This window comes from Lactuca sativa, chromosome 3, assembly GCF_002870075.4.
Source record: "Lactuca sativa cultivar Salinas chromosome 3, Lsat_Salinas_v11, whole genome shotgun sequence".
Lineage (NCBI taxonomy): Eukaryota > Viridiplantae > Streptophyta > Magnoliopsida > Asterales > Asteraceae > Lactuca > Lactuca sativa.
Window position 1 is genome coordinate 34,475,121 of NC_056625.2, and position 72,089 is coordinate 34,547,209.

Sequence of the window (72,089 nt, forward strand, 5' to 3'; positions counted from 1 at the left end):
GCATGGGTTGAATCCAATACTCAAATCTTATTCCAAGAGTACTCATGAACACTACAGCTATGTCTAAAACACCTAGACAAACTACAGATCCATTCATGACAGTCTTGCCTCAATACTTACTTCCAAAGTATGATCAACTGTAAATGGTTTAAATAACCTAGTTATTAGGTAAGTCAGAACATGCAAAGTGAAACACAAGAATAATACTAATCCTATATGGCCCCAAAACTTTTGAGTGCCATATTGATTAGTCATTATTCATTGTATAATGTTTTGATTTATCAACTTAACATTTGAATTAAAAAAAATAGTTATGCCATGCTCCACGCATGCACACTATGTTTGTCTATGGTCCCGAATTTGTTAAATAAATCAATTGAAAACATTTCAATGATGCTCATTTCACAATTTCAAATCTTTATTGCAAGTGTAAGAATTCCAAATTCTTGTCACCGCTAAACTATCATGCAATGCAGCCTTTGTAATGTCATGGTACCAAAAGTCACAGATACTTGACCAACGATATTACCAAAACTTTCCACTAGAGATTGATAGCAAAACAATTCCAAGGAAGCGAAGTCTCAAATTCAAAGTACATTGCTTTGAACATCCTTCTTACATAAAAGTTTCTAACTTTTACATATATTCTTAATCTCCAACTCCCAATATAGAAACATTCAATATCTTGCCATACGCCAACTCATTATTAATAGAACCCTGTCTATTCATAATAGTGTCAATATGTTCCATCCATTATTATACTTCCAACTGTCCTTAAGCAACCAATCCTTGGCGAACCTTAGATTGTCCTTAACAATTGTTTAGCCACTTTAGTCATTCCTAGTTCTATTCCTTTTTTCCCTCTTAATGCCCTAGATATTTGGAAAATTTAGAACACGAGAATATTATAGCATATGCAATCGATCCTATACCCGAAGCATATGGGATGCGATTCAAAATGTCTAACATAATATGACTAGGGATGCGTAATCATAATCAAATTTTGAGAACGCAATTAACACTTCCATATATAGAAGTTCCTTATGTTGAACCATTCCAACATAACATTCATATATATTTGACTAAATTTGATTAAAGACTCAATCTAAGCTTTTAGATTTCTAAAATGAAGTATGAATTCCTCTCCCTTAATTATAGCAAAGCAACTTTTCAAACCCTACAACTTTGCGATTTGAAACCTTTTGTTTTCTATAATTAACATTGCTAACTTGCAACACTTTCCATAATAATTATGCACCGACTAGCATAATAATTATTATCTTACTAGCATAACACTTATGCTCCCAGTAGATTTGACATGTATTTAGAAATCAGCTGGACTTCTAGAAATCAATACTTATTGACTTCCTTTCCAAAGTTCAGATTTCTTATACGAGATGCTTCGATAAGACTTTATCTAGGGTTAGTGCAGATTCTTGTCAAGAATCATTCCTTGACAACCAAATATTCAAGAGTTAGTGCGGATTCTTATCAAGATAAACACTTCACACAATTGGTCTTAGTTGGTCTTTGTCCTTACCAAGACATCACAACTTACCAATTTCAAATGTACAAGAGCAAAAATATTTTACTCTACATTTGATGAGTGTTATAAACCCTTTTATGATTATGTCACTCAAGGTTACAATCTTGGAGTATGACTCCAAGACTTGTTTTGGAACGAAGTATGACTCACCTTCTTGATTTAACCATTTCAACAATTCATAATTCCTCTTCCTAGCCATATGAATGCACTAAGATGTCCTTAGAGGATCAATTGTGATATGGTTTTCCATAATCATTAACATGATCATAAAACGCGATACTAAAGTACTCTCCCATCTTTTCAGATTGGAGAAACTTTTATCTTTCTACCTAATTTGATTATTCTCATTCGTTTTGCCATACATTGAAACTTTTCCAATGTTTCAGAATTATACTTAAACTTGTAAGCATAACCATATTCACTTACTTTCAAAAAATCATGACGAATAGTCTTATCGATCTTTGTGGTGGACTTGACCAGCGTACAACCAAGTGTACCCAATCTCCTAGTCCTTCAATTCACTCACATATTCATGTGAACAAGGATTTAGTGTTAATTTCCCAAAGACAAAGGTTCTCATTCATCACACACTCCAAGTTCCATGATTCCAAGTTTCTATCATACTGAAACTTGGGTGATGAAAATCTTTTCTTATTTGGAAAACTCTCGACACTACCACAAACGAAAGAATCAAATTCATATTGCTAACATAGAAACATACAAACATCAATTTTTCACAAATGCCATCGTAAGGAGATATAAAAATAAAACAAAATTTTTTTTGTTTATAAAATGCGGAAAAACTTTCCTTACAATGAAATTACAAATGAAAACTATGTTATTACATATTTTCAAGCAATCTATCATAACTCTTTAAGCAACAGCTCAAAAATCCGATCATCGAACCATGTGACTGAAATCCATCTTCGCGACCAGATTCAACATACTCTTCCTTCTAAGCTTCCTTCTTTCTGCAGGATCCTGAAGCAGAGTCAAACTTTTTGATTCTACCTTCTCTCAAATCTTTCAGGTAGTCAGGGCAGCTTCGCAACCAATGTCCATTCTCTTAGCAATAGAAACATATAGACTCTTTGCGAATGGTATACGGGACTATCTCAGACTTAGCCTTTCTCTTTACCCTTTGGTCAACCAGGTTGACCATGGCCGATCCCTTTCCATTGGGAAGAGAAATATTTTCTGGACTTCCAATGTCTCCATTGTCAATGCCCATGGAAGTTTGAGAAGTAGATCTTGTAATCAAATTTGCTTTTCTAGTGCTCTAAATCATTGCTGATTCAGCAGCAACAAGAAAATAGGTAAGATCAATAAGGGTCATGTCATGTTCTATCACATAGTAGTCCTTAATGAATTCACTATATGACCCGGGAAGTGATTGAAGAACCCAGTCACCAGCCAACTTCCTCGAGACTTCGACACCAAACTCTCCCAACTTGTCAATATGTAACTTCATCTCCAAGACGTGAGCACATACAAATTTTCCTTCCTGCCAATAAGGCTTTGAGTGACCTTGAACTTGTGGGTTAGGGAGAATTATTGTAGGAGGTGGAGGAAGTGAAATTCCACTACAACAGGAAGAAGGGATTAATCTTTCACCTTGATCGTCTTGTGAAATATCATCTTTATGAAGAAATCTTTTTCCAAAAGGATAAGGGAGACCATAGTTGTCAGAAATAGACATTTATGAGGTAGAAATTCAAGTTTAGTTGATTTAAGTCCTTAATATAACACCCAACATGAAATATTAAGGCTATGATCCAATACAATATTTTACAATTTAGAAGAGGGATGCCGTAGTCCAATTGCAAAATATTTGAAGGTCGGTAAATGACGATTTACCAATTTCCACCATGAAAAACAAATTTGATTATTCAATTTTAAATGGATTAAAATTCCTAGATCTTTGAGATTCATTAAACTTTTCAAAGGCATGTTTAAATCTCGATTATGCCCTTCAAGTTTGTGACTGAGATGCCGAGGATCACAAACAAGGTGTGAATAACCATGCAAATTAGCTTGGTACACCCAATGTTACAACCACCTAATCAATGTACCGATTAACCACACACGCTCCATTGATCTATGAATAACATCAAGCTACCATTTGCCACACACTGTCAGTCCCATATTAGTGTGCCGGTTAACCACACACGCTCCACTAACGACTTAATCAAGGTGCAAAGTGCAATTTCATGGGTTAGCACCAAATTCACATTTTCCTAAGTAACTAAGATTGGGAATTTATAAGTGTTTAGTTACTTAGTATTTCATTATACTATTAATGAGAATTTAAATGTCCTGTTAAACCCGTTCGGCTATTGACCCTCCACCAGTCAAGGAAGCGGTGGGTGAGAGTGGACACCCATTAAACTTCCATTTTATAGGCAGTAACCTTATACCCCCTTATAGACCGACTTCGTGAATGAGGCCTACTAACAGTAAGACTGACTTTACTCTTATACATATATATAAATATTAAACCATAATATTATAATAGTATAAGGGTTGAATTTTAAACTTTTAAAATTGTAGGGTTTGGAACTAAATGTTTCAAATTAAGACTTTGAATTTACAAATTCCAAAACTTGAGGGCAAGTTCTGAACTATTCAAACACTTTTGGTTTCCATAACTTATGAGTTTAATGTAGGTTTTAATGAAAAGACTCTTAACATTCCATAACTTGAGGACAAGTTATGGAGTTCATAAAAACATTTATGTAAAAGACTCTTTAAGTTCCATAACTTGAGGGAAAATTATGGAAGACTTAAAACCACATAATATGACATTTAAAAAGGAAACTCTTCACTTTCCATAACTTGAGGACAAGTTATGGATTTCATAAAAAAAATTAGATCAAAAGTTCTAACAAGAAAATCAAACAATTTGCCTATGATCAAATTAAACTCATAAGTTAAAATAATTCATATCAAACAAGTTTCAAGAAATTAGCCTAATATTTTAAACTAATAGAAAACATGAAACTTTGACAATTATCTTTTAAATTAGATAAGCATGATCATTACCAAATCAAAAAACAGGTTTATCAGTTCAAAAACAGTTTAGGGAAATGATCCTAGTCCAATTCCAGTCAAAAACCTCGAGAATCTAGATTCTGGACCACCAACTCGTCGAGTGCATGAAATAACATGGCGAGTTGGTCAGTTTTTTGAGGGGGCTTGGTGAGTTCCCCAGTGGACTCGGCGAGTCTACTGTCCAGAAAGCAGAAAATCGATTTTTTCAAGCTTTGAAAACAAGTAGCATCAAGTATAATGGAAAACAACCCTAGGCTATGACACCACTGAAGGGTTTTGAGCATTCTAACACTCCTATGGTGTACATGCAACCATAGATGCTTTGGATCTATGTTTTTTCTAATTATACATGTAATATTGTTTCCAAAGCATTAAGCCTACAACTAGCATACAAATGACATAAACATCATAGAAATGAGTTATAAAATTACCTCTTTGTTGTAGCTTGTAGTTTTGGCCTTTAAGAACTTAGCACCAATAGTATGAATGCCTCAAATGGAATCATAACACACCTTTGGACAAAGGATGACTTTCGAAAGAATATCCTCCCACCAAAATCGGCTCAATGATCTTTCAAGAACTAGTACACCATTTTGGAGGCTAAGGGGCTTCTTATATAGTGTGGCTTAATTAGGGTTACACCATGCAAACCCTAATGTGAATGATCCATGGGTTTTGACCTCCATGGAGTATCCATGGTTCACCACATGGGTTTAGCCCAACATAAAGAACTATGGATTACAAATCCACATTATAAGAATGAATGATTTACCAAATCAATCCCCATTTATTTAATTAGTTTCTTTCGATCACAAAATTAATTCCAAACTAATTCTTGATCAATACTAATTAAATAATATGATTTCATATTAATATATTAGAACTTATCAAATATTAACAAATCATAAATAACCTCTTCTCAAAAGTCCATCCTATGAAATTGTATGTTGTCATTTTTGGGCCATTTCCAAGGTCAATCCGAGATTTGGACCCTTGAGGACAAAAGGACTTCAGATTTGGGCACTCTTGAGCTTTAGAATCTCAAAGTTGCAACCTTTATTCAGCCATGGACCCATTCTATGACTTAGACCTTTATTTTTGGCTTGGATTGGGTGTTTTAGCTTCATAACACCATGCATGCACGTAAAGTTAGCAACTTTACATGTAATGTTAGCCTAAGGAGTCCAGATCTATTAGTTAGAAGCATTGGGATGGATTAGAATTGACTGAATGGATATGTCACAAGGAGGACTCGACGAGTTGTTCTTGGACTCGGCGAGTCGGGTCGTGAACCCTAACTCCTTTTCTGGTTTTGAGTGAAACCATTGAGTTTGGGAGATGACTCAGTGAGGGAGAAGATTAGGACTCGGAAGTTGAAGAACTGGATGAGTCCAGGGAGGGACTCAATGGGTTAGAGTCAATATGACTCGATCTTTATGATAGGAATAACTCAACGAGTCTGTTAGGGGACTCGACGAGTTGACTTAGTTGACCATGTGTCTGAGTTGTTCATGAACTCGCCGAGTTGGGAGATGACTCGACGAGTTGGGGTTGACTGGGAGTTGACCTTGACTTTGACCAGGGGTAAAATGGTCATTTTACCCTAAGAAGGATTATCAGATCTTGATTAACTGTTGTTATTGAATTTATAGCCGAAGAGTCGCCAAAGCAGTAGAGAGGGATTCTTCACTCGAGTTTTCAGCAGTCAGTGTTGCGAGGTGAGTTTCCTTCGGTAGGAACGGGTCTAAGGCACCAAGGCCAGCCCGTAGTATGATACGTTAGCAGTTGAGTGTGGGCGAGGCCCATATCTCATAGTAGCCGAGTGTGGGCGAGGCCCGTATCTCATAGTAGCCGAGTTTGGGCGGGGCACGTATCTCATAGCTTAGTTTGATTATAGATATATGCCTGATGGATAGATTTGGTTATACTTGTTGTCTGTATGATACTTTTATGTTTGTTTAAGTAGGTGAGTGTGGGCAAGGCCTGTATCTCATAACAATTGAGTGTGGGCGGGGCCCGTATCTTGGAGTCAGCAAAGTGTGGACGGGGCCTGTATCTCCCAGTTAGCGGAGTGTGGGCGGGGCCCGTATCTTCATGAGTGTGGATGTGGGTCGTATCTTCATGAGTGTGGGCGGGGCTCGTATCTCTTAATTGCATGTTCTATGTGTATGGTATGTGGTAGTTTGGGGAGACTCACTAAGATTCGTGCTTACAATTTATAGTTTTGGTTTCAGGTACTTCCACTAGCAAAGGGAAGGGCTCGGGATGATCGCATGACACACACCACAGTTTCAGCCTGGGATTATTTTAGACTCTAATATTTTCTCATATGATTTTTATATAGTAATTGACATGATGTTTTGAGATACATGGTTCTTGATTTTCTTTATGATGATTGATGAATTATGGTTTTATTATAAGCTTTAAAAATAAAAAATTTGGGCTGTATTTTTGGGATGATTCAAGTTGGTATCAGAGCCTTGGTTTGAGGGATTCAGGCACACTCTCGGGTATGTCTGAACTCAAACTAAGGACTTGGTATGAAAATTTTAAAAAGGAAATCATTTTTATAAAAAGATTTTTAGAAAAGAGAAAATAATTTGAAAGGACAAAAGAACTTTGAAGAGAAAAAAGGGTATGGTCCATGCAATCAGCCGAGCTCAAGTAAGTACTCTCAAATTACCTATACAAGTTTATGTTATGATATGATTATCAGCTTTATGAGAACTACATGCTATATTAGGACTAAGGATCTAGGAAGGATACCTTATGTGCCTATTATATATGTATCAGCTTTATGAGAACTGCATGCTAGTACAGTTTAGTTAGGGATAGCCTGAGAAATATATGCTTGATGTAGGGTTTCAAAGCACTCCATGGATGATGACAATGGGCCCCTTGATGAAGTGTAGGTTAAAATCCCAAGACTTGTCTTTTCCGTATAAATAGTCATGTATTATTCATAATTAGGGTTAAGAGTGAGGCAAAATGTAGCCGTCACGTTGTGAGGTTTCTTATGTAGTGTTAGATTCTTTAGTCTATGCTTAAAGTGTAATTTATTCCTCATGTTTGAATAAATCGAGTGATCATTCGACATAATCTTCATATTGTGTTTGTTCTTATTTTCCGCATCTTGTTCATCAAATCTCAGTTAGGGTTTTAATCCCAACAAGTGGTATCAGAGCGGGTCTTTGAAGATCTATTGATTTTTGAAGTATCGATTCTTGGTTTGATGATTTTTTGCACAAGTTATTGAAGATTATTGGTGTTTTGGCGTCTTGGAATCAAAATTCTGTTCAAACTACCGTTCATGATATTCCTCTACTGTTCACGTGGTATTTTCTGTCTTCTCTATTCTTTGGATCTGGTTAATTTGTTTTGAGATCAATAAATCCCGTTTGTTGCCCTATAATCGAGTTTTATTTCGTTTTATCACACCGATCCAATTTTGTTTATGTATACTTGGTTCTGATACTGTTTTCATGTACTATTCATCAACGATGGTTTGTCCCATTTATAGTGTTCTCTAAATTCGCTTATTGCAATCGACTAAACATGATTCTGTGATTTTCGTTCGTGCAATTTTTTTTCCTTCTGTTCCTGAATCGATTCTATTAATCAAGCCCTTTATCAAGATCGATTTTGATTTATCTGGTTTTTGTGTTCGATTTATGTCGGTATATTAATTCATCAAATATCAATTTGGCTTCCTGATTATATCGCTTTGTGAAGATTAAAGATGATATGAACTATCGCTGATTAAGGGTTGCTGTGTGTAACAACATCTGTTATAGTCAAGAATTGTTGAAGGGTTTCGCTATCTGGGTGAAAACTCAGTCGGAATGGTTGTCAATTGAACTGGATTGTATTTTGATTTGGAGGGTCAAGCCATAGAAAGTCAAAATTGGATTGCAATCTTAATCAGATTCGTGACCGGATGTGTAATACGACCGAATGAAATTGAAATTGTGAAAGCTTTGTTTGGAATGGTGAATATGATCGGAACCATGTCGATTGGAATCAAAACAATGAAAAGCGAGATGAAAGCATCAATTTTTTTGGAATCGGAACTGAATGAACGATGATGAAATTGGATGCTTTGAATTGAAAGAACCTGATATCGGATTCGTAATGTACACCATTGGGAACGAAAGAAAGAAATCTTACCTGAGAACGAATAAGTCAAACGAAAAGTCAAAATTAACTAAGTTTCGGGGTGTACTGCGAACGAAAGTCCTATTTGGGCTCGCTTTCATTTTTCCATGATGGTTCGTTAACAGTGAGAGCGCGAACCTATGTTTGGATTCGTTTTTCTGGAGATTCATTTTGGGTGTATAATCGATTGACTAGGAACGAATGATGGCATTAAACTCCGATTCAGAGCGATCGGTCACGGATTTGCAGCGAACGTTCATAAGAGTGAACTGCATTGCAATCAACTATGAATGCCTTGGATTCGCATCTTGATGCTTGTAACGAATGATCCATCGGAGTTAATTAATAGGATTTAGTGATTGGCTTTCGCTTACGAACTTGTTATTGGAGTCGTTCCTATAATTCTTTTAATCGTCAATAAATTGGGGAAGATGACTCTAGTTACGTTTATGGTCCCTGAAGCTTCAATGACTTGACACCTTTGGTCCATGTTTGGCATTTTTTGATCAATTCCAGAAACTGCTACAATTAAAAGGCAATTTGATGCAGAGTTATATTTTCAGTCCTAGAATTTCAGAAAAGTGACAGTTTCAGCCCATTTTTCAAAAAGTTTGCAAATTTAAGGGCTGGTGAACAGTTTTGGATTTTTTTAACGCACATATTTTTTCGTGAACAGAAAAATAAAGATTCCATCAAGTCTTGGCAGTTCGGAAAGTCGTTTTTCGTGATAACGTCAAATTTTCACGACTTTTTCGGATTTTATACTTCATTGTGTATATCATTCTGTCACGGGGGAGCAAAATAGTTTTTTATCCATTCAAGATCATTCACATGACCATAAGAAGGCTTTATAGTCACGTTTTCGATAATAAATCGGGGGAGAATTTGGTATGGCCATTCGAAATTGGATTTGTGACTTTTTAAAGTTGAAGTTTTTTTTGATAAAGCTTGTGGTAGAATTATGAAGGTATCATTTATAGTGGAAGTTCTTCATCGAGCTCTGCTAAAGCTTTTACAGAGAAGTATCCTTTACAGCGGAAGTTCTTTATCGAGCTCTGCTAAGGACTTGTTATATCTCCGACTTCTAGTATTTTCTCAATCAAGCGGCATTACGAATCTTAAAGTTTGGGTTGTTACATGATATTTTTTGAAGGCTTATATCATTAGCTTATTTGAAGATCATTCTGACTTGTAGGGGGAGCTCTTCAAAGACAAGAAGTAATTCGGTTTCTTTGTTCTGAAATGGGTTTTTATGGCGGGTTTGGTTTTGATGAAGATTTTTTTGGGATTACATTCGAAAATGAAGTTTAAAGACATTACTTCAGTGCTTGATTTATATATCCTAGAGCCCGTGTTTGAAGACTATTGAAGAATCAAGATTCGTGGATTGCTTCATCTATTCCTTGTTGCAAGTTCTTTTTATTTGCTAGATGCTTGTTTTGGAAGCTAAAGCATTGTCATCCATTCCATACTTTGAGGGGGAGATTGTAGGGTTTCAAAGCACTCCATGGATGATGGCAATGGGCCCCTTGATGAAGTGTAGGTTAAAAGCCCAAGACTTGTCTTTTCCCTATAAATAGTCATGTATTATTCATAATTAGGGTTAAGAGTGTGGCAAAATGTAGCCGCCACGTTGTGAGGTTTCTTATGTAGTGTTAGATTCTTTAGTCTATGCTTAAAGTGTAATTTATTCCTCATGTTTGAATAAATCGAGTGATCATTCGACATAATCTTCATATTGTGTTTGTTCTTATTTTCCGCATCTTGTTCATCAAATCTCAATTAGGGTTTTAATCCCAACACTTGATTATGTGTACTCAATGCTTGAATGTTGCTTGCTTTGTGCTTTTAGGAGTTCTAGTTGTCTTTTACTAACTAGTAAACGAATATGTTAAATTACATATTGCAAGGACTAAATAATTTCAGAAGGTTACGTCTAGCTCTATTTCGCAGCTCTTGTTTGAGTCCAACCGTTGTAGGGTAGGATCTCTTATTCGAAGAATTATCTACTATGAGTGATATCTAATAGTATTCGCGAGCTAGTTAAGGGAAGAAAGCAGTGACTTCTTATGCAGCTGATGGTGAAGAGTGGGATGGTGATTACCCTAGGGAAATCCTAGGATAAGAGTAGCAAAGAGTAGTAGCAGTAGAAGGGAATTGGTGGAGTCAAGGCAGATCTTGAGGAAAGTACGGATAGACGTGGAAGGTAGTATGGGCCCGTACTACTGAAAGCAGAGGATCCGTACTCGAATCAAGGAAGGCTGGGATGAAATCATGGAACTTGTAGTATTTGAGATCCATTAAGTTATGTTTAGTATTCTGATGTTTGTTATAATGTGTTTTTTAGAATGGTGGTTTTACGCCCTAGACCAGTAGTTGGCAGTTTAGGTGTCGGTGAGGGATCAGGCTCAAGCTCTAAAGCTGAGCAGCTAGACGAGCAAACTAGGGAGTTCATCTCCTCAAAGATCACGCGCAGTATTCTTGAGTTGAAAGGCCCGAGTTAGTGGTTTGGTCTAGGCTTTACACTGTAATAGTAGGGAGTATGTTAGTAGTGTGTTTTGTATTACGGTTGTAACGAGTTTACAGCCGTAAACACCTTACGGCTGTAAACTCTTCTCTGTCGTGGTCCCTATATATAGAGGGTTAGTCAGACGTGGTTGGTTGTTGATGCCTTTTGTGTTCACGGTTCTCCATCGAGTTGTACCAAACGTTTATTGATATAAAACGTGTGCAAGCTTGGTTTATTCTTATTTTGTTTCTATTATTGCTTTGTGTGTTTTGTGTTTGCTATTGATCTCTGGTAAGATCCTTTATTTGGACTTTACAATTGGTATCAGAGCAAAACCAGTGTCAAAGCATTCTACAATCAATTTTGGAGCGAGTTCTTATTGGCTTGAGACTGTGTTAGCGTTTTTCTGCGAAAAGGGTTTTTGGTTTAATCGATAAACTGAAAAAATCATTGATTATGGCTTAAGCTTACGGCCGTAATCTCTGTTTACGGCCGCAATCCCATCAAATTTCTTGGGCCGTATACTTCAACCGTAAAGCTTTGGACTGTGAATCTTCAACCGCATTCTTGAACCGTAAATTTTGGACCGTATCCCATCTCGACCGCAAACCTCGAGTTTACAGCCGCAAACTTCGGGTTTACGGCCGCAAACCTAAATTGGGCAATAATCTCACTTTAACAGCAAATCAACTTTTATTTTAATCTTAATTAATTTATTTCACATTTTTTAAACAATAAAAATGGAATCTCAAAGTCAAACTCATTTTCAAGAACTTGATGTTGTTATGGGCACCACTACGTGAATTCCAAGGTTAATGTCTGCTGATGGGTTTCCTGAGTGGAAGTACAGAATAGAGAAGTACATAAAAATGAAAGATTTCAAGTTGTGGAAATGCGTCATCAAGAATCCAGTCGGAGTAACCACTACAGTTGCGGGGCAAGTGGTTGATAAGAAAATAGAAAATTACACTGATGAAGACTTTGAGAGTGTGGAGGAGCAGGAAAAGGCGTTGCCCATCTTGACCATGGCCTTGTCACTAGATATTGCTTAAGGGTTCAGGGAGTATATGTCGGCTAAAGCTTTGTGGGAAGCCCTGATTGAGGTGTATGAAGGGAACGAAGATATGCGAGAGAGTCGCCAGGACATGCTGCGACAACGTTTTAATATGTTTAATTATGTTCCTGGAGAGACCCTTGAAACACAGCTGCAGCGGTTCACAACTCTTAATACAGAAATGACTGTGGCTGGGATTTTCTACACAAAGTGAGAAGTGAACAAGAAGCTACTGAATGCTCTCCCAAAATCTTGGGACATGAATGTAGCTGTCATTAAGAAAACTAAGGATCTCAGCGGGATGTGATATTGATGGTAGTCATCAAGGCATGTGATATTGATGACAAGCAGCGGGAAATTAACCATGTGAACTCGTATTCAGCTGCGAATCTTGGCATCTCCTCTAACAATGCTCTTTCATCTTTTTATTTTCTCTTCCCACTGTAGGTTCATCTTTTAATCTTCCTCCTTCGCAAGCTTAGATTCTAACTCCATTGGCTTCTTCTGCTTCAGCCATGCCCCTCTCGCAGAATCAATCATTTATGGCTACTCAAGTTGCTTCATCCTCAACTGGAGTTTCTTCTTCAAGGGGAAAGGAGGGCGATGAGAATCTTTCTCTTGCTTCGGGGCTTGTCAATTGCTACAATGCGCTTGTAGCCGGGGATCTTCCACCCCAACTGTCATTTGCCGATCTTGATCAGATTCACCCTGAAGACGTTGAGGAGATGGACATTACATGGAAAATTGCCATAGCAGTCTTTAGAGCGAAACAATTTGCCAAAAAGACTGGAAAGAATAATTGGGGATGAGTGCTGACAAGAAGGTTGGGTTCAGCAAGGGAAAGCTACGATGTTTCAACTGCCATGAGCCAGGGCATTTTTCTCGTGATTGTCCACAGCTAGACAAAAGACTAAATAATGATAGGACAGTGGTTACAGTTGAAAACAATCAAAGTGATAATCAAATAAACAACGAGAAGGCCATGGTCGCTCAGTCATTTGACTGGGAGGATCAGATGCAAGCCCTGAACCTCTCTGGACGTGAAACTGCCCACCTGACACAAGTTTGTGATGATGCCCCAGCAAAGATTGTGGCAACTGAAGATAAGATGATGGAGCAGCAGTTTGCATTGATGGTATCCTCTTCTCATGAACCTAATTCAGCCAAGGTAAGTCTTCCATCATGCTCTCAAGCCTGTAATGATTATGTTAAAACTTTACATGAGAAAATTGAGACATTAGGCAGTGAAGTAGAAAATCTTAAGATTCTTCGCGAACTTAATGACAAATTAATAAGGGACGTAGAATACCTTAGATATGAAGGGTGCCAACTTAGAAAAGGTCAAAAACCACTCAAAGCTCAATTGGAATAAAAAATTAAGGACTTTAGGAGACTTCAGGAAGACTACAGTAATAAATGTGAGAATTATGATTATGTAGTGAAACAGAACGCTGAACTAGTGGATGAAATTGAATCTTTGAAAGGAAAATTTGAAACCGCCAAGCTTGATGTTAGAAAATATGATTTTTCAAGTGAGGTAGTCGCAAATATGATAAACCATAGTATGCAATTTAAGAAGAATCAATCAAAAGGTCTAGGGTATAACCATGTGCCCCCTCCCTTCAATCATTCATATCTGCACAAGCCTCTGTCCAAAGAAGAGATTGCCAACGAATCATTTATGGTTTATGGCAAGCCATCTGGTTTTATTTCGGGAGGATTTATTAATGTTGAAAGTAATAACATTTCTACTTATCCTGCAGATCAATCCTTGAATCAGTCAAAGCACGAAGTTGAAGGATATGTTTCTGAAAATAAAATCGAGTCTAAACCTGAAGTTTTAGTTTTAAATAAAGACAATATGTTTTTTTATGTTTCAAAAGACAATGTTTTTTGTGGCGGTGTTTCTATTACTTCTGATACTGTTTTGAATGGTTTAAAAAAGTCTGATTTGAACAATTTGGTTGACAATTTTGATGTGTGTGATAATAATTTTGAGAAACCATCAACTTCACAAACTTCTCCATCTAATGTACCCTCGCTTGCCTCACAACCTAATACCTGTTCATGTTCTTGTGAGAGAAGCAAGGGTGATAGTATGGAAAATAAATCTGATCAATGTAGCACAAGTTATAATAATAACAAACATATTTGTTTTAATTGTGGTGTTGGTGGTCATATAGCTAGAAATTGTCAAAATCGTATGTTTGTACGTTTCGAATTTCCAAGAGGAGAGAACGAATCCAGAGGAAGGTCTTTAACTAGAAAGTCCTCTAGAAATCGTTCCCGGAAAGGTGATTGGAAAGATGATCGAAGTAGAAAACGAGCCATTTCTCAAAAACATAAAAAGGTTTTTTATCACAAAGTCCCAGGCAGATTGCCAAAACCGAACATGGCCAAGCCAAGATCGGTTTCATCAAGGGGCAGCAGTGAGTCTTCAACCAAATCTGGTAGAAAACCCACATGCCCTAAGCAAACTGATACTCATTCAATGTCAAAAACATCCAGGACAATTAGAAAACCCAATTATCAATGGCTGCCCAAACAAGTCTCCAATTCATCCTTCGTGTCCTCTAAAAATTCCAAAAATTATCAATCTGAAAAGGCATCAGGATCACCCAGGAAAATAATGACCTGGGTTCCCAAATCTAATTAAACCCGCACATTTTGCAGGGACAGTTGCGGGGAAATGTCGTCAGACCCTGGTTCATCGACAGTGGTTGTTCCCGACATATGACAGGAGATATTGCCCAACTGCATAACATTCAATCATTTAATGGGGGATATATCTCTTTTGCGGGCGGAGAAGGTGGTAAAATCACTCAACGAGGAACTGTCTCGAATGGGGTTTTAAGTTTCGAAAATGTTAATTTTGCTCCCGAGCTGAAGCATAGTTTGTTAAGTGTTTCTCAGATTTGTGACAAGGGCTATTCGACGCATTTCACTGATAAGGAATGCATGATTCTTAAGCCAGGTTTTGTCATCCCATAGGAGTGGATTCTTGTAAAATCTAAAAGGGATGGGAATGCCTATATCATTGATATGAATAGCAATCTTCTGGATCAAGTTACGTGACTTTTTTCCAAGATCTCCGAACAAACTGTAATGCTGTGGCACAGAAGACTAGGCCATGCTAATGCCAACAACTTGAATCGTCTTGTGAAAAATGAGATGGTCCGTGGTTTGCCTGTCAAGGACTTTGTTACATTTGAAAAATGTGTGTCATGTGCCCAAGGAAAGCATCATAGAAAACCACATCTGCCAAAACAGGTCAACTCGATTAACCAACTGCTTCAATTGCTTCATATGGATCTATTTGGACCAGTAAATGTTCTTAGCATCAACATAAATACTTATTGCCTGGTTGTGATCGATGATTTCTCTCGGTTTACGTGAGTTTTCTTTCTATCTAACAAAGTTGGAGTTGCTGATTTGATCAAGAAGTTTATTGTATTAGTTGAAAACCAAACTAACAATCAAGTGAAGGCGCTTCGTACCGACAACGATACAGAGTTCAAGAACTATGTACTCGATCATTTTTTCGCAGAAAAGGGTATCCTGCGTCAATTTAGTTCTGCCCACACACCCCAACAAAATGGTGTTGCTGAAAGAAGGAACAGAACGTTAAAAGATGCTGCAAGGACGATGTTGTGTGATTCAAAGTTACTGGTTTTCTTTTGGTCCGAGGCGATAAACACTGTCTGTTATGTTCTGAATAGAGTTTTGATCAACAAAGCTCAGATGAAGACCCAGTATGAGCTTCTCTATGGTCACAAGCCATCGGTCAGTCGTTTTCATGTGTTTGGCTGCCCTTGTACCCTTCTTCACTTAGATGCAAACCCGAAGTTCAATGCAAAAGCCGATGATTGTCACTTCGTAGGGTATGCTGCTCGCACTTCCTATAGAGTCTACAACAAGAAGACAAAGCAAATTGTGGAATCGTATGACGTGCGTTGGTTGGAAGAAAATGAGACGGGCGCTAGAGTGGGTTCAGATTGGCTGTTTGATTACACATCCCTATTCAAATCAATAAATGTGTCTTCGAGTGGCTCATCTAGATCTGTTTCTGGTTTGAAGAAGATTTCTGAAGACGAAGGCGAAGAAGTTGTTTATAGATCTCCATATGAATCCCCTTTTTCATTCACAGAGAAGTCTCCAGTTTCATCTGAGGGGGAGACTTCTGCTACATCTGAGGGGGAGTCCTCTGCTATGCCGGAGGGAGAGTTCGCTGCTTCACCAGAGAAGGAGCCATGTGTGCATCTTGATAGTCCTAAATCTCCAGTCCAAAATTATACTCCTGATGCTGAAGCCACACTATCTACACCTATGGAGAGAGAGTTCACGCCCAATGACGCTTCTGCAACCTCATCAACCTTTATCGAACTACTCTTTTCTGAATTTATTTCTAATGAGTTCAGGGCAGAGCCTTCTGGAGCGGATCAATCATCAAATGAAGGAGGTATCAACATTCACACTCTTCCTGTCTCTCTCAATGATATTAGCCAAGAGATACCCTCAAGAGTACAACGTGATCATCCGATCGATAACATCATTGGTCAGTTGGGTGACGGGGTTAAAACGCGAAGTCAGAGTGGAGATGTGAATACTTGTCTTTACTCGTGCTTCATTTCTCAAATAAAGCCTAAGAATGTTGAAATGGATCTGAATGAGCCCAGGTGGGTAGATGCAATGCATGAGGAACTGCATCAATTTGAAAAACTCGGTGTTTGGAAGTTAGTTGAGTTACCAAAGGGCAAGAAGTCACTTGACACAAGATGGGTTTATCGCAATAAGCAGGACGATTCAGGGGTTATTGTGCGAAATAAAGCTCGATTGGTGGTTCGTGGGTTTTGACAATTCGAGGGTCTTAACTACACTGAAGTCTATGCTCCAGTAGCTCGCCAGGAGGCTATCCATATCTTTCTAGCATATGCTTCTTACATGAACTTTACTGTGTATCAAATGGACGTCAAGACTGCCTTCTTGTATAGCAAGGTGAAGGAAGAAATCTACGTTGATCAACCTCCGGGGTTCGTTGACTCAAAATTTCCTAATCAGGTCTACGAGTTGGACAAGGCACTGTATGGGTTACATCAAGCTCCTTGAGCATGGTACGCAACTCTAACAAAACATTTGCTCGAGCATGGTTATTCACGTGGCACCATTGATCAGACTTTGTTTATCAATCATGTTGGAGATGATCAAATTCTTGTGCAAATCTATGTTGACGATATCATCTTTGGGTCAACTAGTCCGCAGCTTTGCAAAGAATTCGAAGGTTTAATGAAGAAACAGTTCGAAATGAGTTCGTTGGGAGAAATGACCATGTTTTTGGGGCTTCAGGTCAAACAGAATTCAACCGGAATCCTGCTACATCAAGCCAAGTATGTGGAGGATATTCTTGAGAAGTTCGAGTTTAGCGATGCTAAGTCTGCTTCAACACCAATGGCGAAATGACCTCTTCTGAATCCAGATCCTGAAGGCGAATCCGTAGATCAGAATCACTATCGATCAATGATCGGATCGCTGATGTATCTTACTGCAAGCCGACCGGATATCATGTTTGCAGTTTGTCAATGCGCACGTTATCAGGCTAATCCTAAACTTTCACATCTTATTGCTGTCAAAAGAATTTTTCGGTATATCAAAGGGAGCCCAAAATTGGGTCTTTGGTATCCGAAGAATTTTGAATTTGATCTTTATGCTTTTGCTGACAGTAATTATAGAGGCTGTGAGCTTGACAAGAAATCAACATCAGGAGGATGTCAATACCTAGGTGACAGACTAGTTTCGTGGCAATGCAAGAAGCAACACACTGTCTCAACTTCCACAGCGGAGGCGGAATATGTTGCTGCATCGGCTTGTTGCTCTCAAGTTATCTGGATCCAACATCAGCTGTTGGACTACGGTTTGAATTATCTAGAAACCCCTATTTATTGTGATAATGAAGTTGCTATCCAAATTGCCAAAACCCAGTCCAACACTCTAAGACCAAGCACATCGACATTAAAATTCATTTCATCAGAGACTGTTATGAACGTTCGCTAATCCGGCTAGAACAGGTCCACACTGATAATAATGTGGCAGATTTGTTCATAAAGCCATTTAACAAAGCTCGCTTCGATGTGCTTGTAGGCTTTCTGAAAATGATTTGTTTTGAGGATTAAGTTTTTTTATTTTTATTTTTATTTTATTTTTCTTTTCTTCAACTCAAATTTCAAAATGTTTTATTTTATTTTATTTTTATTTTTTATTTAATTTAATTTAATTTTTTATTTTATTTTCCTTAGGATAGATTAAATTTACGCATTTTTATTTATTTAATTTTTATTTTTTATTTACCTTTATTCTTACACATGCACAAATTTAGGGAGAGAAAAACTCAAAAATCCAAAAACAATAAAAAATTCAAAAAATCCAAAAACAATAAAAAATTCGAAAATCCAGAAAATTAACATCATTGCTGATGATTTTGTTTGTAGGTGTTGTGACGGGAAATGAAATTAGCAAGTGATAACGGGCAATCTGAATCGGCGTAACGTACCTAAGTTGAATTGTCTACGCTCTGTGCTCGATGCGTTGGTAGGTACGAAAAATTTTAAATGGACTTGACTAGAGAAAGTTGAACCTAATGAATTTAAGGACTTGACAAACTTTGACCTAGTTAGATCCGTTTAACCTGATGTCACGACGCTCGGATAGGTTGAGCAGGGAGATATACATGGGAATCTAACGGTCACATTAAATAACCCGTATCTAGAACTGTGGATTCACTTTTCCTCGATGTGCGGATTCTGTCCTTAATTTCGGTTGGATGGGGTGACTGGTAAATTCTGATAAATTAGGTCTGTAGAAAATCGTTTTCTTTCTTTCTGTCTGTTAGTCATATGTTGTCTCATTTGCATGACTTCCAATCCGACCTGGTACACAACATATGCAACTCTATTTCTCTGCATGTTATATAGATGAAATTCCTCTTATCTGTTAGCCATATGTCGTCTCCTTTGCGTGACTTCCAATCCGACCTGGTACACAGCATATGCAATCTTCTACTTCTCAACCCCTCTGAAACAATAAGTAATAGAATTCTGAATCTATCCTCTCTCTGAATGATTGTCTGCTCACCCGGTGTAAGGAGTACTCTGGGAGTTCTTGATGGCTGGGGCATATCAGGAAGCGGGAAACACGTTCTATTACACTTAAAATTGAACACATATAGATTGTTTGTAGATCTCGCTGCTTGATTTAGGAGGACAACAATATCCCTGGTTGTAGTCAGTTAAATGGTCTTAAGAAAAATTTATTTAAGAATTAGGGCCAATCATGATGATAAAATTACAATTAGGTATATGCATATGTCATGTCATTGGTAAACTGTCCAAAACTGTCACAAATTTTTCGTGTTTAAATGGACCACAATATTGGCGATCGGTCAGACGTAGATGTGAAGATAAGGGTACCGACAAGTGGAATAAGATTTCCCAACAACTTTGATCCCAGCGTCACAAGTTCAGTCACAGTAGTTAACTTTTTGAGACTATGTTTTAGTTAAAGCTAAATTATTTTATTTTAATTTTAATTTTATTTTTTTTAATTAATTTTGTTTCAATCTTTAGCTATTAAAATTAATAAGTTTTATTTTTAGTTTTTTTTTATCTTTGTGCATAATTAAATTTTAATGTCATTTTAATTTTATTTTTAATTTAATTTAATTTTAATTTTACTTTAGTAAAAATCCTCAAAAAGAATTATTTTTAAAATTTTTGACTGTGTTGGACCCTGCTCAATACTGTGTAGTTATCAGGTAAATAGTAAAAGAGGGTATAAAAGGAGTTTACGGCCACAAACCACTACTTCTTTCTCTCTCTCTCTCTCTCTCTCTCTCTCTCTCTCTCTCTTCAAAAAAATTTTGTCAAATCTTGCAAATCCAATCTGTTAATCTCGATGGTAATGGGTTCTAGATCAGTAATATGTAGCTTATTGTGTGATTCACCGTGCCATTTGAGCAGAAATCAAGAAAAAGGGGTGCGACGGAGTTTACGGCCGCAAGCTTGGGCCGCAAACCCCGTTCTTGAGCCGTAAACGCTTTTTGACCGCGAATTGCTTGCGGCCGCAAACCTTGATTGATTTTTGTTATATTTTGGGACAACACACTCTTAATTAAATGCGTTTTTCATATTTTGATCGAGTTTCGTGTTCATCGGCCGCAAACACAGTTCTTCGGCCGTAAACTGTCCTTGGGCCGTGAACTGCTGCTGACCGTGAACTCTTGGGTCGTGAACTGCTGTTTACCATGAACTCGAGTTGACTGCCAAGTTGGATTTAATTTAAACGAGTATTTTTTTTTTTTAATTTTTGACCCAAGTTTTTAAATAAAATAATTAATATTATTTTTTGGATCAAAATTAAAATTAAAAAAATTTGGTTATTCGTTGGCATGTGCTCGTGTCTTACTTAGTGTGGTTGAGTGCAGGAAAATGGCAAACCTGAAATTTGCAGATACACATAATCTCTCTATTGTCCTTGCGGATCCTCCAGCCGTTCATTCGGAACTCCGATCAATGATTCATAGACTTCGGGAGTGTTGCTTGGCGTCTGCTATTACAGCAAATCCTGTTGTCTATCAGAACTTAATCAGAGAATTTTGGGCGACTGCAAGAATGGATATGAGTGATGCCGGTCACTTCACTATTAAAGCTACAGTTCTAGGTCGTGAGATTGTGATTAATGAAAGCTTCATCAGAGATACGCTGCTGATTGATGATCAACCTAATTACCCCACAGAGATTGGAATTGAAGACACTCAAAGAATTCTGAGGAGAATGAGTTATGAAGGCACTTCACCTCCAACATTAAAGAGACTTTTGCATCTGTACTGGAGATTGTTAGCACGTGTGTTTATTAGTTGCATTTTAGGGAGGAGATCGGGAGCAGATGAGATTTCTCAAAGGAATACCGGTGCCATTGTCTCTCTCGCCTCAGGAATAAAGTTCAATTTCTCGAGATTCATTTTGGATGAGTTCGTCGTCAACATTCGAGCCTCAACTCGGGATACCTTCTTGTTGTATCCTAGGTTCATTCAGCTATTCATCGAGACTCAATTTCCGGATGTGCAAAAGGAAGGTGATGTTTTGGATATGAAATCATTGGGTCCACACACTGTAGGACTCATCAAACAGAATCGAAAAGGAAAGTTTATCTTTCAAGGAAAATATCCGCTCAAAAAGTTTGGAAAGTTCACTGAGCTAGATGAGCCTACAGTATCTTATGGTTCATCTGAACAGACCTCCTCTGAGCCTGCATCTTCAGAGAAGTCAACTCCAAACAACATTGTTATTGATGTATCTGAGGATGAAAGTACTGAGAAGGAAGATACTCCTACCCCTGACGCACATGTGGCTGAGGAACATGGCAAAATATTTAATCTTGCTCAAGGCGATGACTCAGGAATGCACACGGAGTTTGTAGAAAAAGTTGTTGGCAACAACAATGATTCCTTTGATGATCTTGATCTCTCTGGTTTTGATCATGATGACATTACAACTTCTCTTTCTAGCAGTGCTAACTTGGTGTCAAATGAGAATCTTGACACTATCTTTAACAATGTCGATGATGTTGTTCTTCCAACTACTAAGACAAGGGAGTCGAATGAAGTTTTTGAAACTGCAACCCCTACATCAGGTCAAATGGCAAGTGTTTCCATTCCAATGGAGACGTTTATGGGATGTTCCCCTCTTGTTTCTGTTCCTCCTACCTCAGAGTCGTTTGTGAGTGATTTTGCAATGACACAATCTGATCAACCCCCATTGAAAAGACAAAGAAGGGATCTGAGGCAGGGTAAAGTAATTGCAAGACTTGTTAGCAGCCTCCCAGTACCACCTACTACTACTACTACCAGTCTCACCACAACCAAACTGTTATCTATAGGTCCAACCACTACTTTTGAGGTTGGTGGTTCCTCTATTCCACCAGGGTTTACTCCTCCTCGTTCAGATCATGATGAAGCTTCTGTGAGATTGGCTATGCATTTGGTTGAGGAGCAATTTTTAATGCCTTCTCCTCGTGGTAAGGGTGTTTTTATAGGAGATGGTGGTTCAGAAGGAGACAATCTAACAATCTCAGGGATACAGAAGGAGATATCAATGCTTAGTCAGAAAAACATTGAGCTTGATATTCAAGTGTCAGAACTTCGAGCTGAAAATTCAAAGCTTAGTGTTCAAGTGTCTGAGCTTCAGTATGATAAGTCCAACCTTGGTGTGCAAGTAGCTGATCTTACTAAGGATAAAGAGCTAAAGTCAAAACAGATTTCTGATCTCCAAGATCACTTCAATCTATTGACTTCAAGCTATTTTGAGCTGAAAAGAAAACTTGAGGAAGACCTTGGTGATAAATACCAAACGTCAGCTGATGAATATAAGATTATTCTTCATGTTCAAGCTTTTCCGGTCTCTTTGCCAACTGGTCAAACATCAGGAGCTGTTGATCGTGTTGAAGATGAGCCTCCTCAAGCTCCCCATGTTTCAACAACCATTCTTGAATCACAAGAAGAACCAGCTAAGAAAGGGCAACTGTTGTTCAAAATAAATTCTAATCATAATGCCTCTTGGGATGAACCTGCGATTACAATGACTGATCTTGAAGTTGTTCGATTCAGAGACACTTTCGGTGATAGGTCAGGAATTTCTTCGTGGGGATTTCATGCTCCTCTCAACATGTGGATTGTGTTAAGGAAAATGGAAATTCTGAACTTTATAGGGACAATCATTACTTCAGTTCATAGACTAGAGTCGATCTGACTGAGTTATCTCGAGCTCCTTTCTCCAATTTAACAAACAATCCTCATGCGACTCAGTTTAAGCACTTGCTTGCAGAACAAGTCAAGAAAGGGTTTCCAGCCATGAAAACTATTGTGTCGATCATAGAAGAGCATCCTGATGTACTTGATCATGAAACTGATAAGCCTTTGCAAGTCGTGATGTGGCCCGCAACCAAGCAGGTCAAACAGTTCCCTATTCTTCAACATTATCAAGATGGATCTGTAAGTTCTATGGAGTGCTGGGTTTTTGATGAAGTTAATTCTGCTGCGGTCATCAAGCTCAAGAATGGGAGCATTCGACTCTACGACCGAAGAGATTTGTTACCATTTCGACAATGGGACATTTATCACCTCAGCAACTTTCAGATTTTGGTTGCCGAGGATGCTTTTGAAGATGCTGTGAAGGTGTATACAACTATGGTTGGTGAGATTCTTAACAAACGAATGTGGAATGGAGCGATGGGGCAAGCAGACGTCATGGTAGTCATTAAAGGTTAACCCTGAGCTAGTCCAAACCAAGGGGGAGATTGAAAGGCCCGAGTTAGTGGTTTGGTCTAGGCTTTACACTGTAATAGTAGGGAGTATGTTAGTAGTGTGTTTTGCAGTTAGTTTACAGTTGTAATGAGTTTACGGCCGTAAAAACCTTACAGCCGTAAACTCTTCTCGGTCGTGGTCCTTGTATATAGAGGGTTAGTCAGACGTGGTTGGTTGTTGATGCCTTTTGTGTTCACGGTTCTCCATCGAGTTGTACCAGATGTTTATTGATATAAAACGTGTGCAAGCTTGGTTTATTCTTATTTCGTTTCTATTGTTGCTTTGTGTCTTTTGTGTTTGCTATTGATCTCTGGTAAGATCCTTTATTTGGACTTTACATGAGTAAACTCCTGTGATCTTCGGTTTGATCAAGGAGGGTATCCTGGATCTTATGGATAAGAGATTAAGTGCTTTCCGCATTGAGGTGGCGGTCATGATGGGGTCGCACATACTCACTTTCTGGGAGTTTAGAGCATGTGGAGCTCCCGACTATCATGGGGCTCAGGACCCCATTGTGAGTACTAGATGGTTGGCTGATGTCGCCAACACATTCCACACCAGCAGATGTCTTGAGGGGGATAAGGGTAGACTAACGTCCTGTATACTGAAGGACAGGGAACATGAATGGTGGGAGGAGGTCGGACATGCTATTGGGGATGATGTCGCGTTGGATACGATGACATGGGATGACTTCTCGGCCAGGTTCAAGGCCGATTTTGCACCAGTTATTGAGTACAACAGTTAGCACGGGAGTTTCAAGACCTCCATTAGATGATAGAGACTGTAGCGAAGATCACCGCCAAGTTTAGGGAGAGGGCCCTTTTCATTCCGCAGTATGTGGAGGACGAGGAGATGAAGAAGGCCCGATATCATGAGATGTTATTGAGTGATATCCGCTAGTTTATGAGCCGCTGTAGTTGAAAGACGCTGGAGGACATGATTGCTAAGGCTCATGAGAGGGAGATTGATTTAGAGATGGAGTGGAAGAGGAGGCCAGAGTTTGTGTCTAGCATGGAGGGCTTGGGAAAGAAGCCCAAGACAGATTCCTGAGGGAAGGGCTAGTAGGGCCGAGGCCGCTGCGACAAGTGTGGCAGGTCGCACGAGGGGACGTGCAGGGTGGGTAGTTCGGGTAGCTTCAAGTGCGACCGAACTGGACATGTAAGCAGGGATTGTACTGCTGCTTTTACCACTACTACCACCACATTATCTAATATGATTTGCTTTTAGTGCAATCAGAGGGGCCACAAGAGGTCCCAGTGTCCGAGTTTAGCAGAAGCAGGGAAGGTGGTGGCACCCGCCCCTGCTACGTTGAGGATTATAGACGGTCGTCAGGGCCGGATAGAGGCGCCAGTGGTGAAGAGCAGATCATTCCAGTTGTCAGCAGAGGAGGCATGAGCAGCTCCTGATGTCGTTACGGGTATGTATCTTCTCCTTATCTATTTATTTATCTTGATTATTTCTTAGTTTGTGTGTTTGTTATAGGATTGTTCTTAGTGAATGGTATATCAGCTTTGGTACTGTTTGATTCAGGTGCCACCCAATCTTTTGTGTCGCTCCCGCTTAGCAAGCGATACGTAGGAGCTCCGGGGGAACTGGATTGACCACTTGATGTAGAGATAGCAGATGAAAGGACCATCAGGGTCACCAGAGTTCATAGAGGATGTATGCTACAATTATTCGATGAGCAGTTTTCAGTGGATCTGGTTCTTATTCCCCTACGAGGGGACAAGGTTATAGTGGGTATGGATTGGTTGAGCCCCAATGAGGCAGTGATCGACTGTGAGCAACAACTAGTGAGGGTTCGGACTCCTAGTGGGGGAGGGTTAGTGATTCAGGGCGAGAGGCTGCATCATGGGTTGACTCTATGTTCAGCAGCAAGAGCTAGGCGCTACCTTCAACAGGGGTGCATAGGTTATATCGCATATGTTATGGATACCCGGGATAAGGGTAAGGCGATAGTGGACGATATACCAGTAGTGCGAGAGTACCCGGACGTATTCCCAGAGAATCTGCCTGGGATACCTCTAGAAAGGCAGGTTGAGTTTAGGATTGACCTAGTCCCTGGTGCGGCTCCGATAGCCAAGGCACCATATCAGTTGGCTCTTCCTGAGATGTTGGAGTTGTTTACGCAACTGAAGGAGCTGCTAGACAAGGGTTTTATCAGGCTGAGCAGTTCACCATGGGGATCCCCAATCCTGTTTGTGAAGAAGAAGGACGGGTCACATCGCATGTGTAGAGACTACCGAGAGTTGAACAAGGTAACGGTGAAGAACCATTACCCACTTCCAAGGATAGATGATTTGTTTGATCATCTTCAGGGAGTATCTTGGTTCTCCAAGATCGATCTACAGTCAGGGTATCACCAGATACGAGTCAGGGAGGATGATGTGCAGAAAACAGCTTTTAGGACTTGCTATGGTCATTATGAGTTTATGGTGATGCCGTTTGGGCTCACCAATGCTCCAACCGCATTCATGGACCTCATGAGCCGCGTGTGCAAACCGATGCTGGATTGGTCTGTAATAGTTTTCATTAACGATATCTTGGTTTACTCCAAGACTCGGGAGCAACATGAGGAGTACCTGAGAGAGGTGCTAGAGACACTAAGGAGGGAGAGACTTTTCGAAAGCTCTCCAAGTGTGAGTTTTGGTTGCATGAGGTGTAGTTCCTTGGGCATCTCGTCAACCAGAAGTGTACTTTGGTCGATTCAGCCAAGATAGAGGCCATGATGCAGTGGGAGATTCCAAGGTCTCCAACTGAGATTCGAAGTTTCCTGGGGCTAGCAGGATATTACCGGAGATTTATTCAGGACTTCTCCAAGATTGCAATTCCTTTGACCCGACTGACTAAGAATTCGGTGGTTTTCTGCTAGTGGCCTGAGCAGCAGGTAGCCTTCGAGACTCTTAGGCAGCGGTTGTGCGAGGCACCGATTCTCACTCTGCTAGAGGTTGTAGATGACTTCATAGTCTACTGTGATGCTTCGATCATAGGCATGGGAGCAGTGTTGATGCAGCGGGATCGTGTGAGAACTTATGCCTCAAGACAGCTGAAGCCTCACAAGGCTAACTATCCGACGCACAATTTAGAGTTGGGGTTGCGGTATTCGCCCTCAAGATTTGGCGACACTACCTCTATGGGGTCTATTGTACCCTTTACAAGGACCACAAGAGTTTAAGGTACCTCATGGATCAGCCGAATCTAAACATCAGACAACGTCAGTGGTTAGATGTGGTAAAGGATTATGATTGTGAGATCCTTTACCACCCGGGCAAGCCCAATGTGGTGGCTGACACCTTGAGCCGCAAGGTGCTAGCGGCTCCGATAAGAGATTTATGTCTAAGGATGATTGTGACCACTCCACTGTTGGAGCAGATTAGGGAGGCGCAGGTTGAGGGCCCGAAGGAGGAGCGCCAGAAGTGCGAGACGATTGTGGGCTGAGTGGCCTCATTTTATTATGACATCCGAGGGTTGTTGACCCTGCATGGGAGGGTCTGGGTTCCGTACTGGAGCGAAGTATGGCAGGTTCTGATGGATGAGGCCCATAAGTCGAGGTTCTCCATCCATCTTGGGGCGACGAAGATGTACCGAGACTTCGCCCTAATTACTGGTGGCCCTGAATGAAGCGAGACATAGCATGGTATGTGGAGAGGCGCTTAACCTATAGGAAGGTCAAGGCCGAGCACCATAGACCGCACGAAAAGATGCAGCCGTTAGACATTCTCGTGTGGAAATGGGAGGATATCACCATGGATTTCATTACCAAGCTTCCCAGGACAACACATGCAGTAGTTTTGATAAGGGTCATCGAGAATCAGTTGACCAAATGCGCTCATTTTATCCCGATCCAGAAGAGCATATCGGCCGAGAAGTTGGACGAGATTTATGTGCGCGAGATAGTGGCACAACATGGGGTGCCTGTCTCGATGCTGCAGACTGAGATGTCTGTTTCACTTCTAGATTTTGGAAGCGGTTTCACAAGGAGATGGGTACTCGTCTACACTTCAGCACCGCTTTCCACCCCCACACATACGGACAGAGCGAGAGGATGATACAAACTCTTGAGGACATGCTACGCGCATGCGTGTTAGATTTTGGTGGCAGTTGGGATACGTATCTTCCGTTAGCAAAATTTTCGTATAACAACAGCTACCAAGCCAGCATAGACCGACCTCCTTTTGAGATGCTCTACGGGAGGAAGTGTAGGACCCCAATCTGTTGGGGTGAGGTCGGTCAGAGAGTTATGGGGAGTACTGACGTAGTACTTGTAACATCGTGATTTTTCACCCAATTTTTTTCTATTTTTAAAAAGCTTATTTAACAGAATACGTTGCAGAAGACTTATTGTGATTATTTAAAAAACATCACTAATGTTACTTTCATGTCAAAACAAACCCATCAAAATTAAAAGTTTACAAAAACATAATGATGAAAACCCAACATGTCCAAATGGTATCATAACTAAAGACATTAAACTAAACTACCAAAAGGTTCCCATCCTCACCAAGGCATCATGTCAAGCTACCTGTTCCTATACACAACAACCAACAAGCAAAGAACAATTGTTAGCATAATCTAAGTGAGTCAATATAGTACAATGTTAAGAGAACACACATATCATAGATAGATTCCACAAAATATCCACACTCAATCAAAGAATCACTAGCAAGACATACAACATTACACCTCATCACAAACACAGGTTTAGCTCAGTTTATTTTAGTTCTTCAGTTAGAGCTTGTTTTAGTAGTTACTCTCCTCAACACCATTGTAACTAATTTAATCTTATCGATTCAACGCTTGAATATTATTATATAATATTTTGTTTCTCCGCTTTACATTAATAATTGTTCACCGCTCATCGCTATAATGATTAAAGTATTACCTATTATTTAGGGTCTATTTATTCACCGTAAAAAACCCCAAAGCAAGACCCCGTTCGCTACTAACGTGACCGACACAACCCAATGCACTAAGTGAGGCGCGAATCTCACTCGTAATCATTGCTCCCAGTGCGTTGCGTTTGCTAATCCAACTGTGGACATACGTATACATGCGTTGTTGTTCAGGATTGGTACGAGTGGTGCCAATACCAATAGATACACCTCCCAAATCCCACGTGATGTTTGCGTTGGTCCTACCGCTTGACCAACATCACTCTAGTTCAGGTATATGCGCAAGGTACCAGGCCGATCTGAAAGTTTCACATCTGACCGCAACTAAGTAGATTCTCAGATACCTAAAAGGCAGCAAAACTCTTGGCCTCTGGTATCCAGCAGGGAACGACTTCAACCTTCAAGCATTCACTTATGCGGATCATGCTAGATGTAGATTGGATAAAAAAAAAAGTACCTCAGGTGGATGTCAATTTATGGGTGGAAGACTAGTCAGCTGGTCATCAAGGAAACAAAGCTGTGTCTCACTGTCTACCACAGAAGCTGAATATGTGGCCGTAGCCAGCTGTTGTTCACAAGTCTTATGGATGAAAACTCAACTTATGGACTACGGATACAGGATGCTGCAGATACTGATTTACTGTGACTCAGAGAGTGCAATAGCGATCTCCCATAATCCTATTCATCACTCTAAGATGAAGCATATTGAACTACGATATCACTTCATTAAAGACCATATTCTGAAAGGTAACATTGAACTAATTTTTGTTAACACTCATGAAGAGATTGTTGATGTATTCACAAAGGCACTTGATTCTACAAAACTTAACAGTTTCTTACAAATGTTAGGAATGATGAATCCGGACCCACAATTCTTTTTGACTTGATAGGTACTGCAGACCATACTTGGTCAACATTGCGGTCCTAGTCAAATATATCTATCATATATGAGTTGTAGTATACAGTATATGTTATGTACCGCAAATCTATATGATACCTATATTTCCAAGGTCCTTATTGTTTGTTATTTCTGATCTTGTTCAAGTGTTTCTCTCAGTTTCTTCTACTGTAGTCATCTATCCATCTACCATAAGAATAAATCAATCCGCAATGAAGTCATGATCCGCAATGAGTAATCAATCCGTAATCACATTGATTGAACTTTCAATTACTTCATAAATTCATGAAACATTGTGTGTTATTTAATGATCCTTCATCAAATAAGAAAAACATTCTCAAAACATTCGTTGTGTAGCACAGTATCATTTCAGTTCTTCTTTTCAAATAAACCTTTTGTCAGACCTATTTTAGGTATGATGCCAAAATAAAACAGTTTCCAATAAACGAAATCTTTTAAGAAATCTCTTTCTTTAATTTGTCTTTTCCCCTTACCCCAAAATGTCAAATCCATTACAAATTCCACCTTTATTCAACGGACTATCACCCCCTCACCACACATTCTTCAGACGTGGGACTTAGGGCCTGTCCTTTCATTAAATGCCAACTTTTTGGAAAATAAAGCTTTTTTTGTTAATGTTTTTGTGGCTGATAATGATTTTATTAATTAAATAAAAGTTTTTACCTTTAACCACTTTCTTTAGGGTAAAAACAACTTTTTCAAGATCCGCCCCCATATAAACCCTCTTTTCATCCAAAGAAAGCTTTACGCTTTCTGAACTCTCTAAGACGAACTTCATCTTTTTTCCCTCTTGCACTTCAAATTTTTCCTACAAGTTCTTCAAAATTTTCAAAAAAAAATGGTGAAATCAGGCATTTCAAGGAAACAATCAAAAGCTCTAGCCTCTGCTCATTCGACTGGTTCTGACTCTGCTACAAGGAACCAATCGCCTTCAATTGTGTCTAGCAATTTTGGGGCGGTATTTGATGACCACTCTACTTACAATGATTCCATCCGTCTCATGATCAAGTTCATCTCCAATCATCATCTATTTGGACCATTCAACTCTTTCACTGATGTTGTTCCCATCTCGAACTTGTTTAAATGTGCTTTCTCAGCATATCGACCCCTCAACAATCTGCAAGAAGTTCATCTAAACTTGATGGATGACTCTTTAGTCTTCTTGAACAAGGACAAGTTTCTTACTGCAATCAATCTGTTGGTGCATCCCTCAACAAAATTTATCTCACTGAGTGTGACATATATCATCTCTACACTTTACCTGATGGGATACCAGAAGAAGATCAAGGGTATTGGCGAATTCAAGAAGAATCAAATCCCGGCGGTATGGTAGTTCGTGTACCATTTTGTGATCCGCAGTCTACCTGGGAGAACCGGAGGTACTGACAACATGGGCCTCAAATTACTCGAGCTAGTTTGGAGCATCTTCATGGGCAACGATGTCAACTACGGTCAAATTCTATGGGATGATTTTCTCCAATACATCCCTAAGGAAACTCCAAAGGAAAACCCAACCGAGCTCACTTATGCAAGATTCTGGTCTCTCTGCATCTTCGATCTTCATCATGATGCCAAGGTCAGCATGGGAAATGACATCAATTTCTTTGTCTCTCACGATCTTAAAAAGTACATATCTTCTAAAGATCAATCTATTTTTAGACCCATTAGACGTTTACCCATTCACATCTTGACTACTGTTGGACTTGAGACCAAAGAAGTTACAGATCATATAGAGGCTATGGAAGGTATTGACCTATACCTTTCTACCCCGCCTTTACCTAGTCAGAACATATTAGCCTCAACAACACCCAATCAACTAGAGCATTCCACAGCTCCATCTTGTACTACCTTATCCAATCTTTCTTTATCCAAAAGGCTCAAACAGTTGGTTAAGTCCAAGAAAGGCCCCCGCAACAAGATAAAGAAAGATGCAACACCCAAAAAGGGTGAAACATCTATGAAAAGTAAAGCATCCAAAAAGGCAGAACCCTCCAAGAAACGAAAACTGAGACACGTTGTGTCTTCAGATGATGAATCCAATCCCATTCCTGTAGTAAACATAGATGATGAGTCTGATAGCGACTCAGTCCCAATTCTTCTTCTAAAGAAAAGAAAAACAAAACCCACCTCTAGCCAAATGCGTGATCAGAAAGATACCGCAGTCTCTCAAAAGGCTTCGGTAGTCCTTGGGGTTCCCGCATACCCATTTGTTTCAACCCTACATGACCACTCAGGCTCAGATAGTGAGTCTGTTTCATCCAAACGTGGAGACTCACCCCCAGCAAAATCCCGAGAGGATTGAATTTGCTCTTCTTTCCCTAAGGTCTCCAGGGATTCCAAACTTCATTTCTTTGAGGAACAGGAGTTGCGCTCTATTCTAGACTTTTTAATCCAAACACTCGATACACCTTCCCAACCGCAGGGCAATTCTTCAGCCCATGCCAAAACAGAGCCGAGGCCACACTTGACCACGGGTCAAGGAGACTGATGAAGCTCCAAAAATCCTACTCTGCTTACATCTAATATAGGTGGTTTAGGCATAGTGAGCACAAATATGCAAGGATCTGTGAACCCGAGGGACACCTCGGTGCGTTTTCATGGAATTGACGGTAATGATTCTAATAACTCTTGGGCACATTACAAACCAACCACTGAATCCGAAGCTAAGAAGTATGCCGCTTTTCGTAGGGCATTTCAAGCAAGGAAAGATCAACAAACCAACCAACTTCAACAAAAGCAACAGGAAATCCAAACTGTGGCCAAGTATTGGGCTGATGCAATCAACAATGCAAATACCATAGCCACAATTCTAAAAGTTCAGGATTGGATGACCGCAATGACTAAAACAATCCGCAAGAATGAATCCATTCCTAGTGGTGCAGGTCCATCTCATCCCCCTCCAACTCAAACTAATAGAGAATCACAAAATGACGGAACCGAGATTGAAGTTAGTTCCGGGCCAACCTTTGGTTTTGACGACATCTACATCAATGAGGTAAATCAACTTGATCCCTCTGATGATCTCATGATTTTTGATGAAGAAGAAGAATCAAGCGGTTCACAGCACTAAACCTCTAAGCCTAAGGAGAAGAAGAAGAAAAAGAAGTTAACTGTCTCGAGAAAAGAATTCTTGAAGTTGCAGGACAAAGTGGATCAGATTTTAGCTGCTGTAAAATCTTCCCAACCGCAATCGGAGGACTTTCCTGGACTGCAGTTTCTCATTGAACGCATCGAACGACTTGAAGCCAGAGAACGCCACACTGCAGAACGAATCTCTCTTAAAGTTGAAATGGGTATTCGAGCCCTGGATACCAACCGCAAAGCTGATCATCAGCAATTTCTAGCTAATGTAGCGAAACTCATCTCCGAGGTATCTGCAATCAAGTCTGACCTTCAAACAATCATTGCGGATCAATCAACTCAATCCAGGAAGGTTTTCGAAGAAACTCATAATGTGTATGAGTCCACCATTTCAGTCCTGCAGTCAACCATCAATAACTTATGTCGTTCCTTATCATCCAACTTTCATGGCCAAGAAATTCTTCAACTCATCAAAGAGATCCATAACCTGCTTTTCAACACCGCAATTCCAAACAATCAACAACTTGATGATGCACTCAAAGCCCAATTCAACGAAGTTTGTGCTAAGATTGATGGTCTTTAGCAATGGCTTGAGGAAGTACCAAATGCTCATTCCTCAAGAGGGGGAAGTGAAGACAGAGACTCGGATCACATCTCTCATCAACATTCTCCTTAGCATCCCATCATTCATGAAAAATTTCCTACTCCACAATCTTCACCGCAACCATCTCCACAAAAGAAAACACCTGTTACCTCTCCTCAAAAGAGTCCAAGCCATCAGTCACCACCGCAATCTCATCCCTCTCCCAAGCAATCGGAGACTCCCCCCATTTCAAATACTTAGCTTCTCATATGTCATCCAAGCACTCCTACGACTCACCCGCGACCAAACAGAAGAAAGCTGATTGGAAATCAGCTAAATTTGTTGAGTTGATCTAGAGAGAAAATGGATTTGATAGTATAATGGATGAATCTCTCATCAACTCCTGGGTCAATCCACACAAAAGATTACTTGATGACGATTACAAAACTTATCTCACATACGTAGAACCCCCTCAAGACGGTTATTGGGACATTCCCATCTCTCCCAAGACAAAATTCTTCACATTATTTGAATCCTTTGACTGCAATCATCCTGATGACAAGAGGTTTCCCTTAGAATTTGAAAGACTCAACAGATTCCATGCCAAGCATGGGTCTACAATTGAGAAAATCTGGTCGAATGACAGGCCCACTGCAGTCAAGAATTTAAAGCTTAGAAAATTCATGAAAGCAGATTTCATCCAATACACTCTCACCAAAAGAAATCAAGACTCTGTCCGAACCCAAGCTGACTTTCCCTACATGAACCCGGAGGAAGTCTTTCTGATAGCAAGGGTGTTTCAGAATAAGTCAGAGAAAAATCCCAAGATGAAAATTGCTTTTGAAAGGGCCAACACGTTTCTGAGAAAATCTTTTTAAATTTTGCAAAGATTGATGCAGATATTCACACCGCACTTGCTCAGAAGTTTAACCTTCCACCTCTTGATCCAGCCCTAATGCTGACTGAAGGATTTCAAGAAAGATCTCTTGGAGCAACAAACTTCCCAGATCTTGGAGTCATCTTCAAACGCAAAAATGATGAAATTAAATATTTCATTCCTATGACTGCCATGCATCATCTAACTAGGAAGCAACTTGAACTAACTCTAACCGCAGTTCATAAGTCAAAACATACAACTGTGGAAGTAAAGTTTGAGATTTCAAGAAGGATCACCTGGTTTGGAGAAGTAAGAAAGTTATGGTGGATTCTCATCAAGTTCTTAAGTCTTGACAAGTAAAGGAAAGTTGAAGAGGTCACTTAGGGAAAATTGTTGAAACATAGAAGTGACCCTCTTAAACTTAGTCCGCAACCACTATTTCATCCGCAGTCAAGAACTGCAACCACAGTCATCATCATCAACACTTAGTCTTAGTCTTTTATTTGTTTTTTTAATGTACTTTCTTTTATCCAATGTGCCTTGCATGGCAACGTTAAACAGATAGGAAATTTGTAATCCTTGAGACTCTATAAAAGGAGTTCTCTCTTTCTGAATGTAACACTTCTACGCATCTTGAATCTCATATCTCTTAAAATTCATTACTCATTCTCTCATCTCCTTTTTACTCTCTAAATTCTACTAAACATAATATGTAATATAACAGATATAAATCTCTCCTTTGGAGCAAGTCAATCTTCACTTAATCACTAAGTTTGATCTCACTTACTAATATGGTTTGATTGCATTCTTTGTTAAGAATTAACTTAAGTTTATACTTGATATAATACTTGCTGTCATTTATATTTCCTTGTATTTCTGCATCTAACCACCTAACCATCTAATTATCTAACTCTAACTTTTATTATTGTTGAGCTTTATCATCCTTTGAGTTAAACTTTAAATTCCGCAATATAAACTTGTTCTAACGTTTGTTCAAGTGTGTTTCTCAAGTTTTTCTCTCAACAGCTCTGATACCAACTTGTAACATCGTGATTTTTCACCCATTTTTTTTTATTTTTAAAAAACTTATTTAACAGAATACGTTGCGGAAGACTTATTATGATTATTTCAAAAACATCACTAATGTTACTTTCATGTCAAAACAAATCCATCAAAATTAAAAGTTCACAAAAACATAATGATGAAAACCCAACATGTCCAAATGGTATCATAACTAAAGATACTAAACTAAACTACCCAAAGGTTCCCATCCTCACTAAGGCATCACGTCAAGCTACCTGTTCCAATACACAACAACCAACAAGCAAAGAACAAGTGTTAGCATAAGCTAAGTGAGTCAATATAGTACAATGTTAAGAGAACACACATATCATAGATAGATTCCACAAAACATCCATACTCAGTCAAAGACTCACTAGCAAGACATACAACATCACACCTCCTAACAAACACAAGTTCAGCTTAGTTTATTTTAGTTCTTCAGTTAGAGCTTATTTTATTAGTTACTCTCGTCAACACCGTTGTAACTAATTTAATCTTATCGGTTCACCGCTTGAATATTATTATATAATATTTTGTTTCTCCGCTTTACATTAATAATTACTCACCACTCATTGCTACAATTATTAAAGTATTACCTCTTATTTAGGGTCTAGTTATTCACCGCAAAAACCACCAAAGCAAGACCACGTTCGCTACTAATGTGACCAACACGACCCAATGCACTAAGTGAGGCGCGACTCTCACTCGTAAGCATTGCTCCCAGTGCGTTGCGTCCGCTACTCCAACTGTACACATACGTATTCATGCGTTGTCGTTCATGATTGGTACGAGCGGTGCCAATACCAATAGATACACCTCTCAAATCGCACATGATGTTTGCGCTGGTCCCACTGCTTGACCAACATTACTCCAGTCCCGGTATACCAAGGTGTACCAAGACCATGTACCGAGTGGTTGTCTAGAAAAACCAATCCGCGTCTAAGTTGGCTTAAGCTCTTTTTCCTATAGGTATCTTTCAACCCACTAGGCCATCATACTGTCCGGATTGGGTATATACCTATGTCTAGGTTTCTACCCTTCACCCCGCTAGTGTGTTCTCCTTTTTATTTTAATAATGATTAATTAAATAAGGAGTTACACTTTTACCATTTCAAGTAATCATGTAATTATTATGAATATTCTTTTATTAACATACTACCTCTTTAAAGGTTATTTTCATGCAAACATGTAATTTCATGAAGTTATTACATTTTACATCATACACTACTTCCATACACAACACATCAATGAAGTTGATACAACACTAGCATGCTTGTCCTAAAACATTTTAAACAAATATTTTCAAACAAAAATTAACATGCTCACATCACATAATGTTCGTACACTTCACTCAATCTAGCATGAGCCTAACTCACATCTCACACCAAACAAGGAAGAGTCTAGCATGCAACACCATAGATATCATTACGGATAAAGCATTTCAACAATAATGGCATAACAATCAATTATCAAAAGGGGCACACGCATCCTAGACAACTAGGTTCATCCCAATCCATCTAAGATATGGGATACTCCTAACAATTTACTTTTAAAACCACAAGTTGACTCACCTTTAATAAACAACCACAAAAGCTAAACATCCGCATCGTCGTCTTGTAATCTCGTTATATTCGCCAAACGGCCTAAACATAAAATTTATTTAGCTTTTGCCTTTACACCTTTCTTTATAGTTTATAAACAAACGTGTATTATTTAAAAACTATTAGCTCATAAATTATTATATTCCATAATTTATTTGCCGATTATAAATTATCTACTCCCTAAACCCCTTAGTTACCTTTTGATATTCCACATGATTTAACTCGGCGTATACCAAGTAAATAACAAAAGTCAATTACTTCAAATATCAAATGAATCTTTCAGACTAAACAGATTGGATCAAGAATTATTATCTCATCTGTTATATGTATTTATTATTCTTAAATTCCCTCATGAGAACTAATAATTCTTTTAGAAATCCATAAATCCTTCTCATGTATTATGTTCACTCGTAGCTCATATGTAGTAGACAACTTAATTAATTAGTCTTACTTTATATAAATCATTACCTCTTGCAAGTTGCAACGTAATTGGCACGTCATTGAGCATATATAGCTTTCACACACATCATCATATCCTGTACATATATAAATTCGAACTATCTCAAATTCTTTCACTGCCATCGTTATATATATGGCTTTTACTAAATAGCACCTGATGCAAAAGGAGATTAAACGTACAAAGCCTTCCTTCTATTCCGTCAAAATGTTAGTGCTTCCTGTATCTTAGTTGCAACACACACATACAAAGCAACCGATGACATATCATCAAACTAGACCTCCAATACGCAGCCGTTTGGATACTTTGACGGAACCCTAGCCTCACCGAGACTTTGCCGGAAAACAATCCTTGCTCGAGTCCTTTAAAGCCACCATCCATCTCTCCTGCGCCCATGACTCTCTCTCTCTCTCTCTCTCTCTCTCTCTCTCTCTCATGTAGCAGCCACGAACCCGATGGAGGGAAAATGCATAATACCTAGAAGGGAAGAAATCTACTCTAATAAATATAAGTTTTTTGCCACATGTCCTCTTCTCCTTCATTTGGACACATGACATTTTCTAAAAATTTTAAATTTTCTATTTTCTACTTGTCATTTTATTAAATTAAAATTCCACATTTAATATATAAGGTAATATATATGTAAGTATTTATTAGAAATGGTTTATATATGTAATGTATCCACTCATTAATTTTAATAATTCAAAATATTTCTCATTTTTTTTATAAATTCAAACTTTTCAAATTGTTAAAATTTTATATTTAATTTTTTTAAATAACCCCATGTAATACATGGGTCTCACACTTAATAAACGGATAGGTTAATCAATTTCTGTTGACCGTTCCTCTTCTCTCTTTTTCTTTCTCTCTCTCTCTCTCGGTCCTCTATCTCCTTCTCACTCTCTTGTTGTCGTCGTGAGGTAGGAGCCCAAACGAGTGATGATTGAGAGGTAACTGATTGACACTTAATAGTCTGGCGGTATCCGATGTTGTCCTCCCTCCTTGAGGTGGAGACTTCTCATTTGTGCACATATGTGGATTACTTAACCTTAAATTCAAGTTACAGTTCTGGTCCCTAGATTTTGATCAATGTTCCCAAACATATGTATAAATAAATATAAGTCGATGTATTGCTTTAGCAAATTAAGAAAGAAAATGAAACATGGACATCGTTGTACTTAAAGAGATGTTATTAAACAATCTTACAATTCTAGTCCCTTAAATTTAGCCATAAAAACAGTTTAAACCCATTAATAAAAGTACAACATTTTATACTTCCAAAAATGTTACTTAAATCCCTAGACTTAATATATACCTTTTTAATTATTAGCTAATTCTATTGAGAATTAATCAACACTCCTTTTGTTTAATTTAGTACTTCTTTTTTAACTTAGAACCGAAATAACTTCATGAAATATATATTCGTAAGATGGAAAACTAACATCGTTGACAAAATGATTTTCGGATCGTTACAGTACTCAAGACCAAAAAGCAGATCCAGTAGGTCCGGAGCAGGCTTCAGACTGCTCAGAGTCGGCAGAAGAGTCACGCCGACAAGCAACATTTCGGGAGGGTGATATGGTCCTCCTAAAGGTGTCACCTTGGACGGGTGTCATTCGGTTCCGGAAATGGGGCAAGTTGGGCCCCATGTATATCAGTCCGTTTAAGATTTTGGCCATGGTGGGTTGGGTTGCCTTCCGGTTAGACCTTCCATCAGAGCTCAGCCAGATCCACAACACTTTCCACGTTTCGCAGTTGCGGATGTGCTTAGTGGACAATTCAGCAGGGGAACCATTTAAGGATATTCAGGTTGATGACAGTCTAAACTACATCGAGCGACCTGTAGCTATCCTTTAAAGGAAGTCGAAGGATTTGACGAATAAGAGAGTGGAGTTGGTAAAGGTGCACTGGAAGCACCGCAAGGGCTCAGAGTGGACTTGGAAATCCGAGGAGGAGATGAGGGAGCACTACCCAGAGTTGTTTTCAGGCACAACAGACTTCGAGGACGAAGTCTAAGACAAGTGGGGGAGTATTGTAACGTCCCGTTCCTGGTACGCATTTAATTTATTTTAGTTTTTAAGAGCTACTCGATGAGTTGGTAGCCCTAACTCGTCAAGTAGATGCCAGTTTGGACGTGGGATTTAAGTTGTCTACTCGACGAGTCAAAAGTATTGAATCAGCGAGTAGTTCTTTTAGGAGGAAACCCTAATATTTAGGGTTTGCACCCTATTTAAAAATCACATCAGGCCTCCACCCCAGCCTCCATCACCTCCATAGCCTACTCTCGAAACCCTAATCAACCTTGTATGTTATTTAGCTAGTTTCTTGCCATTATGTGTGATTTGAAGCTAGGAGAAGGAAGGAGACCCATGGTAGTTCAAGAATATGACAACCGTCAAATTCAAGTTAAAGTCAAACAAGTCAAACCGGTCGAATTTAATTAGTGTTTGTGTGTTAAAAGCTATTCTACGTATAAAAATGTGCCATTGTATGTCAAAAACTCAAGTGTCTCAAAAAATCTATGTGTTAACAATGTAAAAACCCTAAAAAGAGAGTTAAACGCATCAAAACACGACTAAGGACCCTTTTGGGGACTTAAAACAATCATAAACGAAGCATAACGAGGTTCACGAATCTTGTACTACGAGATTATACAATAATTATGGCTAAGATTAAATCTCTCCCAAATCTCTCCAAGTATGTGAAATCTCTCCCAAATCTCTCAAAGCATGTGAAATCTCTCCCAAATCTCTCTAAGTATGTGAAATCTCTCCCAAATCTCTCTAAGTATGTGAAATCTCTCCAAGTATGTGAAATCTCTCCTAAATCTCTCTAAGTATGTGAAATCTCTCCAAGTATGAGAAATCTCTCCTAAATCTCTCCAAGTATGTGAAATCTCTCCTAAATCTCTCCAAGTATGTGAAATCTCTCCCAAATCTCTCCAAGTATGTGAAATCTCTCCCAAATCTCTCCAAGTATGTGAAATCTCTCCAAAATCTCTCTCAACTTTTTATAGTCATCTCGACCCATAACTTGACCAAAAACTGCTCGAATCGGTGAGTTATATCAAAAAACAGCTAATTAGGTCCGAAACCCTCTTAGGAGCCGAACCTCTAAGGGCCGAAAGTGTCAGAACCGAAAGTGTCAGAAGCCTTCTCGGACCGAAGCCAGCAGCGAGGACCGAACCTCAGCCCCAATCCGAAAAGCCTCGCACCTTCGGCTCCCCCCCCTTCGGACCTTCGGTCTCTTCTCGGTTCCTTCTTTCCCTTCTCTCGGTTCTTACCTCCTTAGAGCCGAACCTCGCAGGTTCGGTCCATAAAGCCGGTTTTTGACTACTTTCGCCTCCCAAGCCCGTTTTTGACGGGATTTTTTCACCAAATTCATATTTTTACCATTTTTAACCCCCAAAACTCATTTTATTTATTTTTCAAGGATTTTTAATTAAAAATCATTATTTTATAATAAGAGGAGTATTATACCCCACAAGTGGGTCAAGTGTGCCCACTTGCCTCCATGTGTCACCCTCTCATTAGCCAACCTTATCCACATCACACAAACCAAGGCACACATCACTTCAAACTCACAAGTTGCTCCAGTAACCTTCAATATATATAGAGATCCCTGGAGCATTTCTTGGCTTACTTGCTTATTTCAAATACTTACACATTTCTCAAACCTTCAAGGGAGCCTCTTTTTCTTTCTACTTCCCACCACCTTGTGCAAGTGTTCTTGAGTTGCTACTGTACTTTTTGGTAAGTATTCCATCTAAACTCAAGTGTTATTCCATAATTTCATAACACTCTTGGATCATTGACTCATATCTTAACACCAAAAATCGTTCTTAGGATCATCCAAGTCTTCCCGTGCTCATCAAGTGCTCTTGACTTGATATTCCTTAACTTCAACCTTCAACTCTTCAAGTCATCACTCAAGATGAGTTCATATGTGACATCCTCAAATTCACGGCCAGAAAAGACCGATTTGTTTATGCTTTATTTGAAAATCAGAGTATATTTTTAAAGAAATATTATGCGGAATTTGTTCCCAAAAAATATGAAAAAGAATTTATCAAAGCATTTCCGTAGAAATGTATTATATTAAAAACTTTGGGATATCATTGTTAATACATATCAAAAACATAAACATAAACAACATAGGCATTATAATATCTATTTATTCTAGTAGCCTATAATCCATTGATCTCTCATCAGATCATCACTCCCGTGCTCTCTTTCCACTACTTGTATATGAGAAAACTGAGTGGGTCAGGCTTGGGAGTCTGGTGAGCACATAGGGTTTTCAACCCACTATAAATAAGTTTATTAATTTCATCAACCAACAATAACCCAATTACCCATTCCTGTTATCCTCACTTTACGTCCCTAAAACACCTATTGTAAGGGATCTAGCCTAAGGATTATCATTGGGATGGACACTACTGTTAAGGAGTTTCTTCAACAATAAATGTCTGTAAGGCAACCATGAGGGGGATAGAGTACACCAGTGAACACATCGTTCACAAACACCTACAGGTTGCGGGCCTGCTAGCGTTCCACTTGACTGTCTAGAATAGTCCGTGGTTGTCATTTATACTCTGCTAGATGACTAGATCAACAACAACATCAAGGCCTCTCATCATTTTATTTCATCACACACCAACTATTTCATCTACCCATGTTTTACCCCAACATATTTGTAGATATAAAATACATATACAGTTTAAATCATTTAAAACATGTATAATAGTGTTCTTCTAACATAGATAACAAGTATACAGACAATATGCACATCTAGCATGTAATTTATATAAAATACTTCATATCTATGCGTAAGATGAAAATAAATATGCACTCACTTTAGTAGCGGGAGTAGATAGAATCTAAAAACGGTCAACGGCTCGTGATCGTCGGGCTCGGGACGCGGAACGACTTCAAAAAACGAGAGAGAGAAGGAAGATTTGGTGTAAGAAGTGAATGAGGTCGAACTTGCTATTTATAGGCTGATTTTGGCCCATTCACGTCGTGAGAATTCATTGCTCACGTCATGAGCCATGGATGAATCACCTCGTAGCTTCGACATCTGCGTTCTAGGCTTGAATAGTGTCTGTTTGACTCCTCACGTCGTGAGAATTCATTACTAACGTCGTGAGCTTTTGAGTTATCGTTCCAGTAGACTTCTAGCTTCGAAATGTGAGTTTTTGACTCCTTACGTCGTGAGAAAAGAGGCTCACGTCGTGAGTCCAGTTAATTTAGGGTTTCTGACACATGTCATGCTCTTAGACAACTGTATCTTCAGAAGGTCATAACTTTTGCATACGAACTCCGTTTTTGACGTTCTTTATATCCACACGTAGGTGGAGACGTAATCTGCAATTTTCATTTAGACTCCTAAGGATAAAAAGTAGTTTATCATAAACTAACTTTTTATGTTTCCTAGTGTCGTGCCGGTTTTGACGCGAAACTTCGACATGTCATATCTTCTTCGTTATAACTCGGATTTCGGTGTTCTTTATATCTCCGGAATCCTTGTTCCGACCACTACAACTTTATTCATAGATATTGGACCTATCTATTATTTTATTTTTGACGCTTATTTTTATTCTTAACTTATTATATCTTATAATTAAATATATGGCACATAAAATCACATAAATTTCAAATAATTTCTATTTATTATTTCAAAGTAGGTTATAAGTGTTGACCCTAACTATTACACCATTAAATTAATTCTTAGCCTAGAAACACGGGCGTTACAATTCTCTTCTCCTTAGGATGATTCCGTCTCGGAATCATACATCAGCAAATAGATGTGGGTAGCGACTCATCATGTCACTCTCTGTTTCCCAGGTGAGGTTCGGCCCATTCATATGTTTCTAGCGCACAAGCACTAAGTCAACCATCTTGCGGCGCAACTTCTTAGTCTTACGGTCAAAAATCGTCTCAGGATCTTCAATTATCCTCTTATTTTCATCCATCCTTAACTTTGAAATTGGAATTATATCTGGAATTTCTCCCGTAAACTTCCTCAAGTAACACACATGGAAAGTGTTATGAATACCATCTAGTTCTTCCGATAACTCTAGCTTGTAAGCTTGGTTCCCAATCCTCTGAAGAATTTTGAATGGTCCTATAAACCTTGTACTCAACTTTCCTCTATTTCCAAATCATATAAGTCCCTTCCATGGTGAGAGTTTGAGCAAAACCGAATCTCCAACTTCAAATGTCAGCAGTCGTCTTTTCTTGTCAGCATAACTCTTTTGACGATCCTGAGCTGCTAACATCCTTTCCTTGATCACTTTTAGCTTTTCAGCAGTCTGATGAACTATCTCGGGGCCCATAAAGTGCTTTTCTCCAGCTTCAAGCCAACAAGATGACGTACGACACTTCTGTCCATACATCCCCATCAAACTCCATAGATAAAGTGTCATTATAGACATCTATTTTTTAGCTTTCATAATGGATCTTCGTAAAAGTATGGAGCTTGAATTGGGGTTGTCATCATCACTCATGTCTAAAACATAAAATTCGGATGGAAAACAAGTTCATTAACTTGTACCAACACGTTTTCTAACACACCCTTAGGATATACTATAGACCGATCGGCAAGTTGAATGATGAATTTGGTTTTTGATAAAGATTCAATTCCTATTGAGTCATAGTGTCACGCTTGGAAATCGATAAGTTCCTAGTTGCCCTTCGTATTTAAAATAATTGCATTTCGGCCCTTGTAAGTAATATGTGGGGCGTACAACAGGTTATGCTTAGCGTACTAGTTGAGAAACTAGTACGCAGGAGGTACCTCAGGTGTATACTTAGCGTACTAGTGGATGTTGGTCACGAGTCCATAGCCTCGTACGTTGGGAGTACGAGGGGGAGTTAACAAAACCCTAATTTTTCAAGTTGTACCCTATATATGCCATATGTTGTCCTCTTTTGATCATTTCTTAGCCAACCTGCATATCTTACAAACCCTAATTTGTTCCATAGCCCATGTTTGGTGATCTTGAACTCTTGTGAAGTTTTTGTGGAGGGTTTTGTGTATCTAGAAGAAGAAGAAGAAGAAGAAGAAGAAGAAGCTTGAAGACTTGTTCCTTGGAGGAGGGCTTTGAGATCCACCTTTATCATCCTATTTTGGTGGCTTGTGAGGTATAAAGTTCAAACCTTGCCATTTCATTTCTTAGATCTTCTCCTTGGCATGTTTTTGGTCATTTTGGTCCTTTTGGTTGGTGGTTGGGAATTAAGGACGTTTTTGGAGCTTAGCCTTATAGATTTAGATATGTTAAGGGTTCCTTGTGCATAAAGGTGCAAACTTAATGGGGGGTTTTGGTCTCATGCAAGTATTAAGTCATTTACTAAGCTTGTTTGAGCTCTAGATCGGCATTAAGCCATGCATGCACATAAATTTGGCAACTTTATGTGATTAATCACCTTGGGGAAGTCAGATCTGAGTTTGGATCAAAGTCTTATTGGGTTAAGAGCTGAATTGGAAAATTTGGCAATGATTGGCTAGTATGTCGGGCGTATAAGTTTGTATGCTGCACGTACAAGCCTTTCATGATGTATGTTGAGCGTACAGGCAGAGTACGCCCCGCGTACTCAGCAAGCTTGGATTTCATTGCTTTGGGCTTCGACTTTGGGCTAGGATCGGCTTGGTTTTCTTTTTCCATGTTGGGTTATCTAGATTTTATGGTTAGGCTATTGAGACTTTTTGGACTCTCTTAGTTGAAGGCCCGTGAAGGGGATTTGACCTAATTTGGAAAATTGGTCCATATTTGGGCGTTAAGTTCTTGTGTTAGATTTTGGGCTTTTAGGTCATCTAGATTAGGCCTTGTCCTTGGTCCAAGTTAGAGGAAGGGTAAAAGGGTCTTTTACCCTGATTTGGACTCTTAGTGTGATTCGGGACCCAGTCATTAATTGGATGTTATTTGTGATTGATAGTGCGGGGATCTTAGCGGATCTTCAGTCAGAGATTTATTTTTAGTTTCAGATGTTTGAGGTGAGTCTCCTCATTGTACTAGGGGTCAAAGGCACCAATGCTGGCCCATTTGGTTTATGTTATTGGAAGACCAAGGGTGGCCCCTGGCATTTGTATGAAAGACCCGGAGGTGACTCCTGACAAACCTGTATGCAAGATCAGAGTTTGGACTCTGACAGTTAATTAGATAAGTAGTTGTAGATTGTATGCTATTTGTCTTTGTGATGCTTAGATGGAAGACAAAGAGGTCGCTCCTAGAACTTGTCTATAAGACCTAGGGTTTTGGCCCCCGTCCTGGCAAGAAAATACCATGATACAACTCGTGGCATAATGGCAAGACTATGGTTGACACATAGCACCTCTTATTGCATGATTGATATGTATGAATCGTATGTTATGTATGGTATGTGGTATTATAGGGAACTCACTAAGCTTTGTGCTTACAGTTGTTGTGTATGGTTTCAGGTACATCTCGTTCGAAAAGGAAGGGCCTGACTTGATCGCAGCGCATACACGTATATTTTCCACAAACTTGAGATTTTGGGATTGTACTATGATAACTGGTTTATATTATAAAACATTTTTAAGGATTTGAGTAGATGATAAATTGAAGTTTTGGTTGTTTTAAAGATGAAATATTTACCTTCGTATTTTCGAATGTTACATATAGCAAGGGTATGGTAAAACACTAATAGAGGCTCCAAGGTTGCATATGTTAAGGGTTCCTTGTGCATAAAGGTGCAAACTTAATGGGGGGTTTTGGTCTCATGCAAGTATTAAGTCATTTACTAAGCTTGTTTGAGCTCTAGATCGGCATTAAGCCATGCATGCACATAAATTTGGCAACTTTATGTGATTAATCACCTTGGGGAAGTCAGATCTGAGTTTGGATCAAAGTCTTATTGGGTTAAGAGCTGAATTGGAAAATTTGGCAATGATTGGCTAGTATGGCGGGCGTATAAGTTTGTATGCTGCACGTACAAGCCTTTCATGATGTATGTTGAGCGTACAGGCAGAGTACGCCCCGCGTACTCAGCAAGCTTGGATTTCATTGCTTTGGGCTTCGACTTTGGGCTAGGATCGGCTTGGTTTTCTTTTTCCATGTTGGGTTATCTAGATTTTATGGTTAGGCTATTGAGACTTTTTGGACTCTCTTAGTTGAAGGCCCGTGAAGGGGATTTGACCTAATTTGGAAAATTGGTCCATATTTGGGCGTTAAGTTCTTGTGTTAGATTTTGGGCTTTTAGGTCATCTAGATTAGGCCTTGTCCTTGGTCCAAGTTAGAGGAAGGGTAAAAGGGTCTTTTACCCTGATTTGGACTCTTAGTGTGATTCGGGACCCAGTCATTAATTGGATGTTATTTGTGATTGATAGTGCGGGGATCTTAGCGGATCTTCAGTCAGAGATTTATTTTTAGTTTCAGATGTTTGAGGTGAGTCTCCTCATTGTACTAGGGGTCAAAGGCACCAATGCTGGCCCATTTGGTTTATGTTATTGGAAGACCAAGGGTGGCCCCTGGCATTTGTATGAAAGACCCGGAGGTGACTCCTGACAAACCTGTATGCAAGATCAGAGTTTGGACTCTGACAGTTAATTAGATAAGTAGTTGTAGATTGTATGCTATTTGTCTTTGTGATGCTTAGATGGAAGACAAAGAGGTCGCTCCTAGAACTTGTCTATAAGACCTAGGGTTTTGGCCCCCGTCCTGGCAAGAAAATACCATGATACAACTCGTGGCATAATGGCAAGACTATGGTTGACACATAGCACCTCTTATTGCATGATTGATATGTATGAATCGTATGTTATGTATGGTATGTGGTATTCTAGGGAACTCACTAAGCTTTGTGCTTACAGTTGTTGTGTATGGTTTCAGGTACATCTCGTTCGAAAAGGAAGGGCCTGACTTGATCGCAGCGCATACACGTATATTTTCCACAAACTTGAGATTTTGGGATTGTACTATGATAACTGGTTTATATTATAAAACATTTTTAAGGATTTGAGTAGATGATAAATTGAAGTTTTGGTTGTTTTAAAGATGAAATATTTACCTTCGTATTTTCGAATGTTACATATAGCAAGGGTATGGTAAAACACTAATAGAGGCTCCAAGGTTGCATATGTTAAGGGTTCCTTGTGCATAAAGGTGCAAACTTAATGGGGGGTTTTGGTCTCATGCAAGTATTAAGTCATTTACTAAGCTTGTTTGAGCTCTAGATCGGCATTAAGCCATGCATGCACATAAATTTGGCAACTTTATGTGATTAATCACCTTGGGGAAGTCAGATCTGAGTTTGGATCAAAGTCTTATTGGGTTAAGAGCTGAATTGGAAAATTTGGCAATGATTGGCTAGTATGTCGGGCGTATAAGTTTGTATGCTGCACGTACAAGCCTTTCATGATGTATGTTGAGCGTACAGGCAGAGTACGCCCCGCGTACTCAGCAAGCTTGGATTTCATTGCTTTGGGCTTCGACTTTGGGCTAGGATCGGCTTGGTTTTCTTTTTCCATGTTGGGTTATCTAGATTTTATGGTTAGGCTATTGAGACTTTTTGGACTCTCTTAGTTGAAGGCCCGTGAAGGGGATTTGACCTAATTTGGAAAATTGGTCCATATTTGGGCGTTAAGTTCTTGTGTTAGATTTTGGGCTTTTAGGTCATCTAGATTAGGCCTTGTCCTTGGTCCAAGTTAGAGGAAGGGTAAAAGGGTCTTTTACCCTGATTTGGACTCTTAGTGTGATTCGGGACCCAGTCATTAATTGGATGTTATTTGTGATTGATAGTGCGGGGATCTTAGCGGATCTTCAGTCAGAGATTTATTTTTAGTTTCAGATGTTTGAGGTGAGTCTCCTCATTGTACTAGGGGTCAAAGGCACCAATGTTGGCCCATTTGGTTTATGTTATTGGAAGACCAAGGGTGGCCCCTGGCATTTGTATGAAAGACCCGGAGGTGACTCCTGACAAACCTGTATGCAAGATCAGAGTTTGGACTCTGACAGTTAATTAGATAAGTAGTTGTAAATTGTATGCTATTTGTCTTTGTGATGCTTAGATGGAAGACAAAGAGGTCGCTCCTAGAACTTGTCTATAAGACCTAGGGTTTTGGCCCCCGTCCTGGCAAGAAAATACCATGATACAACTCGTGGCATAATGGCAAGACTATGGTTGACACATAGCACCTCTTATTGCATGATTGATATGTATGAATCGTATGTTATGTATGGTATGTGGTATTCTAGGGAACTCACTAAGCTTTGTGCTTACAGTTGTTGTGTATGGTTTCAGGTACATCTCGTTCGAAAAGGAAGGGCCTGACTTGATCGCAGCGCATACACGTATATTTTCCACAAACTTGAGATTTTGGGATTGTACTATGATAACTGGTTTATATTATAAAACATTTTTAAGGATTTGAGTAGATGATAAATTGAAGTTTTGGTTGTTTTAAAGATGAAATATTTACCTTCGTATTTTCGAATGTTACATATAGCAAGGGTATGGTAAAACACTAATAGAGGCTCCAAGGTTGCATATCGCACGAGGTACATGAAGATTCCCTAATTTGCAAGGAAACGTGAAAACTCTTGGATCTTTGCATTTTTGGAGCAACCTATTTTGTAGTACCGCATATACATTTTCCCAAACCTTTACGGTTTCATTTCCTTTCATTTTCTTTTTAGATGTACAAAGTTCCTTAAGGAACTTTTCATATCTTGGATCTTGTTTTAGTGTATCTAAAAGAGGGATGTTAACCTAAACTTTTTTGAACATATCTATGATTTCATTATATTCTCTTTCACACTTTGATTTACTTAACCTTGTAGGAAAAGGAGGGGGGGTAACCTTTACTTCAATTGGTGTCTGCTTTGAAGAAATTTTAGACTTCTCATTTTCTTTCTCTAACTCCGTCTCTTCTTCTTCCTTAACCGTACTTGTATTTCCATATTCTTTACCATTCCTCAAAGTGATGACACATGCATTATGTTTTAGATTATTCTCTATTTTTGCGTGTAATTTTCCTTGAGTCTATAATTTACACATAGATGTGGCAAGTTGAGCCATTTTTTGCTACAAACTCTTGATACTTGCCTTGGTTTCACTTTGGAATGATTGAGTACTATTAGATAAACTCTTGACAATATCTTCCAAAGAAATTCTCGAACTACTTAAACTACTTCCTTGTTGCATGTTTTAAGGATGGAAATAAAATTGGTGATGAGGTTGATGATGAGGCTGGAAATTGGGTTAGTTATGCATTTTATTTTGAAATGGAGGTCTATGTTGATAAGATTGTGGTGGCATTGGATGGAAGTTGACATCAGGTTGGTGTCCCTAATTTGGTTACTCCACGGTTGAAAGTTGTTTTGTTGTTGACTTGAAAATCCTCCCATAGCTTGAATTGCTTCCATATACTCTTGTAACATCAGACAGATATTAGTGGGGTGTCTTACTTGGGTATAAATACCACAAGGTCTAACCATTGGTTGCACACCCTTATCCTTGGCAAGCATCATAATAACATTAGTCAACTCAAAAAGTTGACATTTGCTTTTTGGAGTATTAACTTCTTTCACTTCTTTTGGTGCATCTATGTACTATTCCTCTTCTTGAGTTGTATGCTCAAATTCTTCTGCCATATTCTTGATAAGAGCTATGATTTCAGTAGGAGTCCTGTCAACTATATATCATCCACTTGATGCATTGAGTAATCTTCTCTGCCAAGGTGACATTCCTTCACATAAATACTGTAGCAATTGGCAATATGAAATTCCATACTTCGGGCATCTTGAACATAGTTTCTTAGATCGTTCCCAGTAAGTGTGTAGATCCATTATTTTCTGCTTTTTAATATCAATAATTTTCATGCGTAGGCCCGACGCTCTCATTTCTGGAAAATATTTGTCCAACAACATCCGTGCAAGTTCATTCCATGTTGGGACCAATCCTAGTGGTAAGTCATATAACCACTCCTTAGCATAGTCTTGAAAAGCAAAGGGCGATGCCCTTTAGCTTGATTTGATCTTTAGTAACTTCATATGGTTTCATTCCCATACAAACAGCGTGAAATTCCTTAAGGAATTTGTATGGGTCTTCTTTCTCAACATAGTGGTAGGCAACAAGTGGATGAGTCCAGATTTGAGTTTAAAATTTATTGCAGCGGGATAGGTAATGTACAATGGTTGTTGGGTAACATCTTGTGTTGACCATTGATGAATGTTTGTTTAATTGGTGGACTTAGAGGAAGACAATTGTTGATATTGCCATGGTCTCCCAGGGTAGGAGTTGGGATTGAAGTATCAGGTTCAGTGAAATGGGTAGGAGAATGTGGTGGTGTGGATTCATTGGATAAGTATGGTTGAGGTGATAGTGAAAGGTTTTATGTTTCTGATACACCTGAGAGAGGTATGTACTCTCAAATGTTTATGACCGAAGGGGTGGATGAAGAAGAAGTTTTGGAATCCGGTTGCCTCTTCCGAAGCTTGGCTTGCTTCTTGATATTCTTAAGTGTCTTCTCAATCTCCGAATCTACTGGAAATGATATATATATATATATATATATATATATATATATATATATATATATATATATATATATACACACACACACACACACACACGAAAAGATCTTGGCATAAACAATTAATAACACCATGTCCCCAACAACGACACCAATTTGTTAGGATGTCAAACCCAACAAATAAAGGGATACAATATGAACTCCAAAAACACTGTTACTTTGCACTAAAAGGTAATACAAGGTAAGCAGAGTTGATCTACAGGGGCATGAGACAAAAGCTTATATATGTTTGTGTAAGGTATTAAAGTCACATTTGTAGAAATTAGAACTAGACGCATGCAATTAAAGATTTTGTAACTAGATAATAAAATGGTTTCGATCCCATAGTAAACTCATGTGTCATGTAATTTAATCACGTGATAAAGTTAAGCCTTAATCTATCTAAGCTGGATCAAAATAAGCTCTTTGAATTAAACCTAACGTTACTAATCTAACACAAACAAGCTCTTAGAATTAGACTGAAAAACCGCAATAAGATTAATGTGAATGTTCCCAACAATGTTCAATATTGCTCATAAGCTCGGTAACATAAAACCATGCATTTGTAATTTACATCAAAGTTAATCCCATCATAGAACCAATGATGTTTGTACTTTAATTTCAATTCATAAAATGATTACAGATTCCATAAGTTGAATAACGAGAATGAAATAACCCTAATTCTAGTGGCCAACATGAACCAACATTAAATCAAACATTAGGTTAAAATAAAACTAGAATTGCTCGATAGAATCATGAACATAACATCAAATCACATGATTAAAAGCATAAAGACAATCTTACTACAAAATCATAATGAACGGGCTTCATCTGAACATGGCTAAAGCTTGAATCCAAAGTCTAGAAATAGAAATGAAAATATTAATCAACTTATAATTAAAACTAAAATGTTTCCAAGATGATTCCTAATGAATTCTAGAAAAAACCCTTGATAAAAAAATGCCTTCTAGTCATCTGATATGAGAGAGGGTGTGTGAAAGGACCTAAAAATCCCATAATAAATCATCAAGAAAAACTGCCAAAAGGCAGTTTTCGGGATCCACATGCCCCTTGGTGAAATTATCCTGAATCCACACAACCCTGGGTGGTAGGTAAGTACGTTGCCTTTATCGGATTATCTTCTAAAGTAGGATGCTGATTTTTGCTTTTTTGGGATTCCACACGCCCTGTGTGAAATCAATGCAAATCCACACGCCCCATGTGGAATGAAGTCAACGGATGGAGAGTTGGTCAACATGCCCCTTGCTGAATTTCATGCCTATTTTTGACAACTTCACATGCCCATGGGTGATATTCACTATTTTGGCCCGTCTCGATTCTCCCAACTTTTTCGTTTCCGCTTCGTTTACTTCCAAGTTTTTTCCCGAGATTCCTTTAGGTCCCCAATCCTCAAATATACCTGAAAAACACCATAAAGTATGCAAATAAAAATGTTCCACCGATAGACTATAAATAATGAAAAAATATGTAAAAAGGCATGTTTTAACTTCTAAATGTAATGCAATTAATGAGATAAAGTATGCAAAATAGGTGCATGAAATGCACCTAACAAACACCATATAAGGATATGTTTTTTCATTCCATGTTCGAAATCATAAAAAAAAAAAAAAAAAAAAAAACATTGTACTTTGTAGGATTTCCCACTTCATGTTCGAAATCCTCATAAAAAATATCATTTAGAAAGTACCACACAATAAATAACAGTTTACGGAAAGTAGAATGCTATAAAAGATTTTTAATTTTTTCTCACTAAATATGCCTATACTTATGATCTTACTAAAAATTTCATCACCAACTGCACATTTTATGACTATCACCAAATGTGTCCCGTTTAATAAAACCTACATGTCTGGGATTTCAAGAATGACATGTTTTTTTTCATAAAGAGGACATTTGCATCTATTGCACCGACAAAAGATCTAGAGCGAGTCCATATCCCATTTTTTTTTGGGTGGGACAAAGTCATTAATCACAATCACATCAAACACAATACAACCTATTATGTAATGTGTAATAAAAGAGCCTGTGGCTAATGATTTCCCTTTGAACATTTTCATCAATCTAAAAAAAAAAAAAAAGTGGTCATAAGTTGCTATTGATGTGGAAATACATGAGACAAGCATATTCAAATGTAGGAAATTAAGTTCATTTACATGAAACTCAAATACAGTTTTGAAGTTAATAAATTTCCCTAGATTTTTTACTTGATCATCTCTAAGTTAACAAATTTCTAATGGGCTTTAAAATTGAAAAGAGGTCGTTACTCTTTTATCAGGTTTAACAATTTTGAATAGTTTGTGGTATCATGTCAACAACTTTGGGTATGTTCTCCTAAAAAAAATGGATTAAGCCCATGTTATTTGTCAAGATCTAGTAAAAAATCAAACTATATTCAAAAAATGCTTAAGAAGCGTTTTTTAGGCCCGCCTTAACGTTATATGGAAGGTGTTTTTTTTAACCGTGCAAACAAGATGTCGATACCATATTTCCAAAGTAACATTTACTATGAGAAGACAAAACTATAAAATTGGTCCCTATGGTATTCAAAAAACTTTGGATAGGATCCAAAAATTTTCCAACTTGAATGGATTGTCCAAAATCAAGGTTTTTCTTTGGTTTTGGTCCTAAAAATATTGAAATGTCCATTTTACCCCTATTATTTCTTTTTTCTATTTTTTATTGAGTTTAGTATTTAAAAAATTATATAAAAATAAAAAATAACAAAATATCACCGCACCCCTCTCCATGACTACACCCACGATACCCCTCTCTCTCTCTCTCTCTCTCTCTCTCTCTCTCTCTCTCTCTCTCTCTCTCTTCTTCTTCTTCTTCTTCTTCTTCTTCTTCTTCTTCTTCTTCTTCACCTGCAAATTAAAAAAAAAAACAAAAGAGCAACACATAACCCCATCGTTCTTCCATTTGACTTTCTCGTTGTCCCTCTCTTTTACTCTCTCATACAAAACCTGCAACTTAAGAAAAAATTCTAAACAAATTTTTTTATGCGTGTACATCTCTTTAGAAACCAAGATCTCCTATGAACACCTGAACTTCGATGAGCACTGAAACTTCAAGATCGCCCCTGCAATCTTCCTTTCTCCCTTTCACATGCAAAATCATACTTTAACCTGCATCATCTTCCATTTCTCTATCGACATCTTCCTGATTCAAAACTCTTATACACTAATTAACACACATGCATAGATATATACATACACAAAATCTCTACAATCAATTTGCAGGTGTGAATCTTAACTTTACAAGCCCTAGATTTGCAATATCCATGGCGGTTAACCCTAGAATTTACAAGACCCGTGTTGAATCGATTCATCTGGTTCAGTTGGACCTTGAACCTGTGATTGAAGGGTAAGACTTCCATGTCTCTCCTATCTTCTTTTTAACCAAGAAACCCATCTGGATTAATCAGATGAAAAGATTCAGAATCTGGTCCATCCATAATGCATTCATAGATTGTATTGATTTGAACATGAGATAGATAGGTTTTTCTGGGTTCAGAATCGCCTCCAGATTCAAATCGGAAAGATGGGATAACGCCAACATCCATAATCGTGGATTGAATCGATTCTGGTGAGTTATGGCATTCAAGGGCTAATAGGGACAAATTGCAAACCAAATAGGGTTGCGACGGTGACCGACGATGGTGCCGATGACCACAGGTTTAAAGGATCATGGTGGTGTCATTGGGTTTAGGGAGGAGTATACAAAAGGAGAGGAATAGTTTGAGTCGTGATCTTCTTGGTCATCGAAGAGAGAGAGAGAGAGAGAGAGAGAGAGAGAGAGAGAGAGAGTGTGTGTGTGTGTGTGAAATGGGTCCATTCTTTTCTTTTCTATTTTTAATTAATAAAAGATAAAAATAAAAATACAAAAAATACAAAAAGGAAATTAGAAGGGTAAAATCGTCCTTTTAGGTTTCCCTAGGACCAAAAATACAGAAATTTTGTTTATTTTAGGACTAAAACCATGGAAAGTATTCGATTTTGGACCTTCCATGCAAGTCGGAAACTTTTTGGACCCTATCCAAAGATTTTTGTAAACCACAAGGACCAATTTTGTAGTTTTGTCCTATGAGAACCATAAAGTTTGCTCAAAGAAGAAAACCCAAAATATTGAAATTAAGTTGACTTTAGGATGGTCAAACCCTAGTCTATAAAAAGATTCCACTTTTTTCAAATTTCTCTGAATTCTATGAGGTAATACCAAAATCAAACTCGTTAACTCAACAATGCGAATCTTGTAAAAACAGCACAAGAAAATAAAAAATATATATATCATTTGTTCTTGATCATTGTTTTCGGAACCAAAAAAAAAAACAAGAAGAAAAAAGGAATCTTGAATCAAAAGGTGAGTTAAAATGATATGAACCTTGAACTATAGAATCAAACAAAACCCATCAAACAACTCTTTGGTCTTCTTATCTCTAACCAGCCTTCCCAGAACCAAGCTCTTTCAATGGTTCGTACTTCCCCTCCAATGTAACAGAAAGAAAAGCATCTGCAAGTCCCCAAAATGTGCGTTCACAAACGTTTGAACTCAAAACCCAATAGAAATGAGTCAAATTAAACAAAATCCATAGGAAAGAATTGCAATTGATCTTTTTCCAAAATTAAGATACCGAAATTAAATGAATTTTATGGTTTTGTGGGTTTCCTATTTATTGCTATTAGATTTATGGGATATATATTAATAAGGCTGAAGGATATAATAGTAATTTAACTTTGATAGAAAATTAGTTTCAGGAGATGTGATGCCGATTCTTTTATTAAAATAAAAAAGAAAAGAAAAGATGTTTAACTTATTAATATTGATTAAAAAATTAATTAAATAAATATAAGATTTTGAAGGTTTATAAAGGATATAATATTGTAAACTTAGATTTATAAGAAAAGGATATAATAGTCAATTGATAAAAATAAGAATTTAAAATAGCTATAAGATGTTTAAAAATATTAAAAATAAGGATTTTAACAATTAAATCTATATCATGAAAATTTCTAAAAATAAATATGATATATAGAAATTTGAGTGAATAAATATAATACATATAATCTATTCTATCTATATAAATAAATATAATATATTCTATCTATTTTAATATGTTTTAGTAGCATTTTCTTGTGACATTTTTGGTGTTTGATTTCATGAAATCACAAATTGCTAAACGTAATATGTAATGTTGAATCGAGTTGATGTTGGTTTCAGATTTTGTTATGCTATATGGTTACTAATGAAAAGTGATTTGGAAGGGAAAGAAGGCTGTAAATTTGCAATAGTCTTCACGATACCACAGTGACTAATGGAACCGGTCAAAGCACATTTACGTAACATTGTATTTTAATTGATTTTTTATTTAGATAATATTAATTATATTGTGAAAATGTTTAATGTATCTTCTTGATTCGTTAATGTATACCTTATTTTTTCTAGATCAGTCACAGTTGTTTTCTTTTTCGTATAATAAAACCATAGAAGTATATGATAACAAAACATTTTTTCTAAATCAAGTCGCTGGTGTTTTCTTTTTCGTATAATGAATCCATAGAAATATATGATAACAAACAAACTATTTTAAGTTTTTGATATTTGTTAAAAACACAAATAACAAAGTGTCTAGTTATGATTGTCATTCAATATAAAGGAAGTTATAACTGGAATGAAGCTTACCTTGTCTTAGTAACTTAACAACTTGTTATCTTGTCATAGAAGGTGAATTGCTGGGCAAATCTCCTTTGGCGGTAGGAACGAGTGACCTACTGCCCAAGGAGTAGTTACCCAGTAATACATCCATACATCTATAAGTTTGTTTTAGTTCACCACCGACTTATCAAACAATATCGTTCCTTGATAACTATTTATAGGCAGGTAAAACAATATGTATATGCTTATACATATAGAATATCCTAACATATTTTCATGGTCTCAAACATGTTGTACATGTAAAAGCTTTGTAATAATGAAAATCGATGGAGAATATTGGATCCATGCAACTAGCTTTTAGATTAATTGGTTTTACCGACCCTTTAACCATCAAAGAGACATGAAAAAGATTCATATTTGATTTACTTAGTCCAACAAAATATTTGAAATTTCAATAAATAAAATAAATAACAATTTTACGAGCGATTTTATGATCCTAGTCGGATCTGGATCGATTTACCTAGATTACAGATGTAATCGTACGATCCTAAGATTGCCATCGACATTTTAGCAACCTTGATTTGAAGTACAAGAAGTAGAAAAAAATAAATAATTAAAATAAAATGAGAATGAAAGCATATATTCTTACACCTTGATGGGTCTATGAGGAAAATGGAGAAAGTAAAATCATATGCAAGAGAATATTTTCATCTTGCTACTTTAGCTTTTTATGCAAACACTTTATTTATTTCTAGCTTTAGTGTTTCTTTTATTAACCACTACTACACAAGTCCTATTAACCTTTAACTTCGAAACTCATACATCTATTATGACGTGCTATAGGAAATAGTATTGATCAAAGGTCAATTGTCCTAACAAAAGAATTGTACCTTGGCATATCCATTCGAAAAGGTAAGAAAGGTGATTGTTTGAATGGGTGGGTTTACATGACAAATGGTATCTTTGTGCGACAACATCGTCTAAGGGTTCACAAAAGCAACACAAGACACCAGGGGCCAGGCTATTTGATACCATGGTGGTGGGTCACGTTTTTTGTATTTTTTATAATAATTTATATAACATTAAAGTTTGAGACCTACCTAAAATTTTTTAAATGAACCATCTTAATTTACATAAATGTTCCTCGGTTGACAAAATCGACCAATTATGGTCCTTATGCCGAATTCTTTACACAAATGGTCCCTGTGGTTTCAAAATCTTGCAAAGACGTTCCTTTTGACTAACGACGTTAACTTTTTCAGTTAAGTATATTTGTCATTCATGCATAAGGACGCTTTATGTAATATGTTTCTACCACAGGGACCATTTATGTAATTTTCTCTATTATTTATTTTTTTATTTATTTTAATTATATATTTAAGTATTTAGATTTGTTTCAATTTATTGTTTAATATATATATATATATATATATATATATATATATATATATATATATATATATATATATATATATATATATATATATATATGCTAACATTTTTTAACGTTTTGCTCAAATTATTTTTTCTAATCTTTTTGACATTTTCTTCAAGTAAATTTATTAATGTTTTTTATTTTGACGTTTTATTCGAATATTATTATTATTATTTTTGACGTTATGTTCGAATACATTTTTCAACATATAGTATGTTTATATTTGTTAAAGGATTTCACGGCTATTGTAATTATAATTCGTAACTTAATTCACTTTCAATTATGTTATCATTTTTTTTCTTTTATCAGGTTATATAATTATTATTTTTTAATTCAAATATTTAACTATATAAGGTTGTATAATTATTATTTTTGTAAACTAATTTATTAACATTTTTTTATAAAAAAAGTGTAAAATGTTTGTTAAACGTGAATATGATTAGATAGACATAGGCTACGCTGAGACCGCCTCACAACGTTGCCGAGAACGACCGGGTCATTTCGCATTGAATTTAAATGTAATTATTTCGAGTTTTTTTTTTTTTTTTTTGTTTTTTTTTTTGTTTTTAGCAGTGTTGTAAAAAATCACAACTAGGTCCTGATTAATCTCAGATTAATCCCTAAACGCTACCTGACCGATTAGAGGCCCTTGCGTTGTGATTTTTTACAACACTCCTAAAAACAAAAAAAATAAATAACTCGAAATAATTACATTTAAATCCAATGTGAAATGACTTGGTCGTTCTCGACAATCGTCGATCCAATTTTGCCTATTGGTTGTTGCAACTGCCGAGAAGTTATTCTACTTTGTTAACTTTGTGATCATTAAAAATATGTGGAAGTTCTATTTTCAATTCCATGAGCGTTAAAGTCACCTTGGACAATAATCGTGAATTGATGATAGTAATTTAGTTCAATGTAGTTAGTAGCTAGTAGGTTAAATTGCATTCATCATTGTTGTTTTTTTTTAATTATTGTTTGCTAATATTTATTCCATGATCATCAAAGTTATTGAATTTTGGTTAATACTTAATAGTGATGTTTTTTTTTTCATCTGTTTGATTGTTTCATGATTCCATGATAAGTTTTTTTTTTATTGTTTCAAACTTTCAATATTATAAAGTATTATTAATGATATAAGTGTGACAATATGTCAAGATTTAAGACATCGTCGAGTACAATTGTAAGAATTATTTTACTAAATTTTGATCCAATTCAAACCCGCTACTAGTATTTTGATTTTTTTTAGTTTCTATCAGTTTTATTAAAATATTGAACCATGTGATTTTACGTTTTAAACTTGCCGATGCAAGGCATATATCCTTCCATGGAACTCACATTGGCATACGAAAAGATTCAGAAACATATATATTGTTTTTGTATATAGTTGTGTGTCCAAAGGGCTAAAGAGCATTCAAAATAATCTCGAGGTCATAAACCATGATCTCACATTTAGCTAATGGTCATGAGTTTAAGTATCTTTATGGTATATGAGTTCGTTACATGCAAAATAAATTTAGTTAGCAAGATTTGTTTTAATATCTACTTTTGCACGAGAAAATGTTATATTTATGATAGGCATGTATAAAAAAACAAAACGATGAACATCGGGATAGGAAAATAACAAACGTTCGTAAGAACATTTGCTCATTTCCATGTCACTTTTTTGCAATTGTTATCTTAATTAAACATAAGTCACAGATGCCTTTGAGGACTTTTTTCTCGATGAAAACTTCGCATATTTTGAGATGATTTTCTCTCGTTATCTAGAGATTACATTTTGGCATTTAACACATATCGTTGAGTTTGATTATACATCACTAAGTAAGCATGTTTGATGCATTTTTGCAAATTCTTTTATCTAACTTGCTGATAAAAATTTCCCTATTTTTTTTATTATAAAATTATTGCCAATTTGACTGATATGTGAGGAAGATGTTGCATCTACCATTAACATAAAAATATATTTTTTTACTTAGGCTATAGGAAGTGGTGTCATAAGAACCGCACTTCCTCCTCTGACATGTAGGAGCCACATAGGTGCTACATCATTTATACCACACAAAGTGTGGTTCTTTACCGCACCTAGGGTGTGACAACTATGGTAGAGAAAGAGAGAGGTGAGAGAGAAGAGAAGAGATAGAAAGAAAAAGGAGTTCGGCAGATTTTGGGAGAGGTGCGGCCAAACCGCACCCAAGACCGCATAGGAGGCGGTGTTCCCCTAGCACTGAGTACGGCCAAACCGCAGTCCACTCTCTTGAGCCTTAACTAGTTTGAATGTTTCTCTGCATGGTCTTGGGAAAAGTGAATTAGGACAAAGGGATCTAAACCATGCATTTTAATCATGGCGTAGTACCAATCTAACACTACTAGAAAATGGGTTGAATTTGTGTGTATTCCTCAATTAAGGCTAAATAGCAAAGAATTTCGGACACAATGTTTTCCGTCAGAAGAAAAAGTGTGTGTAATTATTTCAAGTTCATCTTGATAGTTGATTTTCATTACATACTTCGTGAAAGAATTATACTAAATACTATAAATAGGTTATCACTACAAGTGTCTTTGTAATCATCTCCATAAGATGTTTGATGATATGCCCGAGAATTATGACATTGTACAGTCATACTAAATGTTGTAATGCAAACATGGATTACCAATCTTTTCGTTTGTCTGATCATTGTCAAAGAAGTTGTTGCAAGTAAGTCTTTTATTTCTTTTGGGTTCCACATATATTTACATGGTATCAGAGTCGGCATCATGCACCCTTGTGGTTCAGCATATCCATGTTTATCCTCATCGAGTTTCCAATCCTAAAGGGGAGTGTTAGTGTATCTCACATCGGTACCACACGATAATCTAAGGTGTTGTTTGTTTTTTTTGAGGCAAAATGTCTGCAGTCTGCGGACCATATCTGTAGACCTCTGTAGTAGAAGAGGTGGACCAAACGTCTGCAGTCTGAAAAAAAAAAAAAGACTGTTTGTTTTTTTAACATCTGCGGGCTACTAAAATAAACAGAAATCTAAATACACTGATTTTTTTAAACTTCAAAGTGATTTTTTAATATTTTTATGACTTTGTTATAAATAATTAACGAATTTAGATCAACTTTTATGTATTCTTGTATAAAAATAAAAATAAAAATGGTATGAATTAACGTATATATTTGATAAAAACCAACAATTTTGATTGCAAAGTTATAACTAAACATTATAATTAATGATCAAAGAATTTGATATATAAATGGATGGAAATAAACTTCGATTTTTCAATTAAATCCATTAAAAACGTACCATAAATATTTTTTTTCGAGAAAATTAACGATACTATATTAAATAATACTTTACAAAATTTGGCAAAAAATATAAGAATATATTATGATTTTTTTTTTCATATTTATATAAATAACTTCAACGACTATTATTGTAATAAATCTTTATTTATAAATTTGTCAAAAATATCATGTTTGTATCGTCGAACGTTTTTTTTTTAAGTTTTGTAATATTTTTTTTCAAATTGTTTATCATTAATAAAGTTGGAAAAAATATAAATTAAAAAAAAAAACTTAAAAACAGACAAAGATATATATGTTTTTTTAGACAAGAAGATGTCTGAAGATGTTAGAATACTCTGGTCCACATCTGTGCCAAGAAGAGGGTGCGCAAACATTTTTAGGTCTGCAGTCTTCAAAAAAAACAAACAGTCTGCGAAGACTAATGTCTGCGCGGCGCAGACAGAAGAGGCTACACAAATCTACAGAAAAAAAAAAAAAAAAAACTTCCTAAATGGTTATATATGTTGGAGTCCCCTTCTCTCCACAAGGGCTCTTTTGGAGAGAAAATTTTAAGTTCCACATACATTTATATTTTATTCCAACTCCTTATTTGATTTCAAAAGATATGTCATATGAGTTTACATGCACTACTAGAAAAAAGGATTTTACCTACGGAATTAATTATGTCGGTTATTACCGACGGAATGTCTGCGGAATAACGGAATTAGATGTTCTAATTTAATGACGTCTTTGTGACGGAAAAGCTACGAAAGACAAGGCCGTCCAAAATCATATTCGCTTTTTTATGGCCGTCGGGTAGAACATGCCGCATCCAAAAGTCTACCCTAACATATATTACTTACTCTCTATCTTTACGTTGTTGTTGTTATTGTTTGTTTGTTTCTTTATTCCACTTATTATTAATATTAACATTTTATTATTATTATTATTATTATTATTATTATTATTATTAAATACGTATCATATCACCTACTATTATTATTATTATTATTATTATTATTATTATTATTAATTAATGATTAAACTAACTTACAACATATGGAAACCATAGGTAAACAGAAAAATAACATTGATACTCTTTTCATTTATTTATAGAAGTCACTACTTATTTGACATGATCATAATACAAAATCATTTAAAGCTACAAACTTATGTTTTGAGTCTTCATTTTAAAATATAATACAAACTTCTTCATATATAATAATATACATGATTAATGGCCATTTTGTGACAGTAAAATCATCACTTTGACAAACCTAAGGGGGATGTTAAAGGAGATTACATAATGATAGCAAAAAGGTAGGACACCCGATTCACACCCGATTCAGCCATGCTACTGTTCAAGCCACACTCCTCACAAAATATTTGTGTAAAGCATGACAAGAGTTGTTGTAATTTCACCAAAAAGATTACAATAAAACTCATGCATCAATTTTTTAAAAGTAAGTGAGACCTAGAAACGATATACTATGAACTTATGGATGTAGACATGCATGGACATGATGGTAAAAATGAATTTGTTATATCTCTTTGAATCGATACCTGCACATTAATAAAAGAAGTTGATTTCTGATGTGAACTTAGAACCTCCAATACATTCGTAGAAACAAAATGACAAGTCAGACATTATATGTCACACCCCAAAACCGGAACGGCGGAAACGTTCTGGGATGGATGACGTCATGTCAAGTATCACAACACATGCATTATAGTAATCAAAGTACAACAAAACATTGCATTAATAGTAATAGTTTTACATGGTTTACATTACATAGAACATCAAGGTAATACAAGTAGTAGTATAATGCATCTTGGTACTAAGCTATCTTCATCAAAAGCTCCTGAATTGTACCTGTCTAATGCTGACCTGAGAATACAAGTTATTTGAAAAGCAAGTATCAGCATTTTTACAAATGCTGGTGAGTTCTTAAGTATTTAGTGGCATTTTATCCAAATAACTTAATAAAAGTAGTAGTTTCAGTGTATCCATTACATTAGTGTCTTTTCCAGAAAATCCTATATTTTCTTTAATAAAAGCAGTTGATATGTGCATATTTAGTGTGTATTTAGTATAGTTTTTTATTCATATATTGGCTAAATTGTTGCATATTATGGACAAAAGGTACTTAAAAGTGTTAAATTGTGTTTTTCAGTTCAAAGATGAAGCTCGGAAGCGAAAGGAAGCAAGAGAAGCGGTTGAGAGCTCAAGAGTGGAAAGAAGAAAGAAAACAGCCAAAATAAGGCTTCTACTCGTCGAGTTATCTCTTGACTCGACGAGTCCGGTCGCGGATTTAGAGAGATAAGCATTCGGAAGTCAAGACAGTTATCAGGTTACGACTAATGTGAGAGGGACTCGACGAGTCGCCATATGACTCGACGAGTCGGTATGCATATATAAAGATAACTCTTTAATGCGAAAAGGGGAGAATTCTGGGAAATTTCAGAGGTGTTAAGCTGCGAATAAGAAGCCAGAAGAACCCTAGAAGTCGACCAAAGAAGCTAGAATCCAATTCCGGGAGTAATTAAGGCGTAATTTCATCATTCTACTTAATTCTCTTGTTTTGTCAATATGATTAAGCAACTTGAACTTATTTGTTTGCTGTTATTCACCTTAGTTATGAACTAATTTCTTTATAATTCTGTTTGGGGATACCAAGTTGACAATATGGTTTGATTGATTGGTAGGATTAATTCTAAGTTGGTGATTAATTGTTATATTAGCTTGCTAAAGAACCTTGTGTATGAATGATAATTTATTTTCTGTTAATAGGAAGATAGTTAATTAGCATGAACATCTATTAATTATCGACCTCATATGATAAGTGACCACTAAATCATATGTCTAGGATTAATGAATATGAAACTAGGATTAATAAGTAAATTGAGTAAATTCATGTGCAAGCTTGTAAGATGACTATTGAACAAGAGGTTAATTAAAAATAACAATTTAATTAGCTATTGCAAGTCTAACTTAACCCGAATAATTAATCTAGTAAATATAATTAAGTTAAGCAATTGGCCACTGTTTGAATTAGTTTATTTGCTAAGGATTAGGGTAGTGAACACAACTTAATCACTTGAATCGGTAACCAACGAAGGAATTAATCCATTGCACTATTACCTTAAAAGCAACCATAAAGTTAACCGAGTTGAACTAAACAGAAGTTTCTTTCCCATTATTGAATCTAGTTAATTTGTTCTTTTCTAGCCTTGCATTAGTTTTGTTTAATAAGTTTCTAGTCTTGTAAAACTAGAGAAAAACCCTTATTTGCTAAAGTAATTTAGATAGAATTAGTTTTTAATTTAATTTGCCGTTCCCTGTGTTCGATACCCTACTTGCTTTAGCTATACCACAATTGATAGGTTCACTGCCTTTTGTGTGTTATTTGATAATTAAAGTAGGATTAAAACTAAGTGAGTTTTACACACATCAAGTTTTTGGCGCCGTTGCCGGGGAACGGTTCTAAAATTAGTATTAAATTCTAATTCAATCGACCCTTTGTGTAAGATTCATCTTACGCAAAGTTAATTTCTGTTCAATTTTTTTGTTTAAGTAAAAAAAAAAAAAAAAAAAAAAAAACTGATTTTCACGTGAACTCGCCGAGTGCATTCGCCCCGACTCGGCGAGTCTGACGCTGAATCAGATTAAATTTTTGTTCTTTTTTACGCGTTCTGTTTTGTTTTAAGTTGCAGTTAGTTCATGACCCGAGGATCTTCTACACCTCTAATTCCTCCTCTTGAAGATCCGGAAACCGCATTAAGAAGAAACAAGGGCAAAACCGTTGGAGAAACCACCTCTTCAAAGAACTCACCACTCAAAAACTTCAAATCCGTGTTTGGCAAGAAGAGGAGCAGCAAAGCAGGAGCATACAGTGCGTCGTTGTCAACCGAAGATCCGATCCCGAAAGACACCGAATACGAGACCGAAGAAGAAAGCGAGCACACATCCGATATTGAAGAAGACTTAGCCACCGCAATGGCTAATATTGACGAGATCCCCATGGGGGAGTGGAAGAAAAGGATGCGTGATGACACCGGCCCGGGACTTGTGCAACCCGCAATCCCCGCTACCGCTACGTTCGAACTAAAGGGCCATATTCTCGCTCAACTCAAGGAGATACCATTTCACGGGAGAGATCATGAAGACGCCTATAAGCACTTAGATGAAGTAAATGACGTGGCGGATTACTTCAATGTACCTAATGTGCCCCGCGAGGTCCAGCTACTACGCATGCTTCCTGTCACGTTCAAAGGAGCTGCAAAGGATTGGTTGAAGTCACTCCCTCCCGGATCGGTCACCACATGGGCCAAAATGAAAGAAGAGTTCATTGACCATTTCTGCCCACCTTCCAAGATAGCCAAGTTAAAGAAAGCCATTGCCAACTTCGAGCAACAACCCGGAGAATCTCTTTATGAAGCTTGGGAAAGGTACAAGAGCCTACTTAGAAATTGCCCACACCATGATCTAAATAGCCAACAGGAGGTCTCCATCTTTTATGATGGAGTAAATGTCACCACAAGGCAACTACTCGATTCACAAGGCCCGCTCACCCGAAAGCCACCTCCGGAAATAAAGGAATTGATTGAAGAATTCTCTAAGCACTCTAGAGAATACCACAACCCGAGGAATGAAGTGAGTCGCGGAGCAGTAAATTCGGTAAACGATGGTATGGCGGCGGTGATAGCGAAACTCGATAGCCTAGACCGAAGAATGACGAAAATGGATCAAACGATCCATGCTATTAGAGTTGGATGTGAACATTGTGGCGGTCCTCATCTTACTAAGGAATGTGATCGAGACGAGAATGGAAATAAGAAAGCTCAAGTATGCTACTCTAGCGGCGATAGATATGATGAAGACTGGAGGAAACCGAAGAAGGAGTGGCTCCCATACGAAGAGTACAGAAAGGCTAAGGAAGAAAAATATAAGCAGAGGGAGAGGGGTTATTATCAAAAGGAGGAACCGGTGACGGACAAGAAGACAAACTTAGAAGACATACTTACAAAATTCATAAGCGCGTCCGAGAAAAGGCATAATGATCATGAGGTGGCAATGCAGGAAACCAGAAACATGTTGAAGAATCAGCAAGCTTCTATTCTCAACATAGAGAAACAACTGGGCCAACTTGCACATCAAGTGAATGAAAGAAGACCGGGTCAACTTCCGAGCAACACCCAACCCAATCCAAGGAACGAGAACGTGAGCGTTATAACCTCCAGCAGTGAAGAAGAATTGGCAGAAACACTAAGGGTTTCAAAAGGGAAGGCAGAAAAGGAAGAAGAACCAGAACGAGAAGAACTCGACCCGACTCGCCGAGTCACCAAAATGGACTCGACGAGTCCAGTCGGGAAGGATAAAAAACCAAGTTTTCTGAAGACATACAACCCTCCTTTGCCATACCCATCCAGAGCCATTCCTTCAGAAAAAGTTCAAGCCTATAGAACCTTCATGGAGCATGTTAAAGCCTTACAAGTCAATATGCCATTCGTGGACACAATGCTCCAAACTCCCAAATACTTTAACTTGCTTAAGGGTTTGTTTGCTGCCAGGAAAGATCTTGCTGAAGTCGCGGAGATATTGATGAATGAGCTACCTGAGAAGAAGGGTGATCCGGGTAATATAGTAATCCCGTGCCAATTTGGCAATGATGTTTCCACACGAGCTTTGGCTGATTCAGGGGCAAACATTAATTTGATGTCCTATTCATTCTTTAAGAAGCTAAATTTACCAGCGCCAAAGCCGGTAAATATGAGAATCCATTTGGCAAATAAAACAATTATTCATCCACAAGGCATATGTGAAAACCTCCTTATCAAAGTAGACAAGTTTATCTTCCCAGTAGACTTTGTGGTGGTGGAGATGAAAGAAGACCCCGAAATACCAATTATTTTGGGCAGAACATTCTTAAACACCGCATGTGCCCTAATTGACATATCCGAGACTACTTTGACATTAAGAGTGGGTGATGAGTCGGTGATGTTTAAAGCTAATCCAGAGATCAAGCAAGAAGAAGAAAAGCGAGAAGAAATCTCATTTATCCAATTAGATGATGAGGTATTGCAAAAAGAGCTTGGTATTTTATTAAAAGAAGACCCGAGTAAGTTCACGCTACACTCAGAAGAAGTTTCAGATGCTGACAAAGACTTGGAGGAGCTAGAAAAGCTACTGGAAGGAGCCGACTCAGACAACGATCCAGAATTGATGAAACCCGACCCGACTCGCCGAGTCGTCATAATGGACTCGACGAGTCCAGTCGATCTGGATAGAAACTTGACCAAAACTGATCTGTTTGTGAATACTCCTTCACATACCCTGGTTTCAGTTACTGTTTATGAAGAACAATTGGCAGAAGAGGAAAAAGGAATGGAGGTGCAACACGCCAATGTGGCATGCATTGATACGATGCCATTTGGAAAAGGGTTAAGCACGGGAAAGAATGCAGGAATAAAGGATAGGGAGGAAGAAGCTGATCACCAATTCACCACTAAACCTAAAGCACGGACCATCAAGAAGTATGAAGTTATCAAATTTAAAGAAAAGGAGGTTCAAAAATTGGTGAAAAAGCATAGGTTGAAAAAGAAGAAGAGGAAAAGAGAGGCCCAACCAGCTGAGGATGATACAGCGAAAAAGAGAAGAGACGAATTGAAAAGAGCTTACAAGAAAAAGATTCACGCCTACAAGACTAAGTATAAACCGCAAAAAGTACGGCGCACATTCCCGATGCTTGAAGGCGACAAAACGTAAATGGGAAGGAGTCTAGCTAATGACTCCTCAAAAAGAAGCGCTTGGTGGGAGGCAACCCGTTCAATAGAGTTTGCTTTCTTTTACTTTTTAGTCTTCTTTTTATTTTCCATTCGTTTTTATTCTTAAATCTTCTAAATCATCGGGCATGTCTGCTTGAGAGTTGCATAGCTTAAGTGTGGGGTGAAATTATTCATAATAAACAGAAAAATTTTGAAAAATATGCAAATTTTTAAATGACTCGCCGAGTCTGACCACGACTCGACGAGTCCACATGGATTCCAGAAAAGCATTTAACTTCGCGACCAGACTCGGCGAGTCTAACCACAACTCGACGAGTCGGTCTTATTTACAGAAAAAAAAAATTAATTTCGAAATTACTTTTACATCTGGTAAATAGGGTTTTAACCCTAAAAATTCAATTTCAACATCACACTCGCCGGGTACCCCCATTCGCAAACACTCTCAAGCATTCAAAGAAATCTTCAAATCTTCTTCAATTTCTCAAGGTTTAAACTCAAAAGGTAACAACTTTCTTCTTGATTTCTAAAGAAAATGAGAGTATAAGGCCATCTATGCCTGCAATTGCATGTAAAAAACCCGTTTTTGAGAAATAATGAAATTCTAGGGTTTCGATTTTTCATGAATATTGTTGTTGTGAATGCTTAGTTTGACCTTATTACTTAGTAGGAAGTCCTTGAACAAAAACCCTTGACAGAAATTACAAGTTTTAAGGTCCAATTTCATGCAACCCGTCGACTGACTCGTGCAGGTTACGTGACTCGTCGAGTCAGGCATGGACTCGACGAGTCCAGTCGATTTACAAAAACCTTCCAGTTTTTAATTATTTTCTGTGTTTCTGGGTTTTGTGTGTTTATTTTGCAGAAATCATGTTCAGAAGAGGACAATCTTCAACTGGTAGCCAAGGGGAGTTTCCATGGTTAAACTTCCCGCAAATCGAATCCCCTTCAACAATGAGGAAGTGGAAGAAGAAGCTCTCCGACATTAAGAAGAAGGAGGTGTATGTACCGAACAGAATTGATTGGGAATGGCTGCAGAGCGTTCGCTATGAAGAAGAACTAGCTCCTTACCTTTTGAAGGAGTTCCAACATGAAGGCAACAGCATGGTGTGTGATGGGTGGAGCCGGGTCTTCCGCATTCAAGAACCGGTTTATTTGGAGCTATGTTTAGAGTTCTTTTCCACGGTATCTTTTACCGGGGGAGTGGATGTGTATCACCCGACGAGCTTTACTTTTTGTCTTGGGGGCGAGTATCGTCAATGTTCGGTGGTGGACCTTGCCTGCCGACTAGGGATCTATGATCAACCCTTAGTGACAACAAACATCTTTCGGGCTTTCTTGGCAAACACTCATATGGCGTTCCCCGATGGAGTCACGAGCACGGGTTGGTGGAACACTATTGGGAATAAAGTTTATATCCCGAAGTCTGCGCAGGAAGGGAGCATCCGATCCCCGACCCACCGCCTCATTCACCGCCTTATTTCCTCCACCATCAACCAGAGGAAGGACGATGACAAGGTTTCCAACCTTGATGTTTTCTACCTTTGGAGCATTATCACACCCGGCGTCTTGTGCAACATTCCATGGTGTATTGCTTCATACCTCTCAGCGGGTGCGGTCAAAGATCGCAAAACATCGCGCATCAATGGAGGCATGTTTGTCACCCGTTTGGCTAATTCATTCGGGTTGATGAACCGTGGTGCCTGGAACCTCATGACTTTGATCCCGACACCCCCATTTAATCCTATTCTTTTCCGCAGGGCCCGAATTATTGAAGACTATGGTGGTGGCCATTATGCCATCCCAAATGATGACCCGGTTGTAGGTCCTGAAGCACCGGGAAGGAGGGTGCGATCGCGAAGGGAAAGGGATATGGAGGAGGAGCCGCCGGTGATTCCGGTAGAGAATGAAGATGTACCAATGGATTGGTACAACATAGAGATGAGGCGGATGCAAGACCAAATGGCGCGGGGGCTAAATTTTAGCAATCAATCCCACATACGACTTTTTTGACCACTTCAATATTCCACATATTGATGGTGGGAATTATCCATATATTCCATCGTGGGACGAGAGGATTAGTGCACGCCATAGCGGAGCGGGAGGAAGTGGAGCCAATAACGATGATGAGGAGGATGAGGATTAATTTTTTGTGTTTTTGTGTTTAAACAATTTGCATTTTTATTTTGTTTTATTTTTGGTGTGTATGCTTTAAGATATTATTTTGTTTAATAGTTGTTTGCTTTAAGTATTTTCAGGATTGCATTTTGATTGCTTAGGATGAGGTAAAGCATGGTTGTTTTTTGTGTGAGAGCGAGTCAAGGAAGCGAGTTTTTAACGTCAAAGTGTCAAGTCCGGTCCTAGGGGGTATGAGCAATTGAGTCCAAATGTGAGGAAGGGTTAAAGAAGTTTTTAGAAGCTAAAACAGTTGCAAAATACCAAGATTTTTCGTTCAGTGGCCTACTCGACGAGTGCACTAAGCAGACTCGCCGAGTCGCCTTGTATTTCTACATATTCTGAGAAGGCGCGCTGGTACTCGACGAGTCCATCATAAGACTCGACGAGTCGATCATCTTTTACACCGATGGACTGCTGATTTGATGCTGCTACTGGTCCCACTTGCTCGCTTATTCTTCCATTTCCTTTCTTGAAGATCTTATGCCGATTTTCGCATGTTTAGAGCGACCCACACGATACATGGATGAGATTGTTTCCATGTATGAAGTTTATTGAAGATGGAGCTTAAATGAGAGTGATCAACCTATCTACTACTATCCCAGGGGAGTTTGTTCCGATTCCCTCTTTATTTTTATGTTTCTATGCATAGTATGCAATGAGGGCATTGCATCACATAAGTGTGGGGTAGGGGGTTGGTTACATACTAGTCAATTTTAAAAAAATTTTGCATACCAAAAGTATTATTTAGGATTTAATTAGAAAATTTTGGTAAAAACTAGGATTCCATGTTAGATTGTGTTAATAATTACATGAAGACCCAAATGTTTAGTTGAGCCTATATACGTTCTAGTGCATTTGTGGCTTCCTTATTCTAGTGAAATCATGAGACAAAAACACGACCTTGCTCAGCCTGAGGGATGCAATATGTTTAGCAGCCTAAACCTGAAATGTATCCAGGAAAATTTTTATCATTAGCCAATAAAGGTTGAGATTGAGCGCCCTTGCTTAAGCATGTAGGATTTGAGTGAAAAAAAGTGAGAAATACATGAAAAAAGAAAAAGAAAAGAGAGAAAAAAATTACAAGAAAAGTTATAAGAATTTTGGAGCATCAAAGTTAAGTATGAAGTTCAAAGATCAAAATTCCAAAAATCCAAAAAGTTGAAGATACCAAAAGCTAGTACAAGTTGGTGAATTCAAAGATATCAAAGATGAAATGTCAAAGAAGTGAAGAATTCAAAGAATTCCATAGTGGTATCGAAAAGTTGTAATTTTTTAGAATATGTATGCTTGGGTTGCTCGATTAAAAATACCTTGAGGTTAAGAGGTTTTCTGAGGATGGATTCGGAGGGTTGCATAAAATGAGCATAGTTCGGGGTGAGTGGGTGAATGTTTATGAGGATTGTGAGTATTTGGAATATGGGGGGTTCTTTAGGAAAAATTTTAGACACAAATGCATGCGTTGCGGTCTTGGCGTAATGGCTGGGTTGGATTGGAGTTATTATATGTGATTCTAATATGATTAAAATTCAGTTTTGCTTGAGGGCAAGCAAAAGACAAGTGTGGGGTATTTTGATATGTGCATATTTAGTGTGTATTTAGTATAGTTTTTTATTCATATATTGGCTAAATTGTTGCATATTATGGACAAAAGGTACTTAAAAGTGTTAAATTGTGTTTTTCAGTTCAAAGATGAAGCTCGGAAGCGAAAGGAAGCAAGAGAAGCGGTTGAGAGCTCAAGAGTGGAAAGAAGAAAGAAAACAGCCAAAATAAGGCTTCTACTCGTCGAGTTATCTCTTGACTCGACGAGTCCGGTCGCGGATTTAGAGAGATAAGCATTCGGAAGTCAAGACAGTTATCAGGTTACGACTAATGTGAGAGGGACTCGACGAGTCGCCATATGACTCGACGAGTCGGTATGCATATATAAAGATAACTCTTTAATGCGAAAAGGGGAGAATTCTGGGAAATTTCAGAGGTGTTAAGCTGCGAATAAGAAGCCAGAAGAACCCTAGAAGTCGACCAAAGAAGCTAGAATCCAATTCCGGGAGTAATTAAGGCGTAATTTCATCATTCTACTTA